A 72,089-nucleotide genomic window follows, 5' to 3' on the forward strand; every position below is an offset into this window, starting at 1 on the left:
AGTAATAAAAGGTCCCTGTCTGTTATATGACAGGATGAACTCACAGCTATTGTAAGCTTTAACAGATTGTTATCTTAGGCCATCTTTAGTGACTCCACAGCTAGCCTCTTGTCAATTAATGCAACCAGCCGTTTGAGTCCTAAAGATAATTGATTGATTGAAATATTTATCAACAGTTCGCAGAATTACAGTACCCTTCAAGCACAAACTCAACCCAAAGGCCGCTAACTGTGAGTGGACAGCTTACAAGAGGGTCCACCATTGTTCAATTCATCAAAAAATAGACTATACTGCCTGGCCTAACTGAACCAAACTTTTGTTTGTCGGTGAAGCCATCCTTACTGTGCAGAGCTATGCATGTCTCCTGGCTGGCAAAAATTGTTGCACAGCCCAACACCCATTCAGTACACATTCAAGACCGCACCACTCAACTCAAAAATGGTCTGATCATAATAGTCATTCTAGCAATTATTTTCACCCGGGTTGAATAAAAACAATATGTAGAAAGGAATGACACAAAAATGTAGCCTACCCATCTTTTCGTATTCAAAATACAATTTTCAAACAAACAGATCCAGACCACGTCTAAATATGTGCCCATACACATGCCGTCCAAGTGAATAAATAACATTATCAAAACCCAACAGAATTCGTTCTCTGGTCCAGCCAGAAAATGAACATCCTAGAGGCCTTCTAGACTGTTTTGTTCCGTCAATGAATACTCAACACAGACAGACAACATCCACAAAAGCACACATAAAGAGTAATCTAAAACTATCTTTAACCCTCGTATTTCGTATACAGACATATTGCAATGCCTTAAATCAATACAAATTCTAACGACACCTCCCCCCATTTGAGACATGAAACTTCTCCATGTATCAATAACATGCAGCCTCAGCCATAGGAAAGATAGACAGGATTCTGGAAAGATAGACAGGATTCTGTCCATCATAAGAACAGTGCCAAAGCACCGGGCATCACCACAGGTATAAGCCACCCATAAAACATTCAATCACCCATACGGACAGACATACACAGACACCCACAGCCCCAGGCACACACATACACGCATCAAAAGGCTAGTTTGTCAAGCCAAAGACAGAGGAAACGAGTCAAACGACCCATGGCAGCACCAGAACACATGCGGTCACGTAACCCCAATAACGTCGATTAAATCAGAAATAAAACTGATCCACCCCAAAGGAAACGTCATAATTTCCCCAGGAAAACGGGAGCGAAAGAGAGGAGTGCACGCACACGCACGCGCACGGAACGGCACAAGGGAGCAGTAGTTGCTGACAGAAAGAACAAAAACCACGCCCCTAGCCAACCCAGAACAAACCCGCTCACACACCGGAAGTATGAGGAGACTGTAAAAAATAAAGAAACGCTCCCGAACGGGAACAAAGACAGTACGGCCGCCGGATAGCCAGTACTCAAAGAGCCGAAATGCCACTGGGAAAACCAAAATGGCCACGAAGAGATATTAACAACAAGATGAGCACATCCAAATGAGCGTCACCCAAATGATACAAACAGCAAAAATAAATCAGCACGCCGCACGTCCCACCCAGGCCTCACAGGAAGAGCAACCATAAACACAATGAAAAGCAAAGCGTAACCTAATCGAATGTAAGACGCACGTTTAGTAATGCAGAAACATTTAAAAAGCGAAAAAAGATCCGATTCCTGGAAACACTTGCTCCTCATATAGGTTACCCACTCCCCCAAAACAATACGCCCAAACGTGGAAAGCAGTACGCTGACGACAAATCATTGGCAAAAGTGTAGCAACAACATAACATCGCCATACTTTACCTGTCCAGACCCTTGTCCACAGGACAAAGGAATACGACTCTGCCATCACATCCCACGCATCTGTGTGTAGCGCTGCTCAAAACAGACTAGCCCTTATACAAGAGAAATACTCATCTAATCCCAGAATAAAGCCGCACTTCCACACAGACCCACGCGATGTTTCAGCAAAAGCCCCTGTACTTTTCTTAAACAAAGGACCCCATACCCCGTCGAGCAGAGACCCCCCACCCCCACTTATACGAAGGTGTAAAACATTTAAACGTACACCCGTGTTTTTCCACAAATCACCGCTAGGAGGAAATAGTGCCAGCACAAAGCGATCATAACCAAACAATCACCAGAAATGCAGGCACATACCCCCAGCAGCAATGTAAGCAAAAAAAAACACAAGTACACAGCAGTGCGCGCACCTTATGCATCGTATATATATATACGTCACAAAATCCCTGTTTTGCAATACGCTCGCCGGCTCGTCTTACTGGGCCGTGCGTAATCCAGACAATCTCAGAAGAATAATATTACTAAATATTAATATTAATATCCAAAATTTCAGATTCCTATTCCATACGCCCAATAACGTAGGGCCTCAGTTTCCCTACTAAACACTTTCGGCTAGCCCTCAGGAATGCACAAAACCGTCCAAATATTGTGCACCCCATGTAATACGAGGACGGCCACGCAAATAGAACTTGGTCATGAAAAACGCTCGCAAACCGCGCGCGCCTTCCGGGACTCCCAGCGGGGCAGAACAGCACTGCGGCAACTGTGTCTGCTCGCATGCTACTATCCACAACCCCACCGGTTCCCCGAAAAACGTGTGCCGTTTGAAATCGCTTTAGCCTATAAGGTATATCAGAATCCACGCTCCCCCACAGGAAGCAAAGGTATTGTTCTATATGGCTACGCCATATCTTCTGCACGTTTGGCCAGGTATGTGTTTTTATAATGAACCGCCACTTTGACGGCGGAACATTACAAAAACTAGTTTCAACTTAATTGTCGTAAAAAATGAAATTTAAACCAGGGTTTAGGACGAGGTTTTTGCTCGCCCGGCGTTTACAGTTAAAATAAAACAATGGTAAATGGAATGCGTTGCCACTGCCCAGCAAGAAAAAGATAAATTCTCGCGCTCTGAGACACCTCACCACTGGCCTATTTGCACAGATCCGACCCTGGATCGAATTTACCAGGCTCCCCTCGTGAAAACAGCTGTAATAATAATTTTAAACTCACCCAGCTCAAGACGACGAGGGATCCTTCAGCAACCGGGCATCGGCACCATCTGAAGAATATTTAATAACGGTTCTGTGTAGTTTGCAGTGGTGTGGTGTGTCAAGGAAGTCCAAACGGAGAGTTTCTCTTTGTCTTAAAAGTCGTATCCAAGTTTTATTGAAAGAGGTACGAATGCAGTTTTACAAGGCAGTTTTCGGGAACAAAGGCCCTTGGAGTCACACGCACACGCCTATTCAAATCAGCTTAGTACGAGTGAGCACACCATCGGAACGAAAACAGGTAGTCTATATACTAATGCGAGTTTAAAACTCCCCCCCTCTCTCATGAGGGTGGGACTCAGAATTGTCCTTACTTACTGGCCAATCAGTGAGCCAGGACTGTCAGGCAAGGGTTCCTATGAGAACTTAGCAACAGATGAAACTATACTAATAAGAATGAATGTACCATATAAAATATACAGAACATTATTTGACACCTGCAATGAAATAGTTAGACTGTATTCTTGACTCTAGATGCATATTTGACAAAGATACGTTGTATTCATGACAGACAGGACAGACAGATAGAGCAGAGCAAAGCTTGACCTAAAATATGCCATGCAGCTGTTATCCCATGGATGCATCTAGGGCAAGGAGTTCACGCAGACCCCTGTGGGGTTTAATTACCCCCTCTGTTTCTTCAAGCCTAGTTGTAAATAACTAAGCGTAATCTCAAAGGATCTTACCGTGAGCCAGTTGCCACAGATTGCATTGTATAGAAAAACAGCTGTCCCAACTTACGCTCTCCTCTTGTGTGCCGTCTATGCACCTGGCTGTTTTATAATATATCAACTGATTGATATATATGTGTCCATGTCTATAATATATCCATCAAGAACAAGTATGTATGTGGTGTATTTTCACACCCTAAAACTCACTAAACCGTAGTAAACTCTAGAGAGATGAACTAGGCTAACGCAAACTGTAGAGTAGTGAAAAACCTCGTCAAAAAGCATCAGATCGGATCGGAGAAACGCAGACAGAGAGATTTCCTCGGAGTGTGATGTACCATTTATTGAGATTAAAGACAGAGTCCAGAATGACAAAATAGCATAGCTTCCCCGTAGGCCTTGGTCGGCCCACGGGAGCTCCCAGCAGACTGACCGTAGCCAGCCCAGACTGAATGATTTTCACATTGACAACATGGCATGATATACTTTTGCATAGACAGAGTTGAATTCAGAAAGGGTGGAGTTAAATTAACATACAGATCAACAGATGGCCTTTTGGTTAGCAGATGGCTGTCCCACTGTGTGTTTTGATTCACACCTGTGACCAAGCTCCAAGCAGTATAACAAAGCTTTAGCCACAGGGTACTTCATGAGAACCTCTGAGGTGTTTGCTCTCAGACCCAAGCACTTCTGACCAGACAATACGTCTCCACTTAACCTGCATCAAATTAACACAGAGACCAAAGTGTAGTCTAATATTATTGACAGAATATTGCATTATTGGCTATGGACTATATTTTACGATTCCACACTCCCCCCTTATGACAATCACAAGATTGGCATACAAAAGAATACATATAGTCCATATTCAACTGTAGTACACCCCCCTTTTGACTCCATCACAGCCTACCAAACATCAGGAAAATCAACAACAAATGACAACATTACACAAAGTTCCCAAAATGATTACAACTGGTTCAAATTACATGTTTACGTTCTTCTAAATGATTCTTCTACATCCTTACAACTTCATCAATGTACACCTAGCATCACTTTTCGACACATTAAAACACTCACAATACCCTGTCTGTAACTTCAAATCACTTTTTTAAACGAATTTCACATAACCTTATCGATCAATGATAGAAATGAAACTTTAAACATATACTGACATTAAAATCACAACACTTTCGTCTTAACCCCTTTGTTTCACTTTGAAACTCCCACTTTGTTGGAATAATTATTGGCCTTCAATCTTAATAACTAAACACCCAGTTTAATATGATATTAAGAGTAAAACATAGTCATAACCTTCATTTTCAAATAAGTTTTTCGGACATGTTCGATAAATTCATTTATATTTTGAAACTACTCCTTCAAAGGCTTGGTGAGCGCGATGCGGGGAAGGAGTGAGGCAAAATAAGTTCCGATGCCAATACGATCCTAGCCAGAGGCCACCTCCTGCTTCAGACTAACAAGTCACAGTTCAACTTAACCAGGGTACTATCGGGTTACGTTACTTATCCTGACCCTAACTTTTCAAGTAACTACTTGATGAACGCTAACTCCCTCACGTTTAAAGACAAAAGTTCTCTCAATAATAACAAAAGAAATCTTGCACGTCGTGGCACCCTAACTGCCTCTAGTTGACATTATCGCAAACTAAATTTAACACGAGAAAAGAATAATCAGCTCTACTAATTCTAAGACGATTTTATACTGAAGCGTATGAGAGGGGCACCGGGATCTCGGCCGTCTGACACAGAGCATCAATTAATCTCAATAAAGCTAAAATTATTTAAACATTCTCCAAATTACCCCATAGACTCTATTTCTTGAATCAACTTCTTAACTAATTTTAAACTCCGACAAAACACACAAACATCAACGTATGCCTACATATACGCTGAATAGACTCACATTTAGACACACTTTTTGAATACAGATAAAGACTATTGAATCTCTCCATCTATTATTAATAAACTTCTTATAATGTCGCATTTCTCATTGTCTCACCTCATTGTCCGTACAGCCATGCTTGGTCAAACAGAAGCTGCATGAAAGTTGCTGTTCTCGCGCACCGCCGCTCCGCTTCCATTGTCCTATCCAACACAGCACCATACTCCCCCCTCCAGACATTATATGAACATGAAATATCACATAAATGACTGGAAAGAAAAACATGAACGCACGTGTAGCTACAGGCCCCATCGAAACAAAGATACGCCGCAAAACGAGCTTGCAGATCCGCTGTTTCTGAAGAATGAAATGAAACCGTCGGACGCCTCCCGTGACCACCTCCGCTGATGATGAACCATGCGCTGACCGCGCCCTCCTCTCCCGGAGCACGCCGTGATGAACCCCCTCGGTCCGCTGCTTGGTGAAGGCCGTGAAGAGCCGTCCCCTTCCTTGGGTTGGAGATCCGCTGCTCCCCGCCGAGACGTGAAGAGAAGCTGTTCCCCGTCGACGCGCTGCAGAGGGCCTCCCCACCCCTGTCCGTCGCCGAGTCCAGGCCGCTGTCCACACCAGAGATCCGGAGCGCACCGCTTGCGCTGTCCTCCATTCCCGCCGAAGAGAAGACCACTCCTTCTCGCTGTAGACGAACGCCGCTTCGCCAAAAAATCAAACAAACCTCCAACCGCCAAAATTAGACTGAAGTTATCCAAAAGCCCCCGCTGGCCCTCTGCTGCCTGGCGCCGTCGCACCAAAGACACCGGGTTTCAGGGCAACATCTATGTGGTGTATTTTCACACCCTAAAACTCACTAAACCGTAGTAAACTCTAGAGAGATGAACTAGGCTAACGCAAACTGTAGAGTAGTGAAAAACCTCGTCAAAAAGCATCAGATCGGATCGGAGAAACGCAGACAGAGAGATTTCCTCGGAGTGTGATGTACCATTTATTGAGATTAAAGACAGAGTCCAGAATGACAAAATAGCATAGCTTCCCCGTAGGCCTTGGTCGGCCCACGGGAGCTCCCAGCAGACTGACCGTAGCCAGCCCAGACTGAATGATTTTCACATTGACAACATGGCATGATATACTTTTGCATAGACAGAGTTGAATTCAGAAAGGGTGGAGTTAAATTAACATACAGATCAACAGATGGCCTTTTGGTTAGCAGATGGCTGTCCCACTGTGTGTTTTGATTCACACCTGTGACCAAGCTCCAAGCAGTATAACAAAGCTTTAGCCACAGGGTACTTCATGAGAACCTCTGAGGTGTTTGCTCTCAGACCCAAGCACTTCTGACCAGACAATACGTCTCCACTTAACCTGCATCAAATTAACACAGAGACCAAAGTGTAGTCTAATATTATTGACAGAATATTGCATTATTGGCTATGGACTATATTTTACGATTCCACATGTACTTGCAAATATTGTCACAGTAGATGTTTGGTGTCATTTGGGTTTAATTATGATTGGTTGGCACCTGGCTCTCCTGCAGTACAGGTGATCCTCTTGACTGAGTGGAGGAAGGTACCAAGTGCTATAGAGCAGGAGGGGTGTCTGTCTGGTTTACAAGAGCTCTTATGTTATGTTTTCTATTTATCTTGATGTGTAATGTACCTGAAATGTATTCGAATTGGTTTAGTTAAAGTAGGTAATTGTGTAAGTTAACTCATGGGCCATGGTTAGCCAGATGTTGAGTTAAGTGGGTTACCAATTACAGAACTGTTCCTTGGTATAGTCTTGCCTAGTATAAGAGGGAGGCTGCAGGGGCAGTGAGTTAGTTCAGTTTGGCTTGAGACAACCAAAATAGCCTACACAGTTTCTCAAGTTCTGGGTTTGTTTCCCCTAATTTGTTTTCAAGTGTTTTTCTATGTTGTCTTTTCGTAAGTTAGTCTTTAGTGTTTTGTTTTGTTCGAGGCCTTTCCACTGTGATAACCTGTATCGGGGAGAAATAAAACACCCTAAAAGGTATTGCTGGATTCTGTCACTTTTTGGAGCCTTGGCCACTCGGCCAACTTTACAGTTTGCCTTATATAGGATGTTAATGGTATGGCCACATATAACTGGCATTAATTATTTTATTGCCGGCTAACAGTTATCATTTATAAGTTCCCAATGTCGCCGTACGCGTTCACTTAAAGAGTCAGAGATTGCCCGCCACACACACACACACACACACACACACACACACACACACACACTCATTTGCACAAGCACACACTGTTTACCTCTTGTCAGAAGCGATTACATGGCGGGAGCGACGAGGTACTAAGGCACAAATTAAATCCGAATTTTGTTTGGCTGAAGATCCACCATGGACGGCTCTCCTGGACTCCGAGTTATGGAGGTTTGAAAATACTCCTTTCAACTGATTTAAACTGATCAGATTTTCCGCCCCATAGCTGGAGTGGTGGGGCGTTGCCATAGCAACCGGACCAATGTTAAAAGGGGTCCTGCTGATAAGGTCCGCTAGCATCCTCTAGCGGTGGGTCCGTATATATATATGGACTTAGCAGAAAAACAATTAATTAAAAATGTTATTAATAATAACTAACCAGATGCCCGAACCACCTAAGCTGGCTCCTTTCCAGGCGAAGGAGCAACGGCTCTCCTCCGAGTCTCTCCCGTGTGACTGAACTTCTCACCCTATCTCTAAGGGAGATCTAAGGGAAAACTCATTTTGGCCGCTTGTATTCGCAACCTCTAATACAGACATATTGTATGTGATTGTATGCCTTCTACAGGTAGCGGAGGCTGGAGGAGGTTCTGGAGCTGAGCTCCTTCTACAGGTAGCGGAGCGCAGGAGGGAGGTTCTGGAGCGCAGGAGGTTCTGGAGCTGAGCTCCTACAGGTAGCGGAGCGCAGGAGGGAGGTTCTGGAGCTGAGCTCCTTCTACAGGTAGCGGAGCGCAGGAGGGAGGTTCTGGAGCTGAGCTCTTTCTACAGGTAGCGGAGCGCAGGAGGGAGGTTCTGGAGCGCAGGAGGTTCTGGAGTGCAGGAGGTTCTGGAGCTGAGCTCCTTCTACAGGTAGCGGAGCGCAGGAGGGAGGTTCTGGAGCTGAGCTCCTTCTACAGGTAGCGGAGCGCAGGAGGGAGGTTCTGGAGCGCAGGAGGTTCTGGAGCGCAGGAGGTTCTGGAGCGCAGGAGGTTCTGGAGCTGAGCTCCTTCTACAGGTAGCGGAGCACAGGAGGGAGGTTCTGGAGCTGAGCTCCTTCTACAGGTAGCGGAGCGCAGGAGGGAGGTTCTGGAGCGCAGGAGGTTCTGGAGCGCAGGAGGTTCTGGAGCTGAGCTCCTACAGGTAGCGGAGCGCAGGAGGGAGGTTCTGGAGCTGAGCTCCTTCTACAGGTAGCGGAGCGCAGGAGGGAGGTTCTGGAGCTGAGCTCCTTCTACAGGTAGCGGAGCGCAGGAGGGAGGTTCTGGAGCTGAGCTCCGGCAAGAATCGGGCACCGTTTGTCGGGCAAGAAAATTAGTCTGCGGTTGTTGGAATGCTGCAGCGGGATTGGATACCAGGAGGTGTGTTTGGAGACAAGATCAACTATATGGTATTTAAAATAAAGTTTTGTCATCCAGCCAGATGCCAAGATATTTATATTCATAGTAAGAGAAATCTATGAAAATCTGGGAACTAAATCGTTACCAAGAAATGTCTTCACCAATGTGTTTCTAAAGGTGTCTAATAACATGTACTAAAAGTTTGAAATTCAACTCCCGTGGGAAAATTGAGTTATTAGCATAATATGTGACCATACTCATAACATCCTATATAAGGCATGGATTCAGAATCATGAAATCACCCTAGTTTCATATGTCACATGCTACTTAAAGAATGATGAAATTTGGACTTTTTTGCCTTATATAGGATGTTATGGGTATGGTCACATATTATGCTAATAACTCAATTTTCCCACGGGAGTTGAATTTCAAACTTTTAGTACATGTTATTAGACACCTTTAGAAACACATTGGTGAAGAAATTTCTTGGTAACGATTTAGTTCCCAGATTGGTCAAATACCTGATAAAATTGTCCATGTAGTCACAGTCTACATGGACAAACCAAACAGTATTTGCTACAATGCTAGCTAAAGTTACTAATCATAGGTGGTAGGCCTATATTATTTATACTTCATCTGCCTGCACTGCATATTTCCCACACAGTGCAGCGCAGTGATACATTAGTATCGCAACGCGAGGCTACTATTATATAGCCTGGCTAATATGCCAGACTCAAATCACACTGTCGTGTGGTATTTGAGTCTGGAGATGCTGTGTATGGATCTTGTTTCCCGGGGGGCGGGTTCAAACATTTTCTCTTTGACGCAATTGGTCAGAGCTACTGTCAGTCAAAGGTCTCAAGCATTGAACGTCACTGTACCAAAGCCCGCCCATATTGCATACCGTGTCCCGATTGGCCACACCAGTTCTCTGGTGTAGGAAATGGGCGTACAATTGAGCCTCTCCAGACCGTAATCCGCCGGCAGGCAATTTCTTTTGCCAACGGCTGATTCGGTCTGGCTTATTAGCCAGGCTAACTATTATACATCTTGACCCAGGTTACATGTTCATTTCATTTTACAAACTAGATAAAGTGCCCCTCCGGGCTCAGGTCTCCACCAGGGCTGTAACTGGCCAATGTGAAAAGGGTGGGATATATTCCTCAGCCTAGTAGGAAAGTCTGAAAGATTGCACGTAAATTGCACGCTGCATTCATGATTTAAGGCGTTTTGTTCAAAACGGGCCAATCCTGCAAACTCTGAAAGCCAATGTTAGCCAATTAGGATGGGATATGAAATATCGGACAGATGTGTCTTGAACACATGACTATAGAGATAGTGTGTAACGATTTGCAGGATTTTTGGACAAAATCTGGAGGATATATAATATAAAACAATGTGTTTTTCAACACTCTGCCTCCTGGTGGCGCTATAACATGCCGTTCTGGAAAGTGTGTGTGTGTGTGTGTGTGTGTGTGTGTGTGTGTGTGTGTGTGTGTGTGTGTGTGTGTGTGTGTGTGTGTGTGTGTGTGTGTGTGTGTGTGTGTGTGTGTGTGTGTGTGTGTGTGTGCCAAATTTTGCACACACTCCCTGGATGCCAACGATGATGCTATGCCCCAAAATTACCAGAATGGCCTGTTATAGCGCCACCAGGAGGACGACTTTTGAAAAACACATTTTTTGATATTACTCCTCCACATTCTGCCCAAAAATCCCGCAAATCGTTACACACTATCTCTATAGTCATGTGTTCAAGATGGATCTATCCGATATTTTATATTCCATCCTAATTGGCTAACATTGGCTTTCAAAGTTTGCAGGATTGGCCCTTTAGGAACAAAATGCTTGCCTCTCCTTTGCTGTTTCACGCATGCGCACTGCCATTCACTTCATTGTTTACGGCTCAGAAAGAATGGCTCGTATCTCCTAATCTATCTATATCTCCATGGTTTTGACCAGATGGGTCTTTATTTCTGACTTCAGCATGCCTCTTGTTTGGAATATTAACGCTTCTAGAGAGACTTTAGAGTGACCAGAATGGAAGATTATGTCTCCCGGTTTTGGAGGAGAACGGAAGGCGGGGCTTTTCATAGTAAAACGTTTTTTTTTTAACTTTCATTTTCATCCCACAATTTTTGTAACCCATTTGTTTCACCCGGTGCCAATGCCTAAGCTGTAATCATGGGTGCTATTCTCCCTCTGTCAACCTGGGGAGAGCCCCGACCTGAGCTCATGCTTGCTTCAATGCATGAGGAGTGACTTTTTTATTATTATTATTTCTTTATTATTAGGCTTTTTTTGTCATTTTGTTCTTGTTTTGTCCTTTTAGTTTTTTGGAAATCCTGCCAGTTCCCACTTTGTGATGTTTAGGATTTTCTTTTTTTGGTTTTCGATACTCTGCCAGTTCCCTCTTCATGATGGTCGGTAGTCCCGTCTGCTCCATGTGTGACTCGCATACTCGCATCATGCATAATGTCCTCAGACTGGGACTGAAGTGTAACATCTGTGGATCGAGTGTTTCTCCAAAGGACTAGGAGCACAGGAGGGAGGTTCTGGAGCGCAGGAGGTTCTGGAGCGCAGGAGGTTCTGGAGCGCAGGAGGTTCTGGAGCTGAGCTCCTTCTACAGGTAGCGGAGCGCAGGAGGGAGGTTCTGGAGCTGAGCTCCTTCTACAGGTAGCGGAGCGCAGGAGGGAGGTTCTGGAGCGCAGGAGGTTCTGGAGCGCAGGAGGTTCTGGAGCTGAGCTCCTACAGGTAGCGGAGCGCAGGAGGGAGGTTCTTGAGCTGAGCTCCTTCTACAGGTAGTGGAGCGCAGGAGGGAGGTTCTGGAGCTGAGCTCCTTCTACAGGTAGCGGAGCGCAGGAGGGAGGTTCTGGAGCTGAGCTCCTTCTACAGGTAGCGGAGCGCAGGAGGGAGGCAAGAATCGGGCACCGTTTGTCGGGCAAGAAAATTAGTCTGCGGTTGTTGGAATGCTGCAGCGGGATTGGATACCAGGAGGTGTGTTTGGAGACAAGATCAACTATATGGTATTTAAAATAAAGTTTTGTCATCCAGCCAGATGCCAAGATATTTATATTCATAGTAAGAGAAATCTATGAAAATCTGGGAACTAAATCGTTACCAAGAAATGTCTTCACCAATGTCTTTCTAAAGGTGTCTAATAACATGTACTAAAAGTTTGAAATTCAACTCCCGTGGGAAAATTGAGTTATTAGCATAATATGTGACCATACTCATAACATCCTATATAAGGCATGGATTCAGAATCATGAAATCACCCTAGTTTCATATGTCACATGCTACTTAAAGAATGATGAAATTTGGACTTTTTTGCCTTATATAGGATGTTATGGGTATGGTCACATATTATGCTAATAACTCAATTTTCCCACGGGAGTTGAATTTCAAACTTTTAGTACATGTTATTAGACACCTTTAGAAACACATTGGTGAAGAAATTTCTTGGTAACGATTTAGTTCCCAGATTGGTCAAATACCTGATAAAATTGTCCATGTAGTCACAGTCTACATGGACAAACCAAACAGTATTTGCTACAATGCTAGCTAAAGTTACTAATCATAGGTGGTAGGCCTATATTATTTATACTTCATCTGCCTGCACTGCATATTTCCCACACAGTGCAGCGCAGTGATACATTAGTATCGCAACGCGAGGCTACTATTATATAGCCTGGCTAATATGCCAGACTCAAATCACACTGTCGTGTGGTATTTGAGTCTGGAGATGCTGTGTATGGATCTTGTTTCCCGGGGGGCGGGTTCAAACATTTTCTCTTTGACGCAATTGGTCAGAGCTACTGTCAGTCAAAGGTCTCAAGCATTGAACGTCACTGTACCAAAGCCCGCCCATATTGCATACCGTGTCCCGATTGGCCACACCAGTTCTCTGGTGTAGGAAATGGGCGTACAATTGAGCCTCTCCAGACCGTAATCCGCCGGCAGGCAATTTCTTTTGCCAACGGCTGATTCGGTCTGGCTTATTAGCCAGGCTAACTATTATACATCTTGACCCAGGTTACATGTTCATTTCATTTTACAAACTAGATAAAGTGCCCCTCCGGGCTCAGGTCTCCACCAGGGCTGTAACTGGCCAATGTGAAAAGGGTGGGATATATTCCTCAGCCTAGTAGGAAAGTCTGAAAGATTGCACGTAAATTGCACGCTGCATTCATGATTTAAGGCGTTTTGTTCAAAACGGGCCAATCCTGCAAACTCTGAAAGCCAATGTTAGCCAATTAGGATGGGATATGAAATATCGGACAGATGTGTCTTGAACACATGACTATAGAGATAGTGTGTAACGATTTGCAGGATTTTTGGACAGAATCTGGAGGATATATAATATAAAACAATGTGTTTTTCAACACTGCCTCCTGGTGGCGCTATAACATGCCGTTCTGGAAAGTGTGTGTGTGTGTGTGTGTGTGTGTGTGTGTGTGTGTGTGTGTGTGTGTGTGTGTGTGTGTGTGTGTGTGTGTGTGTGTGTGTGTGTGTGTGTGTGTGTGTGTGTGTGTGTGTGTGTGTGTGTGTGTGTGTGTGTGTGTGCCACATTTTGCACACACACTCCCTGGATGCCAACGATGATGCTATGCCCCAAAATTACCAGAATGGCCTGTTATAGCGCCACCAGGAGGACGACTTTTGAAAAACACATTTTTTGATATTACTCCTCCACATTCTGCCCAAAAATCCCGCAAATCGTTACACACTATCTCTATAGTCATGTGTTCAAGATGGATCTATCCGATATTTTATATTCCATCCTAATTGGCTAACATTGGCTTTCAAAGTTTGCAGGATTGGCCCTTTAGGAACAAAATGCTTGCCTCTCCTTTGCTGTTTCACGCATGCGCACTGCCATTCACTTCATTGTTTACGGCTCAGAAAGAATGGCTCGTATCTCCTAATCTATCTATATCTCCATGGTTTTGACCAGATGGGTCTTTATTTCTGACTTCAGCATGCCTCTTGTTTGGAATATTAACGCTTCTAGAGAGACTTTAGAGTGACCAGAATGGAAGATTATGTCTCCCGGTTTTGGAGGAGAACGGAAGGCGGGGCTTTTCATAGTAAAACGTTTTTTTTTTAACTTTCATTTTCATCCCACAATTTTTGTAACCCATTTGTTTCACCCGGTGCCAATGCCTAAGCTGTAATCATGGGTGCTATTCTCCCTCTGTCAACCTGGGGAGAGCCCCGACCTGAGCTCATGCTTGCTTCAATGCATGAGGAGTGACTTTTTTATTATTATTATTTCTTTATTATTAGGCTTTTTTTGTCATTTTGTTCTTGTTTTGTCCTTTTAGTTTTTTGGAAATCCTGCCAGTTCCCACTTTGTGATGTTTAGGATTTTCTTTTTTTGGTTTTCGATACTCTGCCAGTTCCCTCTTCATGATGGTCGGTAGTCCCGTCTGCTCCATGTGTGACTCGCATACTCGCATCATGCATAATGTCCTCAGACTGGGACTGAAGTGTAACATCTGTGGATCGAGTGTTTCTCCAAAGGACTAGGAGCACAGGAGGGAGGTTCTGGAGCGCAGGAGGTTCTGGAGCGCAGGAGGTTCTGGAGCGCAGGAGGTTCTGGAGCTGAGCTCCTTCTACAGGTAGCGGAGCGCAGGAGGGAGGTTCTGGAGCTGAGCTCCTTCTACAGGTAGCGGAGCGCAGGAGGGAGGTTCTGGAGCGCAGGAGGTTCTGGAGCGCAGGAGGTTCTGGAGCTGAGCTCCTACAGGTAGCGGAGCGCAGGAGGGAGGTTCTGGAGCTGAGCTCCTTCTACAGGTAGTGGAGCGCAGGAGGGAGGTTCTGGAGCTGAGCTCCTTCTACAGGTAGCGGAGCGCAGGAGGGAGGTTCTGGAGCTGAGCTCCTTCTACAGGTAGCGGAGCGCAGGAGGGAGGCAAGAATCGGGCACCGTTTGTCGGGCAAGAAAATTAGTCTGCGGTTGTTGGAATGCTGCAGCGGGATTGGATACCAGGAGGTGTGTTTGGAGACAAGATCAACTATATGGTATTTAAAATAAAGTTTTGTCATCCAGCCAGATGCCAAGATATTTATATTCATAGTAAGAGAAATCTATGAAAATCTGGGAACTAAATCGTTACCAAGAAATGTCTTCACCAATGTCTTTCTAAAGGTGTCTAATAACATGTACTAAAAGTTTGAAATTCAACTCCCGTGGGAAAATTGAGTTATTAGCATAATATGTGACCATACTCATAACATCCTATATAAGGCATGGATTCAGAATCATGAAATCACCCTAGTTTCATATGTCACATGCTACTTAAAGAATGATGAAATTTGGACTTTTTTGCCTTATATAGGATGTTATGGGTATGGTCACATATTATGCTAATAACTCAATTTTCCCACGGGAGTTGAATTTCAAACTTTTAGTACATGTTATTAGACACCTTTAGAAACACATTGGTGAAGAAATTTCTTGGTAACGATTTAGTTCCCAGATTGGTCAAATACCTGATAAAATTGTCCATGTAGTCACAGTCTACATGGACAAACCAAACAGTATTTGCTACAATGCTAGCTAAAGTTACTAATCATAGGTGGTAGGCCTATATTATTTATACTTCATCTGCCTGCACTGCATATTTCCCACACAGTGCAGCGCAGTGATACATTAGTATCGCAACGCGAGGCTACTATTATATAGCCTGGCTAATATGCCAGACTCAAATCACACTGTCGTGTGGTATTTGAGTCTGGAGATGCTGTGTATGGATCTTGTTTCCCGGGGGGCGGGTTCAAACATTTTCTCTTTGACGCAATTGGTCAGAGCTACTGTCAGTCAAAGGTCTCAAGCATTGAACGTCACTGTACCAAAGCCCGCCCATATTGCATACCGTGTCCCGATTGGCCACACCAGTTCTCTGGTGTAGGAAATGGGCGTACAATTGAGCCTCTCCAGACCGTAATCCGCCGGCAGGCAATTTCTTTTGCCAACGGCTGATTCGGTCTGGCTTATTAGCCAGGCTAACTATTATACATCTTGACCCAGGTTACATGTTCATTTCATTTTACAAACTAGATAAAGTGCCCCTCCGGGCTCAGGTCTCCACCAGGGCTGTAACTGGCCAATGTGAAAAGGGTGGGATATATTCCTCAGCCTAGTAGGAAAGTCTGAAAGATTGCACGTAAATTGCACGCTGCATTCATGATTTAAGGCGTTTTGTTCAAAACGGGCCAATCCTGCAAACTCTGAAAGCCAATGTTAGCCAATTAGGATGGGATATGAAATATCGGACAGATGTGTCTTGAACACATGACTATAGAGATAGTGTGTAACGATTTGCAGGATTTTTGGACAGAATCTGGAGGATATATAATATAAAACAATGTGTTTTTCAACACTGCCTCCTGGTGGCGCTATAACATGCCGTTCTGGAAAGTGTGTGTGTGTGTGTGTGTGTGTGTGTGTGTGTGTGTGTGTGTGTGTGTGTGTGTGTGTGTGTGTGTGTGTGTGTGTGTGTGTGTGTGTGTGTGTGTGTGTGTGTGTGTGTGTGTGTGTGTGTGTGTGTGTGTGTGTGTGTGTGTGCCACATTTTGCACACACACTCCCTGGATGCCAACGATGATGCTATGCCCCAAAATTACCAGAATGGCCTGTTATAGCGCCACCAGGAGGACGACTTTTGAAAAACACATTTTTTGATATTACTCCTCCACATTCTGCCCAAAAATCCCGCAAATCGTTACACACTATCTCTATAGTCATGTGTTCAAGATGGATCTATCCGATATTTTATATTCCATCCTAATTGGCTAACATTGGCTTTCAAAGTTTGCAGGATTGGCCCTTTAGGAACAAAATGCTTGCCTCTCCTTTGCTGTTTCACGCATGCGCACTGCCATTCACTTCATTGTTTACGGCTCAGAAAGAATGGCTCGTATCTCCTAATCTATCTATATCTCCATGGTTTTGACCAGATGGGTCTTTATTTCTGACTTCAGCATGCCTCTTGTTTGGAATATTAACGCTTCTAGAGAGACTTTAGAGTGACCAGAATGGAAGATTATGTCTCCCGGTTTTGGAGGAGAACGGAAGGCGGGGCTTTTCATAGTAAAACGTTTTTTTTTTAACTTTCATTTTCATCCCACAATTTTTGTAACCCATTTGTTTCACCCGGTGCCAATGCCTAAGCTGTAATCATGGGTGCTATTCTCCCTCTGTCAACCTGGGGAGAGCCCCGACCTGAGCTCATGCTTGCTTCAATGCATGAGGAGTGACTTTTTTATTATTATTATTTCTTTATTATTAGGCTTTTTTTGTCATTTTGTTCTTGTTTTGTCCTTTTAGTTTTTTGGAAATCCTGCCAGTTCCCACTTTGTGATGTTTAGGATTTTCTTTTTTTGGTTTTCGATACTCTGCCAGTTCCCTCTTCATGATGGTCGGTAGTCCCGTCTGCTCCATGTGTGACTCGCATACTCGCATCATGCATAATGTCCTCAGACTGGGACTGAAGTGTAACATCTGTGGATCGAGTGTTTCTCCAAAGGTGACGATTCGATCTCCCTCCACGCAACAGTACATGTCACCCAACCCATCAGGGCCTTTCCCTTTGGGCTGAACCGTCTTCCAGGATAAGTCTGTGGGATTTAATTTCCACATGACTTTGGGGAAGTTCCGCTTCTGAATAACATTACCTCCACCGAATATGTACAGCTCTCCATTGTAGACAAAGGCTGCGTGCTGCTGACGTTGTTCTGGAAGGAGCTCAGCAGAAGGTGTGCTGAGCTGACGTTGTTCTGGAAGGAGCTCAGCAGAAGGTGTGCTGAGCTGACGTTGTTCTGGAAGGAGCTCAGCAGAAGGTGTGCTGAGCCATGTGTTGGTCTGTGTGTTAAACACCCTGAGGTTTTTCTCCTCATGCCCTACGCCCCCGAATACAAACATCTTTGTCCCGATCATGGTGGCAGAGTGCAATGCTGAATAGGGTGCTGGGGGGCCGCCAGTGTAAATCACAGACCAGACCATTGTGTTGGTGTCCAACTTGTAGATGTCATTCATGATGACGTTCATATCTTTGCTTCCTCCATGGATATACATGACCTTTCCCAAGGAACATGCCGAGTGGTTGGACCTGGCCGCTGGAACCCTTCCAGAGACCTTGGGCTTGAACCATGTGTGTTTGCCAACATTGTATGCATAAAGAACACTTACCTTGTCTCCCTCATATTTCCAAGTAACATATATAGTGCCCTCTGTATGTATTCTACAATTCACTTCCCCACCCCAGATGTATATGAGATCTTCCATCATCACAGCTGTGTGGTAAAAGCGCATGCAGGGAACATCAACTTTCCGTCTTCCTCTTATCGTTTTCACTGGGGGCAACAGCTTCCATTTCCAATATGCTGTGTCAAAGACGCGCACCTCAATCGGTCCCTTGTGGTGGCGCTCTATTTTTTTGTAGTTTATGTACCCTCCAAAGAAATACACCTTGTCGTCCACGGGCCCAACAGAACAACCAAGGAAGCCGTGGTTCTTTGGTGTCGCTCTTTTGTCCTGCAGGCGTGGTGTCCAGCGCAACATCTCTATCCCAATGTCTCTGTATTTATTTATCTTTCTCTGCGTCTCACTCTGTCCTCGTCTCCGTGAGTCTCTGAAGATGTCACCTTGAAGAGCTCTAGTGCTGGAGATTGTAAGAGTTTCTGAAGTTTGTGGTTTTATATGTGAGACTGCAGCCACTTTTATACCGTTCCACTGAGGTGTTCGGGTCATCTTGGTGATGTCACAATGAGTCAGCTATAACCATATCCCAAGATGGGTCATGTCCAAATATGGAGATGATGGTGTCACGCACGCACGTGCGCGCCCACACATGCCCATATATGGAGAATATCTATATTTGTCAGTCCTTGTCTCTTTTATGACTATATATGGAGACCTCTATTTGTCAGTCCTGTCCCCTTTATGACTATATATTGAGGATTTCACCACTGAGCACAGCACTTTAAATATTAAATGATATATTGTTTTATCTGATTGGGTGCCACAGTTAATAAGTGATACTTTTTTTGGAGGTCTGGTACCGTTTTACTTTCCTGTAGCTGTGCCCGAGATATCAATATGAATGTACCTTTGCACAGGTAGCCTGTACGACTAGGCCCGTAGCCTGTAGCCAGGGACAAAATCCTGCAATTTGATGAATGGGCGTTAATCCAGAGTAAATATGAATTACCTTATTTTAGCTCCGTGAAAAGTTGGTGAGGAGTTTGAACAGCGGTCTTGTCCCTGGGAGCATGCATGACATAATGAGGCTTACTGCGCATGGTAGACTCCCAGTGAGAGCAATCAGATGAGAGCAACCTCAATATGAATGTACCTTTGCACAGGTAGCCTGTACGACTAGGCCCGTAGCCTGTAGCCAGGGACAAAATCCTGCAATTTGATGAATGGGCGTTAATCCAGAGTAAATATGAATTACCTTATTTTAGCTCCGTGAAAAGTTGGTGAGGAGTTTGAACAGCGGTCTTGTCCCTGGGAGCATGCATGACATAATGAGGCTTACTGCGCATGGTAGACTCCCAGTGAGAGCAATCAGATGAGAGCAACCTTGTCATCAGATGAAGAAAAACAGGCAGAGAGATGAACTGATGGTCCCAGAGTTTCAGGGTTGTATTTATTTCAAAAGATGAAGTACAACAGAGCAGAGCAGAGCTTCCCCGTAGGCCTGGTGGCCCACGAGAGCACAGCAAACTGACCTGACCGCTGGACGCGGCCAGTCAGCTAAGACTAGTTCAACATTGCAGTTACGAGACAAAATATACATTTATATACACACAGCTAGAGTTGAATAATAGGGTGGAGTTAGACTGCGTGATTTTACCTATACAGATCAACATATGGCATAAGAGATTCTACAGAACATCATATCTCCTACAGATCAACATATGGCATAAGAGATTCTACAGAACATCATATCTCCTCTCACTGTGTTTTGGTTCACACCTTCAAAGGGTTAGAACAATGGAATTCTCTACAGGGTACTTAATTGGCTGAGGTGATGAGCTCTCAAGGCCTATTCATAGTCTGGATTTTCGGTGTTGAGGTGACCACCGCTCCGGTGGTGAGGTGACCACCGCTCCGGTGGTGAGGTGACCACCGCTCCGGTGGTGAGGTGACCACCGCTCCGATGGTCACCTCACCACCGGAGCTGAAATAACGTTGAGCGGTGGTGAGTAAAAACAGAGAGAAGGGCTGGAGCGGTGGCGGTGGTTTGCTCTTCACCGCGGCTTGTGACGGCATGTTGTAGTTCGGTGGTCACCTCACTACTGAAAATCCAGAATATGACAGACATGTTGTTTCCTCACCTATGATAAGCACGGTGACCGAAATGTAGCCTAATTATTATTGAATATTATGAAAATATGGATACCACATATGCGGCTTGTAAACACTAGGTCCCGGGTCCGCCTCCCAACAGAGGCTATGATATTGCCATGAAATGTTTATTTCAGTGAATGAAAGTTATTTAGAGGGGTACACTCAGTCAAATGTTTGAGAACCACTGCTATAGATGACTAGAAATGATGATTATAAATTACTGTATAGCAGTGGTTGCCAAAGTGCGGTCCGGGGACCCCCAGGTGTCCTTGGGGGAGTTCCAGGGGGTTCACTGGACACAAATACACGGCAACTGCAGCTTGGACGTGAGTAGAAAATGGTCCATTTGTAGTATGCTACCATAATGCCAATTGGACTGTGATAATCATTTTTTTTGTGTAAAGATTACCTAAAAGGGACATTTCAATTTATTTGGGTCATTTTAACATCTACTCAGGTTTCTGTGAAAACCGTGGACAGTTAAGTTGCTTGATTCAGTACTTAGATATTTGATATTAATTTTATCAGACAGTTTCTTTTACAAACCCATTGTAAATTCAAACTCCATTTGAACCACGTTAGATTCATTAAAAACACCCATCCATGGTTCTGGTGACTCAGTGATATTGTCCTTCTAATACGCAGTGTTGGGCAGTAACGAGTTACTAGTTACATATCACTGTAATATTATTACTTTTTCCAGTAACGAGTAGTATAACGATTTACTCTGCAGACATAGTCATATAATAACTATTTACTCTGCAGACATAGTCATATAATAACTATTTACTCTGCAGACATAGTCATATAATAACTATTTACTCTGCAGACATAGTCATATAATAACTATTTACTATTTGGCCAAAACACGCTTCGTTACTCCTTACTTTCACTTACAAATGAGTTATGCACTCATAGTAGATGGCTGTTGCATGGCATGCAAAAATAGAACAGATCTACAAGCTATCAACGGGTTGTAGCTTGTAGATCTGTTTTTTGTTAGCCTTCACAGCCTTAGTTATGACGTAGCCTATGTTAGTTAGTTAGTTAGTTTCATTTATTTGTCCACGTATGGAAATTTGTCTTCGGTCTCAACAGTAAAAAACAAACAGTTACAACAACAGCAACAACACGTAACACAATTATTTTCTCATGGCAAAACAAAAAGTGCAGGACAACAGTGGCAAATACATTGAAAAAACAAACAAATCTAGCGAGACATGGTATCATTTAGTGCCTTAATGGCATTTGGTATGAAGGAATTTTTAAAAATGTTACGGTTAGCTCTTGGCACTTTGTACCGTCTACCAGAGGGAAGTAGCTCGAACTCCCTGCAGAGTGGATGAGAGGGGTCGTTTGCTATCTTGATAGCTTTTCTACGAAGTACCTCCTTGTAGATACAGCCTATTTGTTGCTGTCTCTTCCCAATGATTTTTGATGCTAGGTTTACTATTCTCTGCAGCTTGCCTCTTCCTTTTACATTTAGATTTCCATACCACATAGCCATGTTAAACGTCAAAATTCCCTCTATCAGGTTTTTATAGACCGTCTCCATAATATGCTTACTCACTCCAAATGAGTTGAGCTTGCGTAGTAGATGGAGGCGTTGGTTACAAGTTTTAAAAATCTGGTCAGTATTTTCACTGAAATTGAGTTTGTTGTCAATATATGTGCCTAAGTATTTAAAAGTGTCTACTATCTCCACTATTTGTCCACCAATTGTAATGGACTGCACAGGTTCCTTTTCATGAATGACAAGTTCTTTTGTTTTTGTCACATTGATCCCTAAGGAGCTTTTCTCGCACCAGTTCTGAAGAGATGACACATGTACTCTGTATGCTTCCTCCCCCGCTGTGTCCCCCTTCTTCAGTAAGGCAACCAGGGCCATATCATCCGCATATTTGAACAAATGAAATATATCCTGATCTAACTGGAATTCATTTGTATATAAGGAGAAAAGTAAGGGGGATAAGATAGTCCCCTGTGGAGCACCGGTGTTAAGCACAGTGATGTCGGACAGAGTATCATTAACACGGACCTGTTGAGGACGGTCAGAGAGGAAGTCTCTGACAAGATGGATAATACCTCCATTTACCCCTATGTCAATGAGTCTCTGCAGAAGGGTGTGTATCTGCATGCTGTTGAAAGCAGAGGTAAAATCAATAAAAAGGACCCTGGCAAAGTGGGAGGGGACTTGGAGATGCTTTGACAGGGTGTTAAACAGGCTGATAGTTGCATCATCAGTTCCTCTCTGACTTTTATAAGCAAATTGGAGATGATCTAAGCTGTTAGAAACCATCGCTGTGATTTGTCTGCTTATGACTCTTTCAAAACATGTGTCTACCGTACATGCGTACATGCAACCGTCACATCTATGCATCACACTCGCAGTCGCAACAACAGACAGAAAGACGGACCATGACAGACAAATGTATCGGTATTATTTTGCATTCTTGTCTGTCAAAGATGCCAAGTATATTAATGTCCGTTGTAAACTTTGTGTGTGCAAAAAAACATATTAAATATATTATTATTTTTCTTTTTTTTTTATTACTTTATTGAGTCAATCACATGTACAAATTATTTGTAGCCAATACATTTTCTTTTCACATTTTTTCTACATGTTTCGTGTCACTGTTAGCTGACTTTGACCCATTTTTTATTTTATTTTTTTGTGTGCACACATACATCCCTTCACCTATTTCAACAAAAAAAACAAAAACCAAAAAAACACAGAAATAAAATTTAAAGAAAGAAAAAAGAAGAGGGTAGGCCCATGTTAGACATTCATTCATTTGTATCTATAGACCCATAAGGTACATTTAATACAAAATATATATAGTTCGTATATATAGTCTATATAAATATATAAATACATAAATATATAAATATATAAATATATAAACATATAAACATATAAACATATAAATATACAAACACATAAACATGTAAACATACCAACATACAGGCATAGGGGGAAAAAAAGAAAAAAAAAGAAAAAGAAAATAATAGAATTAAGGACATTAATGGTGTGTGTGTGTGTGGGGGGGGGGGGGGGGTGGGGTGGGTAGGCTTTGTTAGGCTTTGTTTTGTGATGATTGTGGTTCTTCCATTTCCTTTTTATTTCTCATTTGTTTGTTTGTGTTACTGAATACTTAGGTCTAAACAAAAAAAAAAGAACAGAGAAAAAGAAAACAGGAAAAGTAAGTTACTTATTTAAAAGATAGAGGGCCCATCTTTTTTCAAATAACTTTTCCCTTCCGTTGATTTTATAGGTCACCTTCTCCATCACATACATATCTTCCACTTTGTCCAACCATCTATCTAAACTGGGTAGTTCTACACTTTTCCAACTTCTGGTTATTTGTTTCAGAGCCGTCACTCTGAAAATCCAAAACAGATACAGATCCGCACTTTGTAAGCTTTTGGGTCGTGTTCCCAGCAGTATGTTATGTTTTTCTAAGTTCACAGCTCTCCCAAATATTTGTTCTATTTTTTGTGAAACCGTGGAACAGAAAGTTTGTATTTTGGGGCATGTGAGGAAAATATGCGTGTGATCCGCATTATTCTCCCCACATTCCCTCCAGCAGCTGGAGTTTAGTGTGTACTTGGATATAGACAGAGGTGTTTGGAAATACCTTATATTCATCTTCCAGGCATATTCCTGCCAAAAGGGAGATCTTAAATAATTGAAAATATCTTTGAAACTCTGATTCCACTCATTCCCTTGTATGATTATTCTCAGTTCTTTATCCCATTTGTCCTTAATGTGATCTAAATCTTCAATCTTATCTTCCTGAATTATTTGGTAAATTTGTCCAATTGTATTTTTATAATCATGTCTTTGATGGGATTTTGCTATAAATCTTAAGAGAGGGTGGAGGTCTCCAAGTGTTCTAATTTTGAGAGTGTCTTTTAAATAGCTCCTCACTTGCAGGTATCTAAAAAAATGATTCCTAGGTATGCCATATTGATCTACTATATATTCAAAAGAGACCACCCCTTCTTTATTGTACATTTGGTAGAATCTTATTAGACCTTTCTCTCCCCATATCTTAAAGACATGATCAAACCTGTTTGGTGTAAAATCTAAGTCACATGACATTTCTCTCAGACAGGCAATTTCTTGTTCTTTTATTTTGCTTAATTTACATATTGTTTTCCAAATTTTAAAGGTATTGCATATTGAATGATTAATTGTCTTAGTTTGTATTTTACTGTCGGCTGTAAAAATCAGAGTACTGAGTGGTTCAACCAGGTTAGATTCCATGAGTTTCCATTTAGGGCTCATCTTATTATTCATCCAGATTAGAATTGGTTTTAACTGTGCTGCGTAATAATAATGAGTTAAATTAGGTACTCCAAGACCACCTCTGTCTTTATTTTGTTGCAGGGTTTTAAGTTTAACTTATTATTTTTCTAAGGAGTAATAAGTAAAGTAAACATATTACTCTCCTATGTAATATTGCCCAACACTGCTAATACGTGTTATTTGTATTGAAGTACATTATAGTACATGGATTAAAGTTTTCAGTCACCACAACTGACTTCAGTCAGTTGGATTCCATATAAACCAGCGTGTCTGCACACCAAAAATAGCAGATATACAAGCTCACAACGTGTTGCAGTGTGACATGTTGTGACTTGTAGATTGGCTAATTTCAGTCATTAGTTATTTTAAGGTGAAAGTGATCAAACTAGCAATAGAATAGAAGTTTAGAAGCATATTCCAGAAACATGAACGGTCTCAGAAATGCCATGATTTCTTCAGCTGGTCTGCCTAAAACATCATTACATTGAGATTATTGAGATTTTATTTAGCTTTATTCCATGTAGGCTATAGTATAATGCACGTAATACTTTAACCTTCTTACGGTTGCATCTCTGTGTTAAATGATGTATTGGCTCTATTGTGTTAATGTGGTGTATCGACTTTAATCTCTGTTGTTGTTAGTGTCATTCTGGAGAAATGGGCCTAGACAAAAAGGTGCTCCCTAAGCAGGCCGAGAAGAAGTGGGAGAACTTCAAGGCCAAAGTAAGTATGTAATTATACCTTTTGAAATACCTTTTTTTTTAATCATGACATTTAATAGGGCCAAGTTCTAATGTTTATGACATGGCAACCTGTTGTAAAGTCATCATTGGACCACAACAGAACATGACACCTCCGCTGCCGTGGACACCTCCGCTGCCGAGGCCATACCAGACCCTAGCGTGTCTGGTACAGCTGCACTGGGGTCTGGAGCAGGGTCAGGAACACCAGGGCCCAATGTGGAGGCTGGCCCGAAGAAGAGGGGGAGAGAGATGATGAGCTCCTTGAGCTCCTCAAAGAGGACATGAGTCTTCAGAGGGAAGCAGAGGAGCGGAGATCGAGAGAAAGCGGAGAGAGGATGGACCGGCTGTTCTCTCTACTGGAGAGAATGGTTGATACATAGTTTACATTTAAATGTAGAGAGAACAGCCATTTCATCCTCTGTCTTTTCTACTGGAATTACTTGATTTTGACATGATTTTTTTTTACATGATTAAGTTGAGTATGAGATACGGTATCCTTGTTCATTGTTCAAATATTTTTTTATTAAGAACAGTACATACCGAAGACAAAATAACAACATACATTTTGTATTTACAAAGTTGAATTGAACTATACATACTCATACATACAACCATGTTCATTTGCTGCTCTGACTGCTGCTAGAAATACTAACAACTTTTGCATTACTATATGATTACCCTTTTGTATTGTATTTGGATTGATTAATTTCGTTGTACACTTGTGTCCAATGACAAAATAAAATCCATCCATAGATGGGATCAATGTGTACTGTTTTCCTCGTAAAAGTACACATTCAGGGCTTTCATTCGGTGTATAGGATGTATAGGATATTTATTTGGTTCAATTTTATATCTGCCTGTCAATGTCTCTGACTTTAAACCATCCATAACTCTGCTCGCTGTTCAAGATAACCACTTCCAGGCAAATGCAGGTGTTGCAAAAAGGTCAATATCTCCAGAATGGAACATGGTAAAATCAAAATGTATTTTTTACATTGAAGTGGACAAGTTCAGCTTTCTTTTGATGTATGCGTGTGATTCTTGCTATAAGAGAACATTTTGCTGTGGGCCCCCGAACAAGGCCTTTGTGCAATGTTAAACGGTAGCAACATCAAAATAGGCCTGGGGAGATTCTGTAGCAATCAAAGTGTTAAGAGGTCTAAAAACACTGCGGTGACAACAGTAATGGCTGCCCCCCTCGGCTCCGCTCGGCTCCGCCCAGCTCCACTCGGCTCCGAAGTGAACGCTGTCCCATTTCACAGACAACCCCAGAACGTGCTTGATTGATTGATTGATTGAAGAATTTATTAACAGTTTGCAGAATTACAGTACATTTCAAGCACAAACTCAATACAAAGGCTGTTAACTGTGAGTGGACGACCCAATTAAGCATTACACTTGTTTCCAATAGGGTCCACCATGTTCAAATCATCAAAACATTTAGAGACGTACAAATAGACACTTCTATAGACAGAACAGGAATTCATCATAAAGGAGGTAAAAAGGGAAAAGAAACATATACAGTGAGGGGGAAAAAAAGGGGTTAATTTGTTTTTTTCCTTGGAGGAGCTGCGTTGGGTCCCCAAGGCAGCTCAGTGGCCATACCTTGAGTTGGCTGTGTGGCCGCAACCGTCTCTTGTGTTGTCCTTGCGTTCGTGTTTGAGGGATTCCGATTTTACAGGGGCCAGTTTCGAATTGCAGCCGTCCGTAGGTGCCCTTTGAGATCGGGTTTTGAAAGAGTCAAGGGATTCGCATGTCTTAATGACAGTTGGTAGGGCGTTCCACATTTTGGTGGCATAGGAGCGAAAATAATTTAGTCCCTTGTTTGTGCCGAATCTGGGTTGTACATGGTTCGTTGCACTCCCTCTGGTGTTGTGGGTGTGGACTTCGTTAACATTAAGGAAGTATCTAGACAGGTACATGGGTATCTTGGTGGTGTATCGAATCTTGTGGACCAGACCCATTGCAAGATGCTGTACTCTGTCGTCGACCCTAAGCCATTCCAGCCTGTCGAAGTGGGCAGGGGTGAGGTGGGTTCGGGGGGCTAGGTCAAGTAGGAGCCTGACCAGTTTGTTTTGGGAAGTCTGGAGCCTGGTTTTAAGGGCCTTTGAGGTGCTGTGGTACCAGGAGGTGCATGCATAGTCAAATAAACCCTGTACAAGGGCTCCTGTTAAGGTCTTCAAGGTGTTTTTGTTGACCAGTGGGGAGATCCTGTAAAGGAATCTTGTTCTATGGTTGACCTTTTTGATTACGTTGGTGGCCATTTTATCACTGGAAAGATTAGCCTCCAGGATGGAACCTAGGTAGGTAATTTCATCTTTACGTGTGATAACATTGTCACCCACTTTAACCAAGAAGCCATTTGCCTTGCTGAGATTACTATTAGAGCCAAAGATAATGGATTCAGTTTTTCCCAGGTGTAAAGATAGTTTGTTAGTGCCCGCCTCCGCAGGGTAGTGCCCTCACCCATCCTACCTAGTACCGCACCTTGTAGGGTGAACCCCCTGAATTAAGACACAGTAATTGAACCCTACATTGCCTCCAGTGGTTGTGAATGGGGATGTGAGGACGACGTCGACTGTTCGCCGCTTCACCTCCCAATGAATGGACCATTGTAAAGCACTTTGAGTAATAGGAAATAGAAAAGCGCTCTAAAAATGCAATCCATTATTATTTGTGAGGTCTGACTTCACAGACCTAAAGCTGTGTGTAATGTGTGACATTCATTGGGTCATTTCATATAATGCTACATGTTATATCCCAAACTGAATCAGGGAGCATGAATCGATAATGGTGCTGACAGTGTGTGTGTGTGTGTGTGTGTGTGTGTGTGTGTGTGTGTGTGTGTGTGTGTGTGTGTGTGTGTGTGTGTGTGTGACACACACACACACACACACACACACACACACACACACACACACAGACAACATCCATGGCGGTCACGGTCTTTCGCTTGGCGTACTCGGTGTAGGTGACGGCATCACGGATCACGTTCTCCAGGAACTTGAGGACACCGCGGGTCTCCTCGTAGATACGCTTCACTCCGCCACGGCGAGCCAGACGGCGGATACCGGGCTTGGTGATTCCCTGGATATTATCACGAATCACCTTGCGATGGAGCTTGGTTCAGTGCTCAGAGCCTTGCCTTTTTATGTGTGTTCTGAGGACGTAAGGGAGGACAGGCAGACACAGCTGCGTGGGCATAGCCAAGCCCCCCCCCCCCCCCCCCCCCCCCCCCCCCCTGCTGGGCGCTAGCCCCTCCTATATACAATAATGTTTGTTTTTCAAAGATGGTTGTTTAAGAAAACACCATAAAATAAAGATAAATGATTTGGGGAGGTACCATGCATCACTGGCACCGATTGGAGATTTGGAGGGGAACTCTTAAACATGTCAAATGGACTGGGTGAAAGTAACTATGTCCAGAGAGTCGGTGCCGGCGCCCCGGTCTATCTGGCGGCTGTCCTCGAGTATCTGACCGCTGAGATCCTGGAGTTGGCTGGAAACGCCGCCCGTGACAACAAGAAGAGTCGTATCATCCCCCGTCACCTCCAGCTGGCCGTCCGAGGAGCTCAACAAACTGCTGGGTGGAGTGACCATCGCTCAGGGCGGTGTGCTGCCCAACATCCAGGCTGTTCTGCTGCCCAAGAAGACGAGAAAGCGGCCAAGAAATAAACCTGCTCCATTTCACTGAACAAACCCCCACAAAGGCTCTTTTAAGAGCCACCCACTGTTTCTATATGAGAGTAATTTCCAATACCATCCTCAGTGTATAGTTGACGGTGTCACGCCACGGACGGAGACTCGGCGAGACATACTGCGGATAAGCGGGCTTAGTGATACCCTGCATAGCTGGATGTAATGTAAACGTGTTTGGTGCCTTCTTTTTTAAAGTTGCTGGTTAGAGAACCATTGATTTATTAATTGACAGTATGAACAACATTCAATTCAATGTGGACTTTCTCTTTATATTAAATTGTGGGTGGCTCTTAAAAGAGCCTTTTGGGGGTTTTAAATTATGATGGAGATTGATTCATCTTTTCCTCGCATTCAGATTTTTTGCTGCCGCCTTGCGCTCAGCAACTTTTCTGGGTTTCTGGGTCTTTGTCTTTCTCTCCCGGGCCACCTTAGAACGCTTAGTTCTCACCTTCTGCTTTTTCTTCCTCGTCGCATCAGTATTGGTCTTGGTGTATTTCAGCTGGCCAGCGGTCAAGATATCTGCAGTCGCCGCTGCTCCACAGGGAAGAATACGTACAACGAACAACATCACAACACTAAAGACAAGTCAAGTGCAATGGACCAGTGGCCGGGCTGAGCCAGGAGCTTTTATTTCCGACATGCGAACCATTTAGACTCAACGCAAAGACAACTGCAGGTATTATTGTGTTTTCTCCTCGACTAAAACATCAAATAATAATATCAGTCATTTAGCTATAAACAGAAGTTTGCCTAACATGAGTAAACACACTGCCAGGTGTGTGTTAATTACATGATGGGGGGGTCCTTCATGTGGGCGTATATAGCCAACGCCCCCCCCCCCCCCATATTAACAGGTAGATATTAAAAGATAGAGGGCTTATCGTTCCAATTCGCGCGCACACACGCGCGCGCGCGCACACACACACACACACACACACACACACACACACACGCGCACACGCACACACTGTGTGTGTGCACACACACGCAACACACTCAAGGAGAGCTACACGCCACAGACCGCTATCTCTCTTCCAAGGCCATGGGAATCATGAACTCCTTCGTCAACGACATCTTTGAGCGCATCGCCGGTGAAGCCTCCAAACTGGCTAACTACAACAAGCGCCGCACCATCTCATCCCGGGAGATTCAGACCACCGTCCGCCTACTGCTCCCCGGTGAGCTGGCCAAGCACGCCGTCTGAAGGCACCAAGGCTGTGACCAAGTACACCAGCTCCAAGTAAACTGTTCTGTCTGCTCTAAACACAACGCTCCTTTTAAGGACCACCCATCTTTTCCAAGAAAGGGTTTATCCTAATCTTTATATATATCCTATATAGTTTAGCTGAATAAAACTTGTAAATTATTGAATATAGCTGACCAATTAAATTTCCCCATGTCAATTGTAAGCAGAGCATAATAATAATAATAATAATAATGATCAGTCTCATTACTCTGATGTAGGCCACTATAGTGTACAGGCCATGTTCGCGTGTGTGTGCGCGTGCGTGCGTGTGTGTGTGTGTGTGGAACGAATTGGAACGATAAGCCCTCTATCTTTTAATATCTATCTGTTAATATGGGGGGGGGGGGGGGGGGGGGGCGTTGGCTATATAGTGATATAAATAGTGAGTGATAAAAGTCTGAATAAACTCTTTAAAGAAAATGTGGGCGGCTCTTAAAAGAGCCTTTGGGTTGTTGGTAGATCAAGGCAGCATCATTAACCTCCGAATCCGTACAGAGTGCGTCCCTGTCTCTTCAGAGCATAAACAACATCCATGGCGGTCACGGTCCTTCTCTTGGCGTGCTCGGTGTAGGTGACGGCGTCACGGATCACGTTCTCCAGGAACACCTTGAGGACACCGCGGGTCTCCTCGTAGATCAGACCGGAGATACGCTTCACTCCGCCACGGGGAGCCAGACGGAGGATAGCGGCCTTGGTGATTCCCTGGATGTTATCACGAAGCTATCACGAAGCAGTGATTTCTTAGCTCAGAGCCTTGCCTTTTATTTGTGTTCTGAGGATGTAAGGGAGGACAGGCACAGAGAGAGCTACGAACCTGCAGACGTAAAGGAGGCGCCCACTCCAATGGGCGTTGCCAAAGCTAGACACGCCCCACCCAAACGTATAAAAGCCGACGTTTTTCACTGAGTTCTAATCATTCGAACCTTTCACACAATACTGCAAGATGGAGAGAAACAAGATGCTTTGTGGGCGGCCCTAGACCTCGGCATCGACCTACCACCAGCGTACGGTCTGCCATTCGTTCTCAGCAAGGGATTCAACCTCAAGCGCCGGCCGCTCCAGCTCCAGTCCAGGGACATCCACCACCACCACCACCACCACCACCCAACCCACCAGTTGGCGCCCAAGGACATGGACCTGAGCCGGGAATGCCGCCACAACAGCCACCCGCGTAGCGTAGAGATCACCCCAAGCGTTCACCCAACAAAAGGCTCTTTTAAGAGCCACCCACTACTTTTTGAAAGGGTGCCCTCTATATTGAATATACCTGTACTTAGTTTCCTCCGAGGTGGAAAGCCTGGTGAGGCGCTCGGTACTTAGAGGTGCTGCGCTCACCGTGTGTGTGCGCATAACAGCCACCAAGACCGCTATGCGCGATACGGTGGTCTGAATATCACTGGATGAGACTGCTCTTTCGGTTGTTTAGCAGTAGTTTTTAATATTGCGTTTGGTCATTTCTGGCAGTGAGTAGCACAGTGGTGTGGTCACTGCGGTGATTATAGTCTGACTTATTTACTATTAATTGATTTACTGTAGAAGCTGTGAAAAGACATTTTACAAAATCTCTTCCCTAGCTGTAGGCTGTGTTAACACAACAGGTGTTGCAACTTCTCTAATGTAAATGTAAATTCAATCTTTATTTCAGACTCCTGAGGGCTATAATAACTAAGTAAACGTGTCTGTGTGTGTGTGTGTGTGTGTGTGTGTGTGTTTAAAAAAAGAAATCACACCTGTGTGAACTGAGTGGTTCAACTCCCCTCTCCCCCGCCCGTGTGTGTGTGTGTGTGTGTGTGTGTGTGTGTGTGTGTGTGTGTGTGCGTGCGTGTGCGCGTGCGTGCATGTGTGTGAGTGAGAGAGAAAATGGAGGACCCTGATGTAAACAAGTCTTAGGCCCTTTCCCAATTCCTTTTTTAACCCTACCCCTCAGCCCTTGCCCCTACATAATGAGTGTCAAGGGGTAGGGGGATAAATCATCACCCTATAGGAATTGGAACGTCCCTAAATATTGAACGTCCCTTGTAGATATTGATATATTGATATACAACCTGTTCTCAGAAAATAGCTGATCTGCAAGCTCACTACAGGCCAGTGGTCCCCAAACTTTTTCATGTCAAGGACCCCCAAATTGACAATAATTAGCCCGCAGACCCCCATTTGAAGAGATATGCCAGGGACCCCATAGATTTTTACGAATCTAGCAGTGTCACGGACCGCCAGTGTGACATGCATTAGTCCATGGACCCCCATTTGATGGCATTTCTGTCTCTGGGACCCCCAATTTATATTGTAAAATCAATGTTAATTAACTCTGAGTGTATAAATGGACCCTTATGGGTCCATTTGGTTCCAAACTATCATTTAGCTGGGGACCCCCTGGAACTCTCTCAAGGACCCCTGGGGGTCCCCATAACCCACTTTGGAAACCACTTTCCATAAGCTGTAGATCGGCTATTTTGGGAGAAGAGATGGAACGTAAACATTGCTGTGGTTATGATGAAATAAATATATTGTAATTTTGTCTCATCTTGGTAGCCCACCAGAATGTAATTCAGCTAGATATAGCTCATTCTGACACCTGCTCAACAGTTGTACCTGATTCATTGATGATTGTATTAACAGTTTGTATAGAATGGGTACAGTTATATCATATACAGTACAGGGTTAGAAAAAGGAAAAACAATTTACAGTATAGAAAGTAGGGGCTGTGGTCACTGTGCTCATTGTTTTTAATATCATTACATGTCCTATGACAAGTCATGTCCTATGACAAATGCTACATATGATCATATGAATGACAATGTTTCAAAAACAACATTTAGGACAATGAAAATGACATCGTGATTCATCTCCATCCAATGTACAGGCTGTACAGCAGCTTGCAGTCTGTTCCATAGCTGGTTTGCCTGGGGGGAAAAACAACACCATTGCTAGTTATGTAACTTTTGCAACTTGTGGGGATTAGCATAACATTGGTCATGATAAAACCATACCAGCTATCACTGCAGCGAGTAGCCAACGTTATGCAGCGACAGCGTTATGTAGGTACAGTAGGCTATTTCACGGCTTTTAAGAGCTCCAAAACTGCAGAATGTGGACATATCGTGGTCTGGGGGGGTCGGACTGATGCCTGCTAGTTAAGCTAGTTTGCATCCGAGTTGTTCCACCGGGGCACCGGCGGTAAATAAAAAATCACACCCGTGTGAACTGAGTGGTGTAAGGTATATAGCCGTAATTAAATCATGTCTGACGTAATGAAATCACATCCTGTGCAGAAAAAATGAGCATGGTTGCTATGTTCACCCTGTTCACCCGGGTGTGATTTCATTATTTCATTGAACAGGGTGAACATAGCAACCATGCTCATTTTTTCTGCACTAACAAAGCCAGTTGTAGGAGTGGTATACACCACTCAAAAATAAAAAATCACACCTGTGTGAACTGAGTGGTGTAAGGTTTTATATAGCATGATCAGCTGTGGTCTGACGTAATGTCTGACGTAATGAAATCACACCCGGATGTGATTTCACAACTGGCTTTTTTTGTGCAGAAAAAATGAGCATGGTTGCTACGGTCATCCAGTTCACCCGGGTGTGATTTAATTACGTCAGAAATTATTTTGAACATAGCAACCATGCTCATTTTTTTCTGCACACAAAAGCCAGTTGTAGGAGTGGTTTACACCACTCAAAAAGCGCCGATGCCAAATGAATGGTTAACGTTACCGTAACGTTGTATGAATGCAACGCCGTAGCATATCGTTAGTTCAAGTGAGGTAACGTTAACCTTTGCTAGAGATTGCGATATTTTTGGCGATGCAGATTGTTAACACATTCAAATAATATTGGTTATTATCATATTCTTCCATAATAAAGGACGAAAAAGGCGTCTTACCTCGTCCGCCTTCCGCCCTCTGTGATGTCCCTCCGTTTTAAGTCTGGTCGCAAAGTCCCTTCGTTTGAAGGGGATCCTAACCCTCGCCCTCGGCCCTAACCCTCGCTCCAAAGAGAATTGAGAAAACCCTTCCTCCTCACGTGAACGCGCATCAGCAAGGGGAAGGGCTAAGGGCCATGGAGAAGGGGGGAATTGGGAAAGGGCCTTAGTGCTTCTCTGGTTTCATCCTCGTAGCAGTTTTAGATTACTATGAAAACCTGCATGCCACCATAGCCTAGCCTATATGGTCGTCAGTCCATCACGCCTTGTGACACGTGACACCAACATAAACGGCCATCAGTCCATCACGCCTCCTGACACACTCCATATATGGCCGTCTCCATATATGAAGATCACAACACATCAAACCATGAATAGCCACATAGATCACCTAGATCTGCATATATGGAGCCGGCCAGTAACGCTACATCTGACCTCAAACCCTTAGATCTCCATATATGGAGCAGACCTTTTCTGACATTCCATATGTTTATCTTCCCCACACACCCTTCACACACCCTTCCTCTTCGATGTCTCCCATTTGACTGATACCTGTCCATTCAAACTCTAGATGGGCCTGCCCCAAAGTTATTAGTGCAGCTGTGCCCGGAAGCCGGTGAAAACTAGAGTTCTCAACAGGCCTGAAAATTAAGGCCCGGTCCTGCCTGGGCCCTCATCAAAACATGTACACTCAAGACATTGCCCTCGCTGCCACCCTTACATCTCCATATATGGAGCTGACCTGTTCTGACATTCTGACCTCATCAAACCCTGTACACTCAAGACACTCCATATATGGCCAGACGTCATCAAACCCTGTAAATATTAAATGGTGCATTTATATAGCTCCTTTATTAACAGTGTTGTATTTAAAGGCCGATTAAAAGATCTGTACGCATTGTTAGCTTGTAGATCTATAATTTCAAATTATTATTATTATATTTTTTACATTGGGACATACTGCGTAATGTTTACTTTCAAGTACATTGTGATGCCTATACTTTTGTATTAGTAAAAACGTTTTTTCCACCACTGAGCATGACAACAATGTATGATTGTCTTCCAAAAGCAACGTCATGCTCATATGCATGGCCAGACTGTTGAAAGTGTTAGTCCTTTGCTCAGGAGAAACACTTGCTGATTGGGTTCACGACCCAAGAAGTTCTTAAGCATCTCTTCGGCGTCCATAGAAGCACCAGGCTTCAGGATGCAGTTCCTGTAGTCCAAACCCACCTCAGGGTTCATGATGCCTTCCCGTTTGAAACGACTGTAAAACATGTCCATGGACAACACCTCGCTCCACAGGTAGCGATATACTTTGCCATCTCCATCAGAAAATGGACTTGGTGTATTTGGATAGGCGGGGACTCCCAGAATCTTCGTGCAAAGCTCAGCGTATGTCTTAGCCGGGTCCGATGTAGTCTTTCTGTGAAGAGCCAGGTCCATTTCAGCCCAGACTATCTTCCACAGGTAGTCCATACCGATGTTGGCGAGGCGAGACTTGATCAGTTTGTCCAGCAGGTCGTCAGGAATCGGAGCTCCCGTCTTGTAGTGTTTGGACATTCTCTGTAGTGGCTCCTTCTCCCAAGCCCAGTTCTCCAGCAGCTGGGATGGAGCCTCCACAAGTAACTTCCTACGGATGAATTGAACACAATGTAGTCGACCTGAGCACAGATGAAGTGCATGGCGTGACCAAACTCATGGAGGCACGTTATCACCTCGCAATGTGTCAGCAGGGAAGGGCAGTCGGCTGTGGATTTGCTGAAGTCGGTCACTATGGCAACGATGGGTATCTGGGTGTCTGCTTCCATCAGGCAGCAGACATCCTGGCTGCAGGCAGCGGCAATGACATTTACGGGCGCTATTTCCCTCTCTGGCGAAGAGGTCGAGGTACAACTGTCCCACCGTCTGTCCAGAGGAGCGGTCGGTGACACAGTACAACGTGACATTGGGGTGCCACACGGGGGCGCCGTGCATCAGAGTGAAGGACAGACCCAGCAGGTCCTGGCAGATGTCCATCACACCTCGGGTCACGACCTCCGCTGGAAAATATTCCTTCAACCGGTTGTGATCCACTCCATACTGCGTCTTCACCACCTGGGCCTTGAGGTGTGGTAGGTCGTGTGGATACAGCTCTCCATTGAATAGCACACCTCTCTTCTGATAGTCCTGCTCCTTTAGCTGAAGGAGGTTGTCTCTCTCCTTGTCTCCCACTGGCTTCAGCTTGTGGGCCAGCTCCTCCAGGAAGGTAGAGGCGTCCTTGGCACGTAGCTTTGCCAACTCCTTCGACATGGAAAAGTTCTCTTCTTCACAGCGTGAATTCTCAATCCTCAGGTTCATGTCGTCTCTCAGCATCATGTCCTCATACAACTCAGACAGCTTCTCGTAGGCATCAGAGCTGGCTTTTCTCACTTCCTCACTGGGAGACATTTGCCGGAGGTAGTCCACCATGTCAATCTGGTCAATGCACGCCACCTTAATGTTGGCCAGTTTCTTTGAGATGTTATCAACGGTGGTACTGTCCGGTTCCAGGGAACCCAGAGAATCGTTTACCTTAATGGTCTCCAATATGAGATCGTCAGACATCCGTTGTATATTAGAAGCGTCCAGACGATTTGGATTTGGATGCTCAAATCTTAATCCCCATTTCGCCGCAAATATCTTATCCTCTGCGGTGAGACTGTCTTCATCCACCTTCCCCCACAGAGCTACAATCCTCTGGCAGATATTCTCTGAATATCGCAGCTTGACCATTCTGTCCAAGTCCACGTCAGTCTCTAAGATCTTCTGCTTTGCCTCTGCGCTGGCGGTCCTCACCTCCTCACTGGGAGACACGCAGCAGGGAAACGTCAGCATATTGTATTGGAGAGTGTACTCTGCGTCCGCGTGGGCCAGGGCCTTCAGGGTGTTGTCGAAGGTGACACTGTCCAGGTCCAGGGAGCCCACGGCCTCGTACACCTTCCTGCACTTGGCTATGACCTCGGCACACTTTCCCTGGATCTGTTCAGGGCTCAGATCCCAGCGCAGGCGGTTCTCAGTGCAAACCCAAGGAGGGTTGCTGACAATCACCTCTCCTCCTGTCGGTCCCATTCAAGTTAAAATCAATAACCTTTTTCTTGTGATATATGACGTCACTGATGTGCCCTTTATACTGCCAGCTAGAGTGCTCGTGTCATCACAGTGATGTCATGATGATGAGGTTACTTTTTCCATATAGGGAGTCCCAGGAAGGCCATAATCAGCTGAGCCCAAATATGGAGCTTCTGTGACATCAGTCTTGGATGTATCAGTCACAACACGGGTTGTGCTTATAACCACGCCCCCGGGCAAGTTAAGTTTACTGGGGTTAAGGTTAGGGTTAGGTTTAGGCTGTCAATCACAGCGACTGGCCAATAACAGTGCGTCCTTGCACAACCCGTGTCAGTCAGCTCCAATTTACAATTTACAATTTAGGCATTTAGCAGACGCTCTTAATCCAGAGCGACTTACATTAGGCAGGAACAAAAGTATGGGAATACATCACATATATAAAATGCATTTATCAAGAAACATGCGTAAGCTAAGAAAGTAACTAGAACATATCTATATAATGACACTATACATATTAACTATACATATATACTATACATATGTAGGCTCCGTGTAGAGAGTTCCAGATCAGGGATTCTCAACCTGTGGTTCCGGCGCTCATTTGATGCAACCATGACTCTGTTAGTGGGGTTGTCTACCGGCATAACGGGCCTCATCACCCGTCCCCGATATGGTCACAAGTTGTATAGTGTACATTTGCCCAGGCTATAATAATCTATCTATAAATGCACCAAGTCAAATTCGACACACACGTTCCACACCACACCACCACCCGTAGATCTCCATATATGGAGCTGGCCTGTTCTGACATAACAATGAAGTTCTGACATCACAATTATGCGCAACCTTCCCCTTTATTAGCCAATTGATCACACTTGATCACCCCCAACGGGTACTGTTCTAATATTAAACTAAATATAGAAAACAAAAATCCCACCCGTTTTACAATACATTCTCTTTATTGCTAATGGCATTTAATGTTTGTGTTAGGGACAAAATTACACATTTTCCTTCCATGGTCAATGTCGTTTAAAAAAAAAAAAACATTGAACTAAAAACAAACATTAAACCTGTATATAGGAAAATGTGTTATCTTCCCAGAGAATGTATTTTGAGCTGAGACATGGTGCAAATCGAATGCATAGTGTCCCAGCAGGGAGTTCATTGTCTTGCACCGGCCTACTCTGTAACAGTCGTGGAAAAAAATACTCAATTGTTTTACTTAAGTAAAAGTACCAATACTGCAATTTAGAAGTACTTCATTACAAGTAAAAGTACGGAATTGAAAAAATGTACTTGAGTAAAAGTACAAAAGTATCTGCCCCGAAAAGTACTACAAGTAAAAGTACTCATATTGCAAAATGTCCCATTTCACAAGTTCAAAATGTGTACAAAATCTATTGAAAATAGCCGATCTACAAAGCTCAGAGCTTGTAGATCGGCTATTTTCAAATGGCCGAAATGTATACGGTTGAAGTGGTTAATGCATGTTTTCTAATACAAATGTAAATCGCCAAAGTAACTAGCAACTCAAGTTTTCAAATAATTGTAGTGAAGTAAAAGTACAAATTTTGGCTCTGAGATGTAGTGGAGTATTGTAAATACTCAAGTAAAGTACAAATAACTCAAAATTGTACTTAAGTGCAGTACTTAAGTAAAAGTACTTTCCACCACTGCTCGGTAACGAATCCGATGCAAGTCAAGGACAATGCAGGTTGGCAATGCACGACACGCCGCACCTTGTTTATGCCATTCCAGTTGCACCAGCAATTAGCATGACACATTAACGACGTTCAACATGGGCTCTTTTGGCAATTTTTCCATATATGCCTACATTTTGTTAAAAAAAGATATAGTGATCTACAATCAGACAGCGAGTCACTCTGTGATGTGTCATGAGTTTGTAGATGTAGTACTTGCCATACAGTTAAGTATAGTATATTTATAATTATGTGTATAACTAAAAAATCACACCCGTGTGAACTGAGTGGTGCAAGGTCTTATATAGTGATCTCCTATGTCAGTGACGTACTAACCATAGCAACCATGCTCGTTTTTTTGGTACGAACACGGGTACACGGGTACAAAGCCAGTCAAAAATACATTGCATGGATGCACCTTGGACGTATCTTCAGTGATGTTTCCTGAGGTCAACAGGGTTTCGGGTCTTCCAAAATCATACACCTCACTCAGGCGACCCAGTCGGGGTTGATAAAATCCCGACTTACGTCCCAGTAGCTACCCTTGATCAGTCCATCAGGGAATGAGCAAGGCCACACAATCCGTTGCTCCGGAACTACTCTGCCGGTACTGAGAGAACCAAAATCTGGCGCTTGGAAGGACTAGGCTCTGTGGGTTGACTCCTGACCGGGCCCCTCCTACGTCTCACCAGGTCCACTCCTGCTCTCACCAGACTTCCAGTACCAGGCACTCCATTCAGGAGTGGTGGACTATAATGGCCCTCCTAAAGGCCTCACCAAGGTTTGTTGGGCTTCCTCCTCACGGAGGGGTGCTAACCCATACTGCTCACGAGGGTGCCGTCTACATTCCGGCTGTCACCCGTCTCTCCGGTGGTCACCAGACTATACCTGGTTGTCACATAGTAGATTCCTATTGAGTCACTATAAATAGAATAACTACTGTATAAGTATATGTCTGGGAAGAAGAGAAAAAAATAATCAAAACATAAAATAAATGAAACCATTCCAGCATAATAAGTAATCACCACATTTTACTATAAAAATCACACCTGTGTGAACTGAGTGGTGTAAGGTCTTATATAGACTGATCAGCTGTGGTCTGACGTAATGTCTGACGTAATTAAATCACACCCGTGTGAACTGGTTGACCATAGCAACCGTGCTAATTTTTTGAGCACAGACAGACAGACTAACAAAGCCAGTTGTAGGAGTGGTTTACACCACTCAACAAAGCCAGTCGTAGGAGTGGTTTACACCACTCAAAAATCACACCTGTGTGAAGTGAGGGGCGCTAATATATTAAAGTATATCTCATGTTGCTATGATTAGGTGATGTAATGATGATATAGAACAAACAGTGACAAAACAAACATTCAATTCTCTTTATTGTTAATGGGATTTAATGTTTGTGTTAGGCACAAGATGACGTACATTTTCCCTTCATTGTCAATGGCGTTTTAAAACAAACAATGAACTAAAAAAAAAAACATTAAACCTGTATATAAGAGTAAGACAGGCTAACGCCCCTCAAAAACTGTCAAATTGTCAAAACAATTAAGACAGTAATAATTTACTAATTTGAAATAGCTGATCTACAAGCACACAACGCCTCACGTTGTAGATTGGCTATTGTATATTTCACAAAATGTATCTGATTCTGAATATGAATATGTTGGGGGTCCCCAGTTCAAATATGATTACTATGAGGGGTTGTGGCCTGAAAAGGTTGAGAACCACTGGTCTCTATACCCTGTCTTATCATAAATAAATAAATTATCATAAATAAATAAAAGTGAGGGGCGCTCTTACCATCATCATCATCCTTTGTCTTCAATGTTTGTGTTCACACAAACACTCAAAACTGGCTATACGTTGTCAACGACATTCAATGTTTGTGTTAGGACAATGTTTGTGTTGACACAACCCCTCAAAGCTGGACCTAGGAGGGGCTAGTGCTGCCCCTCAAAAATACAAATGTTGGGGCAAAGAAAAAACTAGGGATGCACCGAAAGGGAAATACCGAAATAGGAAACAGTTGGCCGAAAACCGAATACCGAATATCCGAATATGATTAATATTATATATATTCTTAAATAACTATTATGGGTCCATAAAACATTTATTCAGCACTTTTGAATGCATTAATTGCATACACTATTCGGTGTTATATTTTCGGCCTATTCGGGCCGAAACCGAATAGGCCGAAAATGCATTTTTAGCCATTATCAGCCGAAAATGCATTTTTAGCCATTATCAGCCGAATATTTTCTCCGGCCAAATATTCGGTGCATCACTAGAAAAAAACAATCCCTCCCACTTCATTACAGCTGTAAACCTGTGATGTGACGCTCGGTTCGCCCCGCTTTTGCCACGCCAGGTCGCGCCGCGCCCGTTAACGCAACTTCTTGTCTTTGCATTGACTTTGTATGTAATGGCACCGCTCTAGCCATCCAAGAACAGTCTCTGCAGCGATAGATACTAGATTCCACAAAGTCCACACCCACAACACCAGAGGGAGTACAACAAACCACGCGCAACCCAGATTCGGCACAAACAAGGGACTAAATTAATGTTGCTATTTATTATTATGGCACCAAAATGTGGAACGCCCTACCAACAGTCATTAAGACATGCAAATCCCTTGACTCCTTCAAAACCGCTCTCAAAGGGCACCTACGGACGGCTGCAATTCGAAACTGGCCCCCGTAAATTCTGAATCCCCCACCCACTCCCTTTTCCTCTCACTGTATACATTTCTTCCCTTTTTACCTCCTTTATGATGAATTCCTGTTTTTGGCTATATAGAAGTGTATACTTGTACGTCTCTAAATGTTATGATGAATTGAAAATGGTGGACCCTTACAAGTGTACTTGGTGTCATACTGTCGTACTTGGTGGCATACTCCCGCCAGCCTGATCTATTAGAATAAATATAGAATACAAAAAGGGAAACAAATAAATAAATAACTAGAAAAAGTGCCCTTCTGGGCACAGGTCTCCACCAGGAGGATAGGATTGTGTGTGATGTTTGGCAAAATGTTTAGGAGTAATATAAAGTGTGTGTGTGTGTGTGTGTGTGTGTGTGTGTGTGTGTGTGTGTGTGTGTGTGTGTGTGTGTGTGTGTGATGCGGCCTGTTGTAGCGCCACCATGAGGCTGATTTGAAAACTGTCAAGTGGCATTTCTTCCTCAACCTAGTAGTGTCTAGTAGTGGGAATAGGCATGCACAGTTTCACCGCAATCGGACGCTGCGTTGAGGAGTTGTGGCGATTTGTACCAAACGGGCTACTCCTGAAAACTTTAGAAGCCAATCGTAGCCAATCAGGATGGATAATTATGAGAAATCAAACAAATCACATGATCACATAACTATGGCGAGCATGTGTACCGATTTGCGTGAAATTTGGATAAAATCTGAAGGAGTAATATTAGAAAATGTGTTGTACATATGTCGGCCTCCTGGTGGCGCTATAAAGAGCAGATGTGAAAAATTGTGCGTGCAAAATTTCACGGAAATCACACCATGTGTTCATGATTTGCAGCATTTTGTTTGAAACGGAGTACTCCTGCGAACTTTGGAAGCCAATTTTAGCCAATCAGGATGGAGTGTGAAAAATCTGAAAGACCGGTTTCGTTGAATGGCTCTAGAGAGACTGTGTACCAATTTGCGTAATGTTTGGACAAAATCTGTAGGTGTACTGTCAAAACATTTGTTTTGCACAAAGCGGCCTCCTGGTGGCGCTATAACAGGCAAATGTGAAAACTTTGGGGCAGAGGTTCAGCTCTGGCATTCAGGGAGTGTGTGTGCAGAGTATGGCTGCGATCAAGCCAACGGTGCCAGAGATTAGCTGTTCACAGACGGACACACGGACGGACACACGGACACACGGACGGACGGACGGACACACGGACGGACGGACGGAGTGCAAAACATACTCTCTCCCCATGCCTTCGGCCTGGTGGAGACAATAAAATAATGTGGTATTATTATTATTTTTCTAATAGATCAGGCAGGCGGGAGAATATTATGCAGAAACAAAGGCAGTGTGAGTCTCCTCCCTCTGTGGGTCAATAAGCAGTGGCAGAAGAAGCCAATCACATGCTGGGAGTCGCACACTTCATTTGCATAGGCTTGCTATAAATACTGGTGCAACGCCGGCCACAACTCACTTCTTCAATCCACTAAGAAAGAACAATGCCTGAAGTAGCAAAGCCAGCGCCCAAGAAGGGCTCCAAGAAAGCCGTCACCAAGACCGCCGCGAAGGGCGGCAAGAAGCGCAGAAAGTCCAGGAAGGAGAGCTACGCCATCTACATATACAAGGTCCTGAAGCAGGTCCACCCTGACACCGGTGTCTCTTCCAAGGCCATGGGCATCATGAACTCCTTCGTCAACGACATCTTTGAGCGCATCGCCGGTGAAGCCTCCAAACTGGCTAACTACAACAAGCGCCGCACCATCACATCCAGGGAGATTCAGACCGCTGTCCGCCTGCTGCTCCCCGGTGAGCTGGCCAAGCACGCCGTGTCTGAAGGCACCAAGGCTGTGACCAAGTACACCAGCTCCAAGTAAACTGTTCTGTCTGCTCTAAACACAACGGTCCTTTTAAGGACCACCCATGTTCTCCAACAAAGAGTTTATCCTCTTAACATAATGACCAACTGGTATATAAACTAGTTTGTCCAGGTCTGTTATCAAACAGTTATGTGAATTGCAGTGGTCACAGATGACATGAAACTTTCATATTGGGCAATAGATTCAGTTAATAGTTTTCATATGCAACAAAATGGACTATAGTTTGTATGAACTACGTACGTTATAGAAGCTTTCTATTACACTAGTCTAGCTCCACTAAGATGATACATTAATTGTATTAATCTTATGATCCAAACAATTTATAAACATGACAAATTAGTATTTTGTTCCAAGTTGTGCAACTGAATTCTATAATTGTGATCAGAAACTCATGATATACCGGTAGATTAATAAAGACACGGGAACGGCATTAAAGTACCATAATAATGAATATGGGGATTCAATTACACAGCAGTGTAGGCTTATTTCACCAAGTACTTTTAACTTTTTCCATGTCATACGAAATATGCCTACAGCAATGCATTAACAGTTATTTATTTGCACAGCATTTCAGCAACCCCAGTGCAGTAGGCTATGGCATTTGTAAGAGTTCCCCTCCAATCGGTGCCAGTGATGCATGATACCTCCCCAAACAAGGCGGTACCCTGACCACTGACCAATCAGAGGACGACGGCGTCTCTGAGGCGCTAATAAAATCAGCAGTTTTCAGTTCACTAAGCATTCTATTCTCAACTTCTTTAGAAGAGAACAGTACTACACGATACAATGGCAAGAACCAAGCAGACAGCTCGTAAGTCCACCGGTGGCAAAGCGCCCAGGAAGCAGCTCGCCACCAAGGCAGCTCGTAAGAGCGCGCCGGCAACCGGTGGCGTGAAGAAGCCTCACCGTTACCGTCCCGGTGAACAAGTTTAACACGAAATCAGATCAAAACGAAATCGCGCATCCGTCGTCCTAGTAACGGCTGATGTTCCATTGTGGTCCTACACGGACCCCACACTACGTAGCTGTCCTCGTCAATGCCAATTTAAACAAAACATACCGATCTGATTCTCGTTTGGATTAAGAAGCGTCGGGGAGACGGACGGACACTCACATTGCGTTGTGGTTGCACACCCTTTAGCCCTGTGTTTTGTTGTTGTGATTGTTGTTGAGAAACAGGAAGACACTCGCCTTCTTCCTGTGACTGTCTATGTACAACAATTCGTTTTATAAATGCAACTATAAGTAAACATGTGTCACATACATTAACAATGCAGCCCATGTAATGCGTCAATATAAACGCATCGATGAAAGAAATACATACCGTAAATAAATGAACGTTTGTTTCTGACGGGGTTCGAACTCCTCCGTTTTTCGGCATAAAGTTTCCCAGTCATGGAACTACTACAGTGAGCCATTCTAGCCATAACATTTTGTAATGAAAATCAAATCATAGTTTATAAAAGCAGCCACCACAACTCAAAACGAACATGGGGAACTAGATTAACTTGAAATCTCATTAATCACACCGATTTCCAAAACGGCTGTTTAATAGGCCTACAGATTTGTTTCTAACGTCTCTCACCATCATCACCTATACGTTCACCTTATGGTCATTATGTTATAGGCCTACAGGCTACATAGAAATAGTAAATGCATGATATGTTAAATTAACAATCTGTTTATAACATGACCTAAATATGCCCAAAAGCCACATTAAACTGACCCAAGTCACGCCAGTCAATGTACGTGCTCCAAATTATCAAAGCTAATGGTGCTAATATTTCACACACAATATTCAGCCCATTTAAAGCGTCAAAATAAACGCATCAGCGGATGACTGAATAAATAAATAACTGTCAGCATCTCACAGGATTCGAACTCCTCCTAATGTCAAAAGGAGAACACCAGTCTGAAGCATAGCCCTGTGTGCCATTTGGGGCACTCTATCTATGAACAGTAGATAACTTATAGAGTACAAATCCAGTTAACACAACTCAAAACAACAGACATGGGACCTAGATTAACTTGAGAATGATGTCATTCATCACACTGATTTCCAATACGGCTGTTTAATACAGATTTCTTAATATCACCATCATCATATATTATTCATCATGTCATCCTGTATAGGCTACTTAGAAATAGTAAATATGAGCAGGTAGATTAACAGTTTGTTTATAACATGACCTATAGTGAGGGAGCTTTTCAGACACTTTAGTGTCTGAAAAGCTCCCTCATTAATATACACTGACGTGACTTGACTTGACCAGACAATGTGCTACAAATGTAAGCTAATGTGTCACACACTAACCATTCAGCCCCAGTCATTTAAAGCATCAAAATAAATGCATCATGAATATGGTCTTCCTCATCACTGTAGGCCTACTATCATTTTTGTACAACCCAAAGGCTCTTTTCAGAGCCACCCACACTTTCTTTCAATATTTATTCAACTAAGTTTCATGATCAATGGGGCCGAACTACTTATATGTAACCCGTTCTCAACAGTGATATCAACGTGCATTATAGTAGTAATGGATGAATTCATGACAGAGGTGGCAGTGCATATTTAGGTGAGGCGACTTTGAGACAAGCTTAGTTATGGAGCCTCACACAGGACTCAAGTTAACATTATTGGGATATAACATAAAAGGAGTCAATCTAAATATGAAAGGTTGTGATTCTCTGGGTCAGGATGTATTTTTTCCCCCTAGCAATGCTGATTAATAGCACCAACATCACTTTAACCACTTGAACCATATTTTCAAATTATTTTAAGAATAGCAAGCAGATCTACAAGATCACAGAGTCGCAGTCTTGCAGTATTGTTATATGTCGAGCCTTTAGTGTGTGTGTAAACACAAACTTTGACTCCTAACACAAACATGAAATGCCATTGACAATGAATGGCCAGTTCTGAGTGTTTGTGTTAACACAAACATTGAAGACGAGGACATGTCTTCATGTGAAATTGTGATTGGTCAGAATGAGATGATGTAAAATAACGTATGATGATAGGGCACTTATCACTTCACACGGGTGTGATTTTTGTTTGCATTGTATTCTGTATTCTACTGTCATTTCACAAATATGCTTGGTGTTCTATGTGAAGCACATTTAATTGCCTTGTTGAAATAAAATTGGCTTAATGAGCCATGACAAAAAAAGTGTGATTATTACTGCTGAACTAATAATAATTGCCTGTGAATGGGTGTCTGAGATAATTAATAGTAAGGAGCATGCACAGGTATCACGCACGCACACGCATACACACACAGTTTACTGACTTATTATAGCCTTCACACAATGCCACTCCAATAATATACAGTATTTGTATTGTGTTGTGTTTGTATTGTGATATGTATCTCCCATGAGTCTGAAATAAAGATTGAATATACACTGCATTAGTTCAACCCTCCCATAGTAACAATTTGAGGATTTTACTGTGCACATGTTGGACAAATTTAAAATAAATGCACATTTTAACACAACTTTGCATCGCTATTACGCTTCCTAGTTCAAATCATAAGACATACTTGTGTGTGTTGAATGTGTTCCCTGTCACAGTCTGACCATTAAGTCTGCATTAACAGCACAGTGTGTGTTATTACTTAATTTATTTGTTCAGTTGTCATTTAAAGTAGGCCTAAGTAATACAATTACCCTACACTTCTGTGTAATAGGTAGTTTTATTTGTGGGCTCAATTGTCCCTGTAAACATGTGGGGGCTAAATATATTTATGGTAAATGTAAAATATCCACTGTTTTAATTGATCCTGTGTACCATGCTTACATCTATAGCAGCATGAGCATTTCAATCACAATGATAGATGTATTCACAACTTCAAAAATACAGCACCTTAATTAATGGTGGATGATAACATTGGCTGTACGTAGCTTTTAATTGAAGCTATATGCACTTGAAATGTGAATCTACTTGTTCACAAGCTCCTCTAAAGTTCATAAACATTAGACCCGATTTAAAGGAATCATTGTTGCTTATGAATTAAACAATGTCGATTACGTATTGCACAATGTATGCCTCTGATCACTGTATTCACATTCATGTCAGATGAAACTGGCTTAGCTGACAACACTCTAATATCCTTGTGTATAGTATTAGGATGAACTCTTTCTTGGAAAAGATGGGTGGTCCTTAAAAGGACCTTGTATATGTAGATGGCGTAGCTCTCCTTCCTGCGCTTCTTGCCGCCCTTCGCAGCGGTCTTGGTGACGGCTTTCTTGGAGCCCTTCTTGGGCGCTGGTTTTGCTACTTCAGGCATGTTTCTCTCTCAGTGATTGAAGAAAAGAAGTTAACTGTGTTTCGGCGTTGCACCAGTATTTATACTAGCAAGGCTATGCAAATGAAGTGTGCGACTCCCAGCATATGATTGGCTTCTTCTGCCACTGCTCATGTGACCCACAGAGGGAGGAGACATTGATTGATTGATTGACAGTTTGTCAACAGTTTGCAGAATTACAGTACATTTCAAGCACAACTCAATACAAATAATGTTCTCCCACCCGTCTGATCTACTGTCGATAAAATACAGACTAGGGTAAATGAGTAAATCTTCTATTCCACGCTCCAAATTAAATACAATTATAACCCACGTTCTAATCTCTCAATGCATTTATATAATCTAGTAGTCAGTCCACTAAAAGACTATTTGCTTGCCCTGAACCACTTTGTACCATTGCTGTGATGAGTGAGGTAATTTGACTTCAAGCAGACCTTGTTTGATTTAAATATGTATTAACAGTTTGCAGAATTACAGTATATTTCAACTCAATACAAAGACTCTTAACTGCGAGTGGACGACCCAATACAGCATTACACTTGTTTAATAGAGCGTCCACCTTGTTCAATTCATCAAAATATTTAGATACGTACAAATACCCCTGTATTATAGCCAGAGAACAGAACAGGAATTCATCATAAAGGAGGTAAAGAGGTAAAAAGGGGAAGACTAGCAGTAAGGGCGGTGGTAAAAAGGAGCTGTTTTGTTAAAACTATTAAATGCCTGGTTCTAAATTGTAATACAGATGAAACGATAGAGCATTTGCTAGTAGACTGCCAGAGGTCATTTGTAAATGGTACCACATTGGCTTCTCAGACACTTTGCCATGCATATTTAGTCTCATGTTTGAAAACAAATCTAACCTATCTTGTCATATTTATTATTTACTATTTCTGAGCAGCCTGTATAACAATGACTATAGGCCAATGGTGAATTTAGGTGATGATGGTTGGAGATATGAAACCAATCTGTAGGCTATTAAACAGTCGTGTTGGAAATAAATGTGCCTGTGGTGAATGAGATCTCACCTTAATCTAGGTCCCATGTCCCATTTTTGTAATGGCTGCACGGTTTTATACTCTATCATTTGAATATGATTGCACAATATTGTTGCTAGGAATGGCGTCCTACAATATGCTCCAGGTCTAGGAAACGTTATGCTGCAAAAGGGAGGGGTTCGAATCCCGTCAGAAACAGACATTTATTTATTAATTAATTCATTCATGTATTACTTTATTCATTAATTCATTCATTCATTTATTTTGACGCATTACATGGGCTGCATGCTATATATACTCCAATGGCGATAGTTACATTTCTAAAGCATAGGCTATGTATTGTTGTTGGAGATACAGTCACAGGAAGGAGACGGGGTTGTCTTCCTGTTTAATGACAACAAAACATAGGCTACGGCTAAGGTCCACTTCCACAACGCAATAATGTGAGTGTCCGTCTGCCCAAGAATCAGATCGGATAACGGATTGGGTATGTTTTGGCATTGTGACAGGCATTTGCGAGGACAGCTACGCATTATGTCGCCGTTAGAACATCAGCTCGTTGCTACGGCGACGGATGACGGATTTCGTCTTGATCTGATTTCGTCAAAAAATAACACACCGGTACAGTGGCTCTGAGGGAGATCCGTCGTTACCAAAAATCCACCGAGCTGCTGATCCGCAAACTGCCCTTCCAGCGCCTGGTGAGGGAGATTGCCCAGGACTTCAAGACCGACCTGCGCTTCCAGAGCTCCGCCGTCATGGCTCTCCAGGAGTCGGCCGAGGCTTATCTGGTTGGTCTCTTTGAAGACACCAACCTGTGCGCCATCCACGCCAAGAGGGTGACCATCATGCCCAAAGACATTCAGCTGGCCCGTCGTATCCGCGGAGAACGTGCTTAAACTAATCTGTCACAACCCCAAAACGGCTCTTTTAAGAGCCACCAAATGTGTTATTTGAAGATAAATCATTCCTTTCAATAATATAGATTGACAATAAGCCAATAACTACTGATTATATCTACCATTTATTACAAACAGTCAACTTGTTGCATTGTTTGTCTATAGTTAATATATATAACTATAGAATATAAATATATATATTTAACATCCATAATGACATGCTACAATAACTAATGCTTTTAGCCAGTTATGTACATGTAGAGACATTAGTGAATATTTAGATTTATTACTACATATAAATAATATGGTTGTTCTTACTGATCTGATAAGAAAGTGGCTAAGAAGCCCGCAGCAGCCAAGAAAGTTCCAGCCAAGAAGTTTGCCAAACCCAAGGCAGCAAACCGCTCCCAAAAATAAGTAAACTGCCTGCTCCATCTTTATACCCACAAAAGGCTCTTTTAAGAGCCAACCACATAATTTTGTAAGAGTATACTATCCTCACTTTTTACGTCATGGTCATGTGAGCACTGGAATAATAGCCAGTATATGGCTTTATATTAATACATTTGTGTATGCCTTATTTGCAAAAATATGGACCCTTTCTAAAACATGTATTGCAAATATTATGTATTGCAAATATCATTTCTGCTGCTGGCCTTTGATGCTCTGATCCAAAATATCACAATATATTATTCAAGGCGTTGCATTACAAACATCAGATAAAGGCTACATGTCATCAGATTACAGACATCAAAGTTACTCACGTAATCAAATACAATACATTCAGTTGGATAAAAAAACACGGATTCAAGAGCCCCAAAGAAAGCCGCAAAGAAGGGTGCTCCCAAAAATAAGTAGTAATCCGTCTTGTTCCAACTTGATATCCACAAAAGGCTCCTTTAAGAGCCAACCACATTATTTTATAAGAGTATCCTCACTTTTTACGTCATCATGCTCACATGTGAGCACTGGAATAATAACCAGCCTTTGTATTAATACATTTGTGTATGCCCTACGAGAAAAATGTTGAACCCTTTCCAAGATATTTATTGCAAATATGTATTGCAATAATATGCTCTGATCCAGACTTTTCTCCCCTGCCACTTGTTAGTTATGCCGCTTGGATTTAAAGTATTGCATTTCCACAATATTACAAAATATCACAGTACAATACAATATTCAAGGGGTGGCATTACATTACATCAGATAAAGGCTACATGTCATTAGATTAAAACATCAAAGTTACTCACGTCATCAAATCAATACAATATTTTAGAAGAAAAAAAACATTTTGCAAATCCCCCCCACCCCTAATAATTTTAAATATTGACATAAATGTGTGAAGCCATCAGTCACTGTTTTGCTATGGCCTTGACCGCTGTTTTGGTTCAATGTTTTGTTCAACATAGCATTTAAATTGAGTATAGTACCATTACAAATGTAATAGTAAAACAAATAAAGAGAAAAACTGTAACCCGTCCACCTCTACATCATCAAATTGAAATTGCCAAGTTATACACAAATAAGCAAGACATTCATTTGTGAGATTCCCACCCCTTTTTCCCCTCACTGTATTATGTTTCTTTTCCCTTTTTTCTTTTCCTTTATGATACATTCCTGTTCTGTTCTTTGGCTATATAGAGCTCCGAAGTCTGACGTCACTTTCAGTAGAGGGCGTCAATCTCCAGGTTCATGTATTTGTTTATTTGCATTGAGATCCCCAAACGGCGATTTTAGGTCGCTTCATATAAGAACTGTGTTTGAAAAATAAACCGACCACCTCGGCGTTTCTGTCAGGGGAGTGGATGTGCGTCGTTAATGATGTCCATTCATATTTGATACAGCCAGTTTCTAGAGAAAATGGAATTAATGTGACCGCAAAAGCCTTGAAACTACATATGAATGCAATGTCGCTGAGCATATACGTCACGCCCAGCTGTCAACATATTGCGTTCCTGAGATTCCTCGTTGACGTAAGCTCAGCTGGTGGTGACTCGACTCGTACTAACCACGATACATTATATATCAATAAAATAAAAATAAAAATAATTAACGTTCAGTTTCTGTTGTGCGACGGGCTGTGGGCAGAAGCAGCCTACCCGGAAATGGAGTCTCTGGGTTGTTTGGCTCGTTTCTAACGCTTATTTTGTTACTCTTTGGGTATATTTGTACATTTCCACCTTCAGTCGATGCTTCATATCCATATGAGTGAAAAGGCCGGGGTGATCGGTTTATTTTTCAAACACAGTTCTTATATGAGGCGATCTAAAATCCCCCTATGGAGAGTACAATGCTTATAAAAACATACATGAACCATGACGTCAGGACTTCGGTGCTCTATAGAAGTGTCTATTTGTACGTCTCTAAATGTTTTGATGAATTGGACAAGGTGGACCCTCTTGTAAACAAGTGCAATGCTTTATTGGGTCGTCCACTCACAGTTAACAGTATTTGTATTGAGTTGTGCTCGAAATGTACTGTAATTCTACAAACTGTTAATAAATATTTCAATCAATCAATAAATTAATCAGATATAGGCACAACACATGGTAATACATCACATGCATAGAAATAGTCATCAAGGATGAGAACACAACATCTGTCTAACAGTAGAATATCTGTACAGTCAATGAACCTATGAGTATACACTATAGAGTGCTGTGTCTATATAGTACATTATACAATATAGATGCTATCGAAATAACATAGTTTAGTCTTTGCATACGCCTGTAAATTCGTTGAGGCTAGATTTGACAAAACAGGTCAAACAGAAGGGTGGGGATAATTCATCACATAGGCGTGTGTGTGTGCGCGTGAGAGAGAGGGAGAGAGAGAGAGGGGCGGGGTTAGTAACGCCCACGCAGCTCGCTCTGCCTGTCCTCCCTTACGTCCTCAGAACACAAATAAAATGGCAAGTCTCTGACCTCTCTAATCACTCAGTTTTCTAACTGCAACTACAGCTCAACTCAAAATGTCAGGAAGAGGCAAGGGAGGAAAAGGTCTTGGAAAAGGAGGCGCCAAGCGCCATCGCAAGGTGCTTCGTGATAACATCCAGGGAATCACCAAGCCCGCTATCCGCCGTCTGGCTCGCCGTGGCGGAGTTAAGCGTATCTCCGGTCTGATCTACGAGGAGACCCGCGGTGTCCTCAAGGTGTTCCTGGAGAACGTCATCCGTGACGCCGTCACCTACACCGAGCACGCCAAGAGAAAGACCGTGACCGCCATGGATGTTGTCTATGCTCTGAAGAGACAAGGACGCACTCTGTACGGATTCGGAGGTTAATAATGCTGACTTGATCTACCAACAACCCAAAGGCTCTTTTAAGAGCCGCCCACACTTTCTCTACAGAGCAGATTCCATATACACTTTGTAGAACCTTTTGAAGATTTGTGCTTTACTAGTCAAACAAGCAGTGTTTATCAAAAATGGTGTTACTATGATCAGTCGAAAGTTAAGTCTTCCGTTTTCCGAAAATTCCAATACCCTAGCTTTATACACCACTCACTTTTGAAGACTTTTTATAGTTGGCAAGCTACTGACTGACTGGTCCATTTTTCTATATTGTCTAGTCCAGAGAGTGACCTTATACTGCTTTGCATAGGCAAAATAAATGTTTCATTGGCCGGCTGGTTTGTGCTGATTAAAAATGCTAGTCTGTTGCAATCTGACAATTTGTAGTCTTTGACTAACAACTGTTCGGTGTGGACGTGGCTGAGCGTGCGTATATAACTGGTACAAACTGGAGACATGGGCCATACGGTTACAAATAGTCTGCATTATTTAAATTTGATGCAGACTACATTAATTACAAAGTACTATTATGAATACAGATAAGACCTGTGCGTAATAACTATGACAGGATCCAAGCAAAATATGCATTTATCTAAAAGTATATAGGCCCTCTTTAGTATATTGGGTCCCTTATTTATAAACTTTTCGGCTGCTTTTGACGCAGACAAATATAAAGTCCGCCTTATTTACACTAGTTTCATATTAAGCGACGGAACTAGTAACCTGTGTGCTCCTCAAAGACATTGGAAATTAACCTTTACATGGAAACAGTGGGTGGCTCTTAAAAGAGCCTTTGTGGGGTTTTTTTTTGGGGGGGGGGGTGAAGCAGATTTATTTCTTTGCGGCTTTCTCGGTCTTCTTGGGTAGCAGAACAGCCTGGATGTTGGGCAGCACACCGCCCTGAGCGATGGTCACTCCACCCAGCAGTTTGTTGAGCTCCTCGTCGTTGCGGACGGCCAGCTGGAGGTGACGGGGGATGATACGACTCTTCTTGTTGTCACGGGCAGCGTTTCCAGCCAACTCCAGGATCTCAGCGGTCAGATACTCGAGGACAGCCGCCAGATAGACCGGGGCGCCGGCACCGACTCTCTGGGCATAGTTGCCTTTACGCAGCAGCCTGTGGACACGACCCACGGGGAACTGGAGCCCGGCACGGGATGAGCGGGTCTTAGCCTTCGCCCTGGTCTTCCCTCCGGTTTTCCCTCTGCCGCTCATTTTGATTTATTTCTGGAGTAAAATCTCGAAGAAAATTGAGAAATATGCTGAGGAGAGGCGCGCGAGACCTTTTATATCTTCAACCAACACACAGCCTAGTATTGTCTGTATATGAGGCGGTGCGCCCCACCAATGAATGAGAGCGCGGACTGAGTGTGTATGAGCTCCCGTCCAATCAGTGCTAGTGCCGTGAATGCTCCTCCCAAAGAAGGAGGTTCCTGCCCAGAGACAGAGAGAGAGAGAGAGAGAGAGAGACTGTACACTGTAGACAGCATAGATATATATCTATGGTAGACAGTACCAAAGAGAGAGTATGGTGGGTGTCCCATATGAACTGAACCCTAACATACAAGAACTAAACACCCCTTCCCGAAGGGAGTGAAATTATAGGGGGAGGCAAAACAAAACATAAACTAACATAACTAAACAGACATGACGAAAATAACAGAAGTTATCAACTAATATTTACAAAAAAACACCCAAAGTGATCCCTTTCTCATGATATATTCCATTCTACCCAGACCCAGTAGTCTGAGTGGTTGCAAATCCTTCTCTCAGTGTGAAATCAAGATCCTCTCCAGTTATGTCCTTAATGTCCAAAAATCTCCCGGCCGTGTCCAGTACCATTTTGATTCTTTCGGATTTACCCTGCATCTCCACCACACAGTTGATAAACAAGAGAAACTTTATTTTGTCCATACATATCATGTCTTGTCCATGTCTGTTTGTTTCCTCTTCCATGGTGTGTTTTGTTGCCCTTGCATCATTTCCCTCCATTCCTTTCACTGCTTGTGCATAATTATGATATTCCCTTATTCTCCCTGCTCCTCTTTGCATCTCCTTCCTTTATCCTTCTCAGACACTTTGATGCCCCTGTATAGTGGTTCCATTTTAAAGTATTTTATTGAATTTCCACAAATTACAAGGTATCACAGTACATCAATATTCAAGGCTTCGAAAAACAATCAAAAACAGGCTGTTTGTCATAAATACATCAATGTTACAGTTTATATGTAAAGTGTGCAAGCATATGACACCATGCTTTGTGTGACATGTGTGTCTATTTGTAAGCACATAAACCATCAAAACCAAACATTCAGTTAAAAATCACACCCGTGTGAACTGAGTGGTGTAAGGTCTTATATAGACTGATCAACTGTGGTCTGACGTAATGAAATCACATAGCAACCATGCTAATTTTTTGGTACGGACAGACACGTAAACGGACAGACATGTAAACTAACAAAGCCAGTTGTAGGAGTGGTTACACCACTCCTCAAACCCTGGTCCTCACATCAAGACACCGCTCACCTGTATAGTGGTTCCATTTACTTTGCAGTGCATGCACTCTGGCTCTTGTGAGCTACAGGACCCAGTACAGCTCACCTCACCACATCTCCCACACTTCCTAACACCTCTGCAGACATATGGCCTATCATATGGCCTGACCTAGCCCCTCTTGGCACCCTCCGTGAAGTTTGTTTACTTTACGTAGGGTCCCTATGCATTTATCCCATGCGGAATGAACATTTTCTGACGTTTCCGTTGTCTCCTATAGCTGATATATGCTTCTTTTGAAACATCTCACCACCACCAAAAGGCTGCAGCACGGCCAGCACGGATAGTAAGAGAAATCTATGAAAAGCTGGGAACTAAATCGTTACCAAGAAATTTCTTCACCAATGTGTTTCTAAAGGTGTCTAATAACATGTACTAAAAGTTTGAAATTCAACTCCCGTGGGAAATTGAGTTATTAGCATAATATGTGATATATACCGATAACATCCTATATAAGGCAAAAAAGTCCAAATTTCATCATTCTTTAACTAGCATGTGACATATGAAACTAGGGGGTTTTCATGATTCTGAATCCATTCCAAGCATTAGTTTTGCACAAAAAACACTCCTTGGGGGGAAAACGGCCTCACAAACGTGATGAGGTCAGCACATTTGGTCAAGTGGATATGGCCTATGGATTCAGAATCATGAAAACCCCCTAGTTTCATATGTCACATGCTACTTAAAGAATGATGAAATTTGGACTTTTTTGCCTTATATAGGATGTTAAGGGTATATATCACATATTATGCTAATAACTCAATTTCCCACGGGAGTTGAATTTCAAACTTTTAGTATATGTTATTAGACACCTTTAGAAACACATTGGTGAAGAAATTTCTTGGTAACGATTTAGTTCCCAGATTGGTCAAATACCTGATAAAATGCCCTTACTAGGAGGGTATTTACAACTGTATACCATATCGCGTGGGATAAATGCATAGGGACCCTCCGTAAAGTAAACAAACTTTACGGAGTGGTCCGAGAGGGGCTAGGCCTGACCTTGTATGTGATGTATTCCACATAAATTATTTCAGGAAGTTCATCAAAAGCTCGGTACAATGATCTGCACCTGGTTCGCTGATAACAAACTATCTCTACACCTGGGAAAAACTGAATCCATTCTCTTTGGATCAAATAGTAATCTCAACAAGGCTGATGATGACATATTGATTAGAGTGGGCGATAATGTTATCACACGAAAAGATGAAATTACCTACCTAGGTTCCATCCTGGAGGCAAATCTAAAATGGCCACCAACATAATCAAAAAAAGTCAAGTCTCCTCACTGGTCAACAAAAACACCTTGAAGACCCTAACAGGAGCCCTCACACAAGGTTTCTTCGACTATGGATGCACCTCCTGGTACCACAGCACCTCTAAGGCCATTCAAACTAGGCTCCAGACTTCCCAAAACAAACTGGTCAGGCTACTACTTGGCCTCACTCCCCGAACCCACCTCACCCCTGCCCACTTTGACAGGCTGGAATGGCTTAGGGTTGACGACAGAGTACAGCATCTTGCAATGGGTCTGGTCCACAAGATTCAATACACCACCAAGATACCCCTGTACCTGTCTAAATACTTCCTTAATGTCAACGAAGTCCACACCCACAACACCAGAGGGAGTTCAACAAACCATGTGCAACCCAGATTCGGCAAAAACAAGGGACTAAATTAATTTCGCTCCTATGCCACCAAAATGTGTAACGCCTTACCAACAGTCATTAAGACATGTGAATCCCTTGACTCCTTCAAAACCGCCCTCAAAGGGCACCTTCGGACAGCTGCAATTCGAAAACCGTAAAATCTGAATTCCCCCACCCACCTTTCCCCTAGCCTGGATCCAGCCCAAAGACCCCGCCCACTCTCTGAGTTGACTGAAGCTTCAAGAAAGCTACAGTCTGATAATCAGGCTACCTTTCCCCCTCACTGTATATGTTTATTTTCTCTTTTTACCTCCTCTATGATGATTTCCTGTTTTGACTATATAGTTGTGTATATTCGTACATCTAAATTGTTTTGATGAATTGAAAATGGTGGGCCCTATTGTAAACAAGTGTAATGCTTTATGGTGTCGTCCACTCACAGTTAACAGTTGTTGTATTGAGTTGTACTTGAAATGTACTGTAATTCTGCAAACTGTTAATAAATCAATCAATCAATCAAAAGTCTGTTTGTAAGTGGACTGACTGACTACTATATGTATAAGTGGTGCATTGATATAAAGTATTACAACTGGATTTAAATTGGATCATGGAATTAGAACTATAGAAATGTAGATTTACTCTAAATGTCCATTATCATGATAAATGCCAATAGTAGTCTATTATGTTAGCGGCCCGCGGGACAATACACAATATATCAGGCAGGCGGGAGAACACTAGCCTGGCTTGGCCAGCCTCATAGCGGGGATTCACTGAAGATTCTTCCCCGCATATGAGGAAACATCAGTGAACCCTCGCTATGAGTCTGGCCGCGCCAGGCTAGGAGAACACTATACAGAAACAAAGACAGTGTGGGAGACTCCTCCCAGGATCTTTGGGTCACATGAGCAGTGACAGCTGAAGCCAATCATGTGGTGGTAGTCGCATACTTCATTTGCATAGGCATGCTATAAATACTGGTGCAGCGCCTAAAATAATTTACTACTTTATTCTTTAACACACTCTGTGAGAAAGAACCATGCCTGAAGTAGCGAAACCAGCGCCCAAGAAGGGCTCCAAGAAAGCCGTCGCCAAGACCGCAGTTAAGGGCGGCAAGAAGCGCAGAAAGTCCAGGAAGGAGAGCTACGCTATCTACATATACAAAGTCCTGAAGCAGGTCCATCCCGATACCGGTGTCTCTTCCAAGGCCATGGGCATCATGAACTCCTTCGTCAACGACATCTTTGAGCGCATCGCCGGTGAAGCCTCCAAACTGGCTCACTACAACAAGCGCTCCACCATCTCATCCAGGGAGATTCAGACCGCCGTCCGCCTGCTGCTCCCCGGTGAGCTGGCCAAGCACGCCGTGTCTGAAGGCACCAAGGCTGTGACCAAGTACACCAGCTCCAAGTAAACTCCATAGTTTGCTATTACAAAACACCGGTCCTTTTAAGGACCACCCATATTTTCAAATAAGAGTTTATCCATCAACATGGCCATTACAATGCATGTCGGCTAAACCACTACGAGTTAGTCCAAGTCTGACATTAATATGAATTTACAGTACACACTTTAATTCAGGAAGATAAGGTTTAATGAATCTAGATTATATTAAGGATAAATGGGCTAAATAATTCAGATTATACAAGGAAATGAGTGTAATCATAGGTTTAAAAACATTTAAGATCTCAATTTTGGCAGGAATATGCTTGGAAGATGGAAACAATGTTGCATATTCATCTAATCATATGGGTAGGTACAAACAATGTTTGTATTTGTAAGTTTTATTAAATGTATGAATTTGACCTTGACATACTTAAAGGGGAATAGCACTCATTTTCGACATTTTACTGTGTCATAAATATATTTACATCTGTAGCCTATATTGTGATTGTGCTATCATGCCATGACTTAATTATACTTATATATTATTGTAGAAATTGTTGTTGTTGTAAAGTTCTGAAAATAGACTACTTCAATATCCAATAGGAACTATGTCACCATTAGTTCAGTAAAGTATATAAAAGAGCTCAACGGCTACATATTCAGTCAGACAACTCACCCCGAAAGTGGCCGAAAGTGAAGACATCTCACCCCTGGTGAGTTGTCCGGACGTTCGGGGTGAGTTGTCCTGACTGAATATGTAGCCTTTGAGCTCTTTTATATACTTTACTGAACTAATGGTGACATAGTTGTCCTGACATCTCACCAAAAGTGGCAAAAGGGGTGAGTTGTCTTGTTACCCTCCGGGATGTGTAGATTCAAATCTTATAAATTGAATTTAAGTAATGCTGATCTAGTTAAATTACTAGATCTTTTTTTGTGATTAGTATTTTATTGGATTTTCTTTTTTAGACACAAACACAACACCCACAATACCAGTAACAACAATACAGAACAAACAAACGAAGACAAAATAAATTAATAAAAAGCGTTTGACACAAATCGACAGTCACATTACAAAAAAATAAATAAAAAAGACACAACTAGGAGGGAAGGAAGGGGAGGGGAGGCTGTGTTCTTCTCGATAGAGACATATATGTGAGCAGGCGAGGATCTACTGTAGGGGGGGCAGCCAGTAGTCTGTCATTACGTAGTGCTATCATACAGAAGGAATCTGTCCCACTTCTGGTGGAACTGATCTATCCTATTTTTCATAGAGAATGATACTCTTTCATATGACGCTGTACTGTTTAGTAAGTTATGCCATTCTGTAATTGATGGTACGTGGGCTGATTTCCATAATTGGACTAGCAGCCTCCTGCCCAGCATTATGGCTGTTTGGATCCATTCCACGTGTGTGGAAGGAGTTATATCTTTAAGAATAGAAGGATCTCCTAGTATAAATAAGCGGATATCGAGAGGGATATCTTGACCAATGATTCTCTCAATAAGATCATGTATTTGTGTCCAAAAATCATGTACCCTGGGGCACTTCCATAAGACATGGGTCAACGTACCTTCGTTCGGGCACTTCCAGCATCCTGGATCATTTTTTAGCTTTGCTCTATGTAATTTAGAAGGGGTCCAATACATTCTATTAAAGATTTTAAACTGAATTAGCCTAAAATTACTAGATCTAATGCTGCAAGCATGGTACACCAACAGCATTTGGTACGGTAAACACGTAGGCCCTCATTAGTGTACAATAGAGCGGGATTAGTGTACAATAGAGCGGGAAAATAATGTAACTACCATTACACAGCAGTGTAGGTTCATTTCACTATTTTTTCCATTCAAACTGAAGAAATTAAGCAATAACCTGCTGTGCTCTTAATGATTGCAGCCATGTGGACAGACAGGATAAATAGAAAGTTAAGCTAAAGTTAAGAGCACCGACTCTCTGGGCATAGTTTCCTTTACGGAGCAGCAGGTCCTCACATCAAAGTACCTCTCACTTTACCATTCGGCTACTGAGCCGTGGTAGAATAAATGCAACACAGTATACATATATACGTTAAAAGGAGTACATTACCTGGGCTCAAGTGACTACAGTGCTAAAGTGGGCCAGTTTAAGTGTGTGTGCAGTCTCTTCAGGTCTATGGTTTTTCTCCTTTTTAGTTCCGTTCTGATTTGCAGTGTTTGCATCTATTATCATGTTGTCCATTGACATTTTGCATCGAGTCACACAAATGCAAACCCAAAATAAATCATAATTCTCTTTTCCGCAGTTAAAAATACCGTATAGAATGTTTCTGTGACATGGCACCCTCACGCCTATATCGTGCATCTTGCTCCAGACTGCCTTCGACCTATTGCAGTCTATGAGCAAGTGCCACATGGTCTCTAATTCGTCACAGTCTGGAATGGGGCATTCCGTTGTGGTCACAAAGCAGCTCCATTTAACCACTGCTCTAGCTGGTAGTCTACCATGGGCAGTTAGCCACATAACGTCCTGCATGTTCCCAGTGACGAGGCCGCTGTTCAAATTATTTACCAGGTTTTTACTTTCTTCAAAGGAGCAGTGTTTAAAAAGTACCATACCTCCATATATCTTATTACTTATTAAATTACATATTATTTTATTTGATTGGGTTCCCCAGTTAATATTTAAATTGCTATATTTCGTGGTGAAGTCCCCATATGCCAATTTATAATATGGCAGTGACAGTCTGCCCCTGCCCCTCTGTTTTCTCCATGTTTTGGGGTCTCCTACCCAGGCTGCTCCACACAGAATGCCCCTAGCCACATTTTTACAAAATGCAATCATTATTTTGCTGCCGACGTCTGTTGCGCCAAGGCCTCTCTCTTTGACACTTTTAAACATAAGGACTCTTTTGGTAACCTCCCGGTTGTTACCCCAAATTAAACGTACACACATCCTATTTATTCGTGTTATGCACTTCTCAGGTGGAGGAAAAATGGTGGCCAGGAACAATAACTTTGATAAAATAAATGTTTTTACAATCCCTATTCTTGACTTATAAGTTGTGTCCCTAACTTTCCATTTTTCTACTTCGGCCTGTATTTCAGTTTATTTTCTGTCCCAATAATTTTTAGCACAGTCCCTATTACCAAAGAAAATGCCAAGTATTTTCATTTCATCTTTCACCTCCATGAGCAGGGCCGGCCTTTGATCCTCCTCTCTTATCCAAATACATTCTGTTTTGGTCTTGCCTCTGCCGCTCATTTTGTAGATGTATTTGTAGAGTAATAATAGCTCGAAGAAATGAATGTGCTGGAAGAGAGCTGTGCGAGACCTTTTATATGTTCAGCTCAGTAAAGTATAGTGTGGGGTTGTGCGCCCCACCAATCATAGAGACGGATGAGAGCGCGGGCTGAGTGTGTATGAGTTTCCCATGACTGCCTAATCTATTGATTGATTGATTGATTGAAATATGTATTAACAGTTTGCAGAATTACAGTACATTTCAAGCACAAACTCAATACAAAGACTGTTAACTGTGAGTGGACAACCCAATTAAGCATTACACTTGTTTACAAGAGGGTCCACCTTGTTCAATTCATCAAAACATTTAGAGACATACAAATAGACACTTCTATATAGTCAAAGAACATGGGGATTTTATGGGCGCCAGTTTTGAATTGCAGCTGTCCATAGGTGCCCTTTGAGAGCGGTTTTGAAGGAGTCAAGGGATTCCCATGTCTTAATGACTGTTGGTAGGGCGTTTCACGTTGCATAGGAGCGAAAATAATTTAGTCCCTTGTTTGTGCCGAATCTGGATTGTACATGGTTTGTTGCACTCCCTCTGGTGTTGTGGATGTGGACTTCGTTAACATTAAAGGACCACTTCATGACTTTTCAACCTATCTTCATATACTAGGTCCTCACTAAAAATCATGATACAATACCACCATTTTTTTCGTCCACCAGTGACATCATCGATGGGGAATCCAAGCTAATAGCAACTGCAGGCTTTCTAGTCCTGAAAACTTGCAATGTGAAAATGGAAGCCATCGTTCTCATGCTAATACAAATCTAAATATTGTTGTAGAAAAATCTTGGTTAAAAAATATCTGCCTATATGATGTCACTGGTGGACGGGTTTCTGAACTGCCCACGGCCCTCCTATGAGACACAGACTGAGTAGCCATTTTATCATTATTATTAGTGAGGACCTATTATATGAAGATAGGTTGAAAAGTGGTGAAGTGGTCCTTTAAAGAAGTATCTAGACAGGTACATGGGTATCTTGGTGGTGTATCGAATCTTGTGGACCAGACCCATTGCAAGATGCTGTACTCTGTCGTCGACCCTAAGCATTCCAGCCTGTCAAAGTGGGCAGGGGTGAGGTGGGTTCGGGGGGTGAGGCCAAGTAGGGTCCTGACCAGTTTGTTTTGGGAAGTCTGGAGCCTAGTTTTAAGGGCCTTAGAGGTGCTGTGGTACCAGGAGGTGCATGCATAGTCAAATAAACCTTGTATGAGGGCTCCTGTTAAGGTCTTCAAGGTGTTTTTGTTGACCAGTGAGGAGATCCTGTAAATTAATCTTGTTCTTTGGTTTTTTGATTACTTTGGTGGCCATTTTATCACTGGAAAGATGATGGAACCTACTGTAGGTAGGTAATTTTATATTTACGTGTGATAACTTTGTCACCCACTCTAACCAAGAAGTAATTTGCCTTGCTGAGATTACTATTAGATCCAAAGAGAATGGATTCAGTTTTTCCCAGGTGTAAAGATAGTTTGTTATCAGCGAGCCAGGTGCAGATTCTATCGAGTTCAGAGCTGAGGGCCTTTTCAACCTGCAGTTTGTTCTTGTCCGAGATTAGCAGTGCAGAGTCATCTGCGAACAGGAACAAGTTGCAGTCACAAGCTGATGTCATGTCGTTAACATATATTAGGAACAGTAAAGGTCCTAGTATGCTTCCTGGTAGAACACCACAGCTCACTGGGAGGGGGGGGGGGGGGGGGGGGACAGTGTTCCATTCACCTCCACCATCTGTTCTCTCCCCTCCAGGTAGGATTGCATCCAGCTCACTGATGTGCTATCGAAACCAATTGCTTTTAGCTTGTTAACCAGTATGGAGTGGTTCACGGTGTCAAAAGCCTTTTGGAGGTCCAGCTTGACCATGCCGCAGTATTTGCCAGCATCCACCTCATGTTTGATGTGGTCGCTCAAATAGAGAAGGAATACAACTACAGGATAAAACTACATGATAAAACTACATGATAAAACTACAGGATAAAACTACAGGATAAAACTTAATGATAAAACTACATGATAAAACTACATGATAAAACTACAGGATAAAACTACATGATAATACTATAAAACTACATGATAAAACTACATGATAAAAGTACAGGATAAAACGTCATGATAACATTACATGATAAAATTACATGATAATACTATAAAACTACATTATAAAACTGCATGTGTTAGGTGCTTGCACATAAGACTCTATCATTTGTTTATCTGTTGGTTCCCTAATGTTGTCTTTCTTCTGTTGTATAGTGCCTGTGACATAAGACATTGCTGACCTCTGCTGGTCTAAAGAGACAGACACCTGTCAATCACCTGATGGAGCTGGCTGCCACACCCTGTGTCAGCTGTGCCTTGTTGTATGATTAGGAGCAGGCTATAAAGAGGAGCTGTGGAGAGCAGTTCATTGTCTCCCAAAACACCCAACCTGAAAAGTTGTGTTCCCCTGTGTTCTGTTGCGCTTTCTTTACTTTCAGTTACTGGGCTGGTAGTGAGTATTTGTTTGCCGTTTGGTTTCTGTTTAGTTTAGTTCTTATTTTGTTTTGGTAGTTTATGGGGAGTCTGGGGACTCCGACATGCACACAGTGCATAGCTCCCCATGCTCCCTCATTTATTAGTTTGCTAGCCCATATGTTTGTTTGTAGGATGCCTAGTTAGGTCTTGAGTTTATCTTTATTATTGTTTTCGGCATTTATTACTTTAACCTTATATTTGTTCAGTGCTATTTAATGCCCGATTTCAATTTTAAATAAATTGGTTATATTTTTGGTAAACTTTTAACCTGGCTTTGTGTCCTGATTATGTTATGGTCCTTGCTGTTTGAGCCAATAGAGCGTCGCAGTCCCGCCTCCTACCCTGGACCAGGAAATGAAACCCAATGCATTATTCTCATAGACATTTCTTAAAGTATTTATTTAAAGACTGTTACGCCGTGGACAAAGCCAACTCGAGTCGTGACAACTCATGACAACACAAACAATATTTTGGACCAAACAAATAATTAGAAAGAAGAAAAAAACGGCACGTTACAACACTCTTTTTGTTGTTTCTTCTTTGTAATTATTTGTTTGGTCCAAAATATTGTTTGTGTTGTCATGAGTTGTCACGACTCGAGTTGGCTTTGTCCGCGGCGTAACCGTCTTTAAATAAATACTTTAAGAAATGTCTATGAGAATAATGCATTGGGTTTCATTTCCTGGTCCAGGGTAGGAGGCGGGACTGCGACGCTCTATTGTAAAGGGCCGTAACAATAATAAAACTAAAGGATACAACTACATGATCAAACTACATGATAAAATTACAGGATACAACTACGTGATAAAACTACATGATAAGTGCGTTCAGTGTGCCTTATTTACGAACCACCACAGCTGTGACGCAATCACACCGATTCACACTGGACAACCCCAGCTTCAGGGTAGGGCCGCTCAGTGCGGGCACTCGGCACACCCGGTGCGCAGCGCACTGGATTTTCGAACGACAAGATAGCACACCGGTGCGTTCAGGGCGCATTTCCGAACGCACCCAAGGTCTACACCAGGGGTTCTCAACCCGTGGGTCACGACCCCTCTGGGGGTCACCAAATTATTTTGGGGCATCCCAAAATTATTAACTTTTTTAATTTTTTTGCAATTAAATGGCTGGTAAATGGAAATGAAAGTTCACATAGTACACATAGTACATGCATAAACTTTCCTTAATGATTAGATCTGGTTTCAGTTCATTTATGACATAAGTTCTCTAAAGTTATTTTTTCAGTCAGTTTGTCTTGGGGGTGGGGGAGGGGGGCAGGGTGGGGGTCGCGAGACATGGCCAAAGCATTTTCGGGGGTCCCCAGCGAAAAACGTTGAGAACCCCTGGTCTACACAATACAAATCTGAGACAATATACCTTCTGATTTCTGATTTCACATTAGGCCTATGTTTTCACAGTCTGAGATAGGAATGTTGTTACTGGCTGAGGACGGAGTGATTGTACATGATTATGACCTTGTTGGACGCAACATCATGCACAAAATGATTGGACAGCCTGCATTCACGTTCTCATTCAGTAGAAAGGATAAAGCCATAACCATTGGACAAAAATCGGCTATCAAAGTTGCTCCTGATCGAACCATTGATTCTACACTTCTGTTTCAAAGTTTCCTGATTGTCTCCAAACTGGAGAGCTGTCATTGGAGGAGGTTATGTGTTGAAAGTTCAGTAATTTCCCTCCTGCCCTTTTTGAAGACAGAAACGTTTTCCGCAAGGCTGATAAACCACAACTAGCGCATCATGCGATCTGTGATCATGCAAGTGATGCAATCTTAGATTCGGTACCAGAAACAGAGTATTACGTTCTTGATGGAGGTTCACTCCTTCACCGAATACCATGGAAGCTCGGACAAAGCTATGGTACAATTGCACAGTCATATGCAGACTTCACCATCAAGCATTATGGCTCAGCAACAACCATTGTGTTCGATGGCTATGAGGATGGGCCATCCACTAAAGATAACACATGTCAAAGAAGAGGAAACAATATTCATCCCATTGTCAACTTCACTTCTGAGACAGGTAAGTGTCAGTTCACAGGTAAGAGGGAGGAGTTCCTGTCAAGGCATCTGAATAAAAAGAGACTGATCCAAATGATAAGTGATGCACTCAAACAAAGGAATTGCATTGTGATCAATGCACCTGGGGATGCTGATGTAGACATAGCAAAGGCTGCAGTGGATGCATCTCTTCTTCACACGCTGATTGGAGAAGATACTGATCTCCTTGTCTTACTCCTTTACTATGCACAGGGAGATAGTAAGTGCCTTTATTTCAGATCAGACAAGACAAAAGCTGATGGCAGTTTTAAAGTGTATGACATAAAACATTTAAATGAAGTACTCAGACATGATATGTGATCCATGCTGTGACTGGCTGTGACACGACTTCTCTGATCTTTGGGGTTGGCAAAAAGACTGCTTTTCAGAAGCTTGTAAAAGGCGATCGTGTCCTTCGATCTTGTGCCAATGTTTTCACTGTCCCAAACCAGACCACAGAGGTGGTCGATGACCTTGGCTGCCAAGTAATGGCTGTCCTCTTTGGTGGACACTGAAACCACTTTCAGCAAGAAGGTTGTCTCAGCTTCATCTGTAACGCCTGAACGTCTGCCACCAACTGAATCTGCTACCAATTTCACTGTCCTAGAGCATACTACCAGATCATGATCTGGATGGGAACAGAAGATGGTATGATGCCCTGAAGGGGCCCCCAGGGTGGCACCTTCAGTACAATAGATTTGTCCCACTCATGTCAACAATGAATGTTGCTCCAGACAGTCTCTTGAAGGTCATTCATTGTAACTGTTCCACGGCTTGCAAGACACTCCGCTGCTCATCTTGTACTACTGTCTGTGGGCCATGTCAACTTCAGAAATGTGACAATCCACATAACACTTCCAGGGGAGCTTGAGGAGGATGATGAATAAAGACCACCTTTCTTAGTTGAATAGTAACCCATTTTAAGGTATAACCAATTTAAGCTCCAGGCAGCCATTTTGAAAATGACACCTTTCCAGCAGGTTTATTTACCTATATTTTTGTATGTTCATAAGCCTGTCTAGAGGTATCAGAATCAAGTGAAAAATCATTTGTATAATGTTTTTCTATTGAGATATAGCCATTTTAAGCTTGGCCGGCTGACATTTTGAACGCCATCTTGGAAATGACGCCTTTCCGGAAGGTATATTTTCCTAATTTTTTAGTATGTCCTTAAGCATGTCCAGAGGTACCAGAATCAGTTGACAAATCCTTTGCAACATTTACTCAGTTGAGATATAGCCATTTTAAGCTCTGCGTAGCCATTTTGAGTGCCATCTTGAAAATTGCGGCTTTCTGGGAGGTAGATTTTGGTAGACTTTTAGTATGTTATTTAGCATCCCCAATACTACCAAAATCCATTGAAAAACCTTTTGTATCAATTTTTTTGGGGTTAAACCCTAAATTTACTCACCTAGCTCGTGAATCCACCGGCGGAAAAGCGCCCAGGAAGCAGCTCGCCACCAAGGCAGCTCGTAAGAGCGCGCCGGCGACCGGCGGAGTGAAGAAGCCTCACCGTTACCGTCCCGGTACAGTGGCTCTGAGGGAGATCCGTCGTTACCAGAAATCCACCGAGCTGCTGATTCGCAAGCTGCCCTTCCAGCGCCTGGTGAGGGAGATCGCCCAGGACTTCAAGACCGACCTGCGCTTCCAGAGCACCGCCGTCATGGCTCGGAGCATTTATCACATTTAGGCCGCCAATATTACGTCCGACCAGAAAGTAAGTAGGACCGTTCTATGCCTCTGATACATGAACATTTACGAAGTAATTAAATGATCACAGGCGTTCTAGGTCTATATAGCTCTATGCTCTGAGCCCCCCTCCGGCGCCTGTGTGTGCGTGCGTGCGTGCGTGCGTGCGTGTGTGCGTGCCTTCACTAATAACGCCAGGACAAGGCTCCACACATCCCAAACTCTTCTCCCTTCTGGCTCCAAAACTATGGAATTAACTTCTCATTGCAATCAGAACTGCAGACTCACTCCCAACCTCCCGCCATAGTCTGAAAACCCACCTCTTCAGACTCCATCTTAGGCCGTAGCACTTGCTGTAAAACTCGCCCTAGCCCAACGACCTCACAGGTGAATGCAAGTGTGTGTGTGTGTGTGTGTGTGTGTGTGTGTGTGTGTGTGTGTGTGTGTGTGTGTGTGTGTGTGTGTGTGTGTGTGTGTGTGTGTGTGTGTGTGTGTGTGTGTGTGTGTGTGTGTGTGTGTGTGTGTGTGTGTGTGTGTGTGTTTGTGCGCGTGGTATATGATTATTATTTATTATTATTACATTTTGTTTAGTGGTTGTGAACGCAAGTCCATCATGTCTGTTTCAATTGTTTTATTTAAGTAAAGAACTCTATTACACCATAGACTTATTTGTTCATATAAGGTTCAATGTTATACTTTATTGAAGCTTTATTGTGTGGCTATGTACACACTACACAGTCGCGTGGCCAGACACGGAAAATAAATCAATACATCAAATAAATAAATACAAATCCCTCGGCGGATTATATCCACGCGAGGCTAGTGTACAGGTAGGCAGGCGGCAGGCCTAAACATAAGAGTAAAACTGTACTTATAGGCTATAAGAAATACAAGAAAGTTGATATTTCTGGTGAGGCGGTATGCAGGCTTATATAGCCGTATAGCACATTATATAACCCGACGTCTGCGTGCTGCTCTTATATCTTTCGATAAAGGCATATAAAAAACATGATTGTACCAATGATATATATATATACTGTAGACACTTCAGGGAATATATACTAATTATAACAACACTCCGTTGTGGCTGAGTATCCTGGCGAGTTAAACTCAACAATCAACCAATAATTATTTTTTGGGGTGCGGAGGAGCTCGTCGTTGAGCCTGCCATTCAGCACCCCGGAGAGCGCTCATTGACATCTTCGGATCAATGAACCTTCGGAACATCGGTACTTCGGAACATCGGGGCTTCGGAACATCGGGGCTTCGGAACATCGGTACTTCGGAACAATGGCATGGCACCTGTGGAGGGTGGGCGATTGTATTGTGTGTGTGTGTGTGTCACAGTCACACTGCAGCACCGTAAGAAGCGAGGGGTGAAAGGGGATGGCTGTGTGACGCTCCGTCGGACTAAATCTGAGACGAAAACAACCACGAAAGTCTAATTTTACCGCATTCCTCGCAACAACAAAGCTGCTGCTCTCCCAAATCTGCCTGTGACAGGCCGCCTGCCCCACACTGGATACTATCTCCATTTTATTTCATTGTGTCAACTAAATCCTCATTATTGCAAACTAGATTCAACATACTCAAGCCTGCACACATTCTAAATATGACCCCGAAATATTGTACTGAGCAAATGGACTGTTACCACCTTCAATAATAATGATAAATATAGCTGCAAGCAGCGATAAAGCAGGACCAAGATAGAAGAAGAACAATGCGCAATAAGAACAATATGCACAAATAAGACTGACGAGCTGAGTTGTCTGTACCTGGGTTTTAAACAACAACCTTGCGGTCCAAGGGCAAGAGCTCTACTGAGACAATCAGTTACTCCATTGTTAACAGGAAAATCATTCAGTGTTAGTTCAGCATAAGTACTCAAACTTTTAGAAATTAGCAGATCTACATGCTCATAACATGTCCCGGTACAGTAAAGTACAGTACGGTACAGTACAGTACGGTACAGTACGGTACAGTACGGTACGAAACAGAGAGATAGTGCTGCACTGTTGCCTGCTAATGAGAGAGAGAGAGAGAGAGAGATAGAGAGAGAGAGAGAGAGAGAGAGAGAGAGAGATAGAGAGGGGAGTTGCACCACTCCGTTCACACGGGTGGGATTTTTATGCAAGTCAGGCTTGAAAAGCTAAGCTCACACAGGTAGGTTGTGGAAAAGGGGAGCAGAACTGCCATTGCGCTGTCTGTGATGGCTGGATATTCTTTGCCAACAGCCAACCAAAACCTGTCCAGGCTTAGCTCCTTGAATTTATTTTTCCATTCATAGTCCCCTCTGTATGTCCAATAACTGCTAAATTCTCATTTCGCCCTTGCATTTTCCTGTTCAGTTCATTCAGATGGATAAAACATATCCGCCATGTATGCTAGTCTTGCACACCAGTACTCATTTGCAAACAGTTTGGCATATTTGGATTGTTCAGCGGACAGAAAGCACTTCAATTCCTCCCTCAGTTCATATACACGCGACAAAACCTTTCCTCTGAAAAGCCATCGAACTTCGGTGTGCAACAGCAGAGTTTGATGTTCCGCCTCCATTTCCTCGCACAGTGTGGCGAACAGCCGGCTTTTCAGTGGTCTTGCTTTAATAAAGTTACTGGGAACCATGGCGTTGTTTGCAAGCTTGAATCCACAAACGATGCACAGCGGATTCTGGTTAGTTGTATCCCCAGTAAACGTGAAGCCAAACTTCATGTAGTCATCACGGTAAAGTCTGGCAGTGGCTTTCTTTGTACGTGTTGCGTGAGTTGGTAGTAGCCGGCGGCGAGGGGCCGCTGGCTGTGCCGTCGTCAGATGCAGTAGACCCGGCGGCGCTGTGTGTGCTGCTGTCGGGTTCTGGTGGTGCCCCATTTACATGGCTGAGGGAAGTAGGGGTGCTGAGGGGGCTGGAGCACCCCAATTCCTCCCTCAGTTCATATACACGCGACAAAACCTTTCCTCTGAAAAGCCATCGAACTTCGGTGTGCAACAGCAGAGTTTGATGTTCCGCCTCCATTTCCTCGCACAGTGTGGCGAACAGCCGGCTTTTCAGTGGTCTTGCTTTAATAAAGTTACTGGGAACCATGGCGTTGTTTGCAAGCTTGAATCCACAAACGATGCACAGCGGATTCTGGTTAGTTGTATCCCCAGTAAACGTGAAGCCAAACTTCATGTAGTCATCACGGTAAAGTCTGGCAGTGGCTTTCTTTGTACGTGTTGCGTGAGTTGGTAGTAGCCGGCGGCGAGGGGCCGCTGGCTGTGCCGTCGTCAGATGCAGTAGACCCGGCGGCGCTGTGTGTGCTGCTGTCGGGTTCTGGTGGTGCCCCATTTACATGGCTGAGGGAAGTAGGGGTGCTGAGGGGGCTGGAGCACCCCCTCCCCCCAGGCACAGCCCACCCTCGGACAGGAGGGGGAAAGTAATAATACATTTAATCCAAACAGATTTCTGTTACTAGGCCTAATAAATATGCTGTATCACAGTATCGGCACATTATCCTGGTTAATTGCCTGAGTCAGTTTGCTCATGGGTGTGGAGAGGGAAAGTAAAAGCCACTTTTCCACGTGAAAATGCGCGAAAATGCGCGTGCACGAGGCGCGTGCACGCACATTTTGCGGCGCACC

At 43.1% G+C, this 72,089-nt stretch overlaps 5 protein-coding genes and 1 pseudogene across 6 annotated transcripts; 4 read left to right on the forward strand and 2 right to left on the reverse strand.

Moving 5' to 3' along the window:
• Nucleotides 1–35,570: 35,570 nt before the first annotated feature.
• On the reverse strand, nt 35,571–37,580 carry LOC306927327 (thimet oligopeptidase-like; annotated as a pseudogene). The gene has a single exon. The product of its transcript is annotated as a thimet oligopeptidase-like (transcript).
• A 5,893-nt stretch (nt 37,581–43,473) lies between these two features.
• On the forward strand, nt 43,474–43,848 carry LOC306923659 (histone H2B-like; the record flags this gene model as incomplete). The annotated part of the gene is made up of 1 exon (XM_079501881.1): nt 43,474–43,848. One exon carries the CDS (start codon nt 43,474–43,476, stop codon nt 43,846–43,848), a length of 375 nt encoding a protein of 124 aa, XP_079358007.1.
• Nucleotides 43,849–49,776: 5,928 nt separating this feature from the next.
• On the forward strand, nt 49,777–50,214 carry LOC306927338 (histone H3.2-like; the record flags this gene model as incomplete). Its single annotated transcript, XM_079507049.1, has 1 exon — nt 49,777–50,214. A coding segment is annotated over one exon (276 nt), but the record flags the coding sequence as incomplete, so codon positions are not given.
• A 2,809-nt stretch (nt 50,215–53,023) lies between these two features.
• On the forward strand, nt 53,024–53,335 carry LOC306921123 (histone H4; the record flags this gene model as incomplete). The annotated part of the gene is made up of 1 exon (XM_079498237.1): nt 53,024–53,335. The coding sequence occupies one exon, from the start codon at nt 53,024–53,026 to the stop codon at nt 53,333–53,335; it is 312 nt and encodes a 103-aa protein (XP_079354363.1).
• An 814-nt stretch (nt 53,336–54,149) lies between these two features.
• LOC306927234 (histone H2A-like) lies at nt 54,150–54,581 on the reverse strand. Its single transcript, XM_079506944.1, has one exon. The coding sequence runs from the start codon at nt 54,557–54,559 to the stop codon at nt 54,176–54,178; it is 384 nt and encodes a 127-aa protein (XP_079363070.1). The 5' UTR covers nt 54,560–54,581; the 3' UTR covers nt 54,150–54,175.
• A 4,001-nt stretch (nt 54,582–58,582) lies between these two features.
• LOC306923202 (histone H2B-like) lies at nt 58,583–58,957 on the forward strand (the record flags this gene model as incomplete). The annotated part of the gene is made up of 1 exon (XM_079501229.1): nt 58,583–58,957. The coding sequence occupies one exon, from the start codon at nt 58,583–58,585 to the stop codon at nt 58,955–58,957; it is 375 nt and encodes a 124-aa protein (XP_079357355.1).
• Between the last annotated feature and the right edge of the window lie 13,132 nt (nt 58,958–72,089).

This window comes from Electrona antarctica (genome assembly GCF_951216825.1).
Source record: "Electrona antarctica genome assembly, chromosome: 1".
Classification (NCBI taxonomy): Eukaryota; Metazoa; Chordata; class Actinopteri; order Myctophiformes; family Myctophidae; genus Electrona; species Electrona antarctica.

Excerpts from the sequence above, each read along its gene's own strand:
- LOC306927234 (XM_079506944.1), bottom strand. The coding sequence starts at position 54,559 with ATGAGCGGCAGAGGGAAAACCGGAGGGAAGACCAGGGCGAAGGCTAAG.